The 65269-nt window shown below is 45.2% G+C and overlaps 2 protein-coding genes across 4 annotated transcripts; both read left to right on the top strand.

Annotated features, from left to right (window-relative positions):
• Positions 1-22489: 22489 nt before the first annotated feature.
• Positions 22490-40631, top strand: CHMP7 (charged multivesicular body protein 7). 3 transcript variants are annotated; one of them, XM_053269906.1, is made up of 10 exons: positions 22490-22883; positions 26214-26388; positions 29891-30076; positions 31036-31169; positions 31498-31546; positions 33336-33455; positions 33827-33925; positions 36467-36527; positions 37815-37991; positions 38904-40631. In XM_053269906.1, the coding sequence occupies exons 1-10, from the start codon at positions 22594-22596 to the stop codon at positions 38969-38971; spliced, it is 1359 nt and encodes a 452-aa protein (XP_053125881.1). In that variant the 5' UTR covers positions 22490-22593; the 3' UTR covers positions 38972-40631. The 3 variants fall into 3 exon arrangements, with proteins under 3 accessions (XP_053125881.1, XP_053125880.1, XP_053125882.1); XM_053269905.1 differs by having other exon boundaries at positions 22491-22883; positions 37812-37991; XM_053269907.1 differs by lacking the exon at positions 22490-22883 and adding an exon at positions 24141-24312 and having other exon boundaries at positions 37812-37991.
• A 13014-nt stretch (positions 40632-53645) lies between these two features.
• On the top strand, positions 53646-55837 carry LOC128333870 (D(1) dopamine receptor-like). The gene has a single exon (XM_053269908.1). It carries the CDS (start codon positions 53827-53829, stop codon positions 55198-55200), a length of 1374 nt encoding a protein of 457 aa, XP_053125883.1. The 5' UTR covers positions 53646-53826; the 3' UTR covers positions 55201-55837.
• Positions 55838-65269: the final 9432 nt, after the last annotated feature.

The raw sequence follows: 65269 nt of genomic DNA, 5'->3' as shown, positions 1-65269 counted from the left end.
CCCCCAGCCATGACGGCCTTTGGGAGGGGGTGATGGGGATTGTAGTCCGACAATGTCTGGGGACCGGCGTTGGAGAACCCCTGATCAATGTGAAGCTCTGTTTAACGGAGGTGATCTGTTGATTAACCAACTGAATGGTTAGTATATATTGAGTCACAGCAAAGGTTAAATGTCTGCTTGCTCCATAGTCCTTCTAGGCATTTCTGCTTGAATAATTCCTTCCCGCCCACCACCATCAACGCCCATTCATTGATTCACGCAACTCTGTACTTCCCCAGACCGTTAACTAGTCCTGCTTGCCATGATGCCACAAGCGTTCTTCAGACAGCAGGAACGTTGACAAAAGCATTGAATATTTCTAAGAATTTTGACTGAAGAATTTTCAAACAGTATTGTTAATAGTTTTAACATCTTAAATTTTAATTGATGTAATATTTTAATCCTTTTATCTGTTTTTATTGTTTTAAGAACAGCCCTGCTGGATCAGGCCCAAGGAAGCCCATCCAGCCCTGCACCCTGTTTCACACAGTGGCCCATCAGATACCTCTGGGGAGCCCATAGGCAGGAGTTGAGGGCATGCCCCCTCTCCTGCTGTTACTCTCCCGCAACTGGTACTCAGAGGCATCCTGCCTTTAAGGCTGGAGGTGGCCTTTAGCCCTCCGACTAGTAGCCGATGATAGACCTCTCCTCCATGAAGTTATCCAAACCCTTCTTAAAGCCATCCAGGTGGTCGGCTGTCACCACATCTTGTGGCAGAGAATTCCACAAGTTGATTATGTGTTGTGTGAAAAAGTACCTCCATTTGTTAGTCCTAAATCTCCTGGCAGTCAGTTTCATGGGATGACCCCTGGTTCTAGTGTGATGTGAGAGGGAGAAGAATTTCTCTCTCTCCACTTTCTCCACTCCATGCATGATTTTATAGACCACTATCATGTCTCCCCGCAGTCGTCTTTTTTCTAAACTAAACAGCCCCAGGTGTTGTAGCCTAGCCTCATAAGAAAGGTGCTCTAGGCCCCTGATCACCTTGGTTGCCCTCTTCTGCACCTTTTCCAGTTCTACAATGTCCTTTTTGAGATGTGGTGACCAGAATTGTATGCAGTACTCCAGGTGTGGCCGCACCATAGTTTTGTATAAGGGCATTATAATATTAGCCGTTTTATTTTCCATTATTTAGCCATTTTGTTGTAAACCACCCAGAGACCTGCATTTTGGGCAGTATACAAATGTGATAGATAGATAGATAGATAGATAGATAGATAGATAGATAGATAGATAGATAGATAGATAGATAGAGTTTAAATTCTGGTTTAAAGCATTACAAATGCAGTATTCCTGACAAACGACAGCATCAATAACTCAGGTAATAAATGTTCTATCCAGCTTTTTCAATTAGACAAGATGTCTAATGAGCCATTTTTGGAAGGGCGGTATAGAAAACGAATTATTATTATTATTATTATTATTATTAATGTCCGTGCTGGTGTGATGATGGGGAGGGGGGAAGGGGTGGCTGGTGCACAGTAACACACATGGTCTCAGAGAGGTGGGTGGATTGATCAGTGTGGTGTAGTGGTTAGAGTGCTGGACTAGGACCAGGGAGACCCGAGTTCAAATCCCCATTCAGCCATGATACTAGCTGGGTGACTCTGGGCCAGTCACTTCTCTCTCAGCCTAACCTCCTTCACAGGGTTGTTGTGAAAGAGAAACTTAAGTATATAGTACACCGCTCTGGGCTCCTTGGAGGAAGAGCGGGATATAAATGTAAAAAATAAATAAATAAAATAAAAATAAATTGGAAGAAGATTTATGAGCTCTGCCAGAGTCTTGCATAATTTTCTCCGAAAGCCTGGCGTTTTTGGCTTGTTTAATTGGCTTCTTAGGTTGTTTCCTCCCCATTACTGCCAATCTGCAGTCTGATAGTGCTCCTTCCAAACTCTCCTTGCATCCCTTGCAAAAACCACCAAGTCTGAGAGGGCTTATCTTGAAAGAGTCCTTCAATGATATAAAGGTCCAGAAAAGGGAAGGAGAAGTCTGTTAAAAGACAAAAAAAGAAAAAGAAAAAGAAAAAAACTACAGAATGGAGGAGCTCAGAAAAGCACAACCTGCTACCATCAAAGCTAAGCTCCTCCCCCCCAAATAAATTGGAAGAATGGGTGGGGGTGGGGCGAGGGAGTGCCTTGGTGTCTGCCCCCACCCAGCCCAAGGACATTTGCTCATCCTGCTCCATTTCCCCTACATTTTGTGCTGCGCAAGCCGCACATTACATTGAAGACTGGATTGGAGAATAAACCTTGGCCAAAATGAGCAATGTGGGAAAGTCGCATCCTAGTTCAAACTAAGCCTCTGCCCTGAACTCAAGGCTGGCCTAAAGCAAGTCACTCTCCCAGTCCTCGCTCCAGGACAACCGCCTCTGCTAAAATACAGTGGTAATAATACTGATCTCCCTTAGAGGGCTGTTGAACAACTGAGACTACCTTAGGAACATAGGAAGCTGCCATATGCTGAGTCAGACCCTTGGTCCATCTGGCTCAGGGTTGTCTACCCAGACTGGCAGCAACTTCTCCAAGGTTGCAGGCAGGAGTCTCTCTCAGCCCTCTCTGGGAGATGCTGCCAGGGAGGGGACTCGGAACCTTCTGCACGCAAGCAGGCAGGTGCTCTTCCCAGAGCGGTCCCAGTGCTCACATACAGTCTTCCATTCAAATGCAACCCAGGGTGGACCCTGCTTAGCAAAGGGGACAATTCACGCTTGCTACCACAAGACCAGCTCTCCTCCTACTGAGTCAGACCATTGGTCCATCTTGCTTAGTTCTGTCTACACCAGGAGTTCCCAACCTTGAGTCCTTAGATGTTGTTGGACTACAACTCCCATCATCCCCAGCCTCAATGGCCAAAGACCCACAGATGAGAACCCCTGGAGTATGCTGACTGTCAGCAGCTCTCCAGGGTTTCGGGCAGGGGTCTTTCCCAGCCCTACCTGGAGATGCTCCCAGGGATTGAACCTGGAACCTCCTGCATGCAAGGCAGACACTCTACCACTGAACTATGATCCCTGTTTTAGGGGTTCCACCAAAAGGTACATGAGGTGTTTTGAACACTCTTAACTGCTACAAAGTTTTAATCAGGCCAAGGATGCATCTCAGTGACTGCATGCCTTATTTGTGAAACTAGTGGCACAGATTTCTTGTAACAACATTTATTATTTCTTAAGCATCTTAAAAGGGGAAGGAGGGAGAGAAGAGGCAAAAACGAAAAGGAATCTTCTCTTCCACAAAAGATTCAGGAGATTTGGTCTGTCAATGGCTCTCTGGGGACTTTTTTTTAAATATTTGCACTTCAACTTGGACTTTAGAAATGCTGGTTGCACAATTAAAGTTAGAGCTCCATAGAAATGGTATAAACAAACAGAAGATCAACTTGTCTGTCTCTGCAGAACAGGGGTAGAAGCTGCAACTTCCTTGCTTCTGAAAAAGATTGGACTTAAATTCAATGTGCATTTACAAGGAAAGAAGATCGAGTAATCGCAAGAGAACTCATTTCAGAGTAAATATGCATAGGACTGGATCTCATGACAAGCCCATAGGTATGTTCTGTTTCAGGCAAGTGCACTTTCAGGAAATGCAGTTTTCAAGGCAGTCCTCAGCATGTTGATTCAGAAGAAAGCTAGTCTATGGGAGGAGAGATGGTCTTGTGGTAGCAAGCATGAATTGTCTCCTTTGCTAAGCAGGGTCCACCCTGGGTTGCATTTGAATGGGAGACTAAGGATGAATATCTTGTTAAATTTTTACTTTCAGATGAGGATGCCTCAGTTTCTAACTCTGTAGCTAAGTTTTGTTATATTGCTTCCAGGATGTATGTAGGGGAATTGTTTTTAGGATGTTAATATAGAGGTAATTGTATCCACAGATGGTATATGTTTTCTGTTTTGGTCTAAGGCCGTAAATAAAATTTGAATTGTATTGAATGGGAGACTACATGTGTGAGCACTGGAAGATACTCGCCTTAGGGAATGGGGCCGCTCTGGGAAGAGCACCTGCTGGCTGGCATGCAGAAGGTCCCAAGTTTCTTTCAAAGCGTATTCAGTGTTCATGCCTGGCAGGTGAGTCATCTGACTTCAATTCATCTGACTCTATTCCAGAAACAATATTCAGGTGAGAGTTCATTTTCGATGTCATCGTCTACCTATCACATGCTTCTCAGTTCGTCTCCCAAGTACTTCAGGACTTCCCATTTCATTTCCAAAAGTGTGACGTCGTTGGGTGCAGGAAAAGAAAAAAACTTACTGAAGCATAGGTTTTGAAATTTCTCAGAATTCCTGATGCACTTGGAACATCTTTATTTTGCTGCTGGGGAAACTGTATGCCAATAGTCAATCACAGAAAAAGCATTCCAGCCACAGTGAAGCTTTTTCTGTGACTAGCTGCTTGGTGCAGCCCTGCTTCTGGTTCACTCATTTTACCTCTCAGAATGATTATTTATTTAGTGCTTTGAAGAATATAAAAATATTGGATCCCTGCCTTGAGGAGCATACAATCTAAACTTCTACAGAGGGGAGACAAGAAGATGGGGAGATGGAAGCAAGTTAGGCTGGGGAAAGGGTCTGGAATCTCCCCCTTTAAAAGATATTTACCAGATTAAAAATCTCACATACAACTAAGCAAGAAAAACACAAAAACAAGACGACAATAAAAACAGAGCAGCCATAAGAGAAAATACAGCTAAAACCACCAAACCCCTCATTTTAGAGACGTTTCCTCTTCTTAAAGTCCCAACTTCCGTGGCAATTCTGTACTTGCATACATGCTGAATTTGATCAAACTATAGTCACTGCTAATAGTTCCACAACATTGACATCTCAAACCAGGTCCCGAGCCCCACTCAGGATTAAATCCAAGGTTGCCTTCTCTCTAGTCAGTTCCATGACCAGCTGTTCTAAGGTAGTCATTTAGCCTATCTAGAAATTGGCTTCTTTGTCATTACCTTCTGTGAATTACCCAATCTCTGTGTGTGTCAGTTCTCCAGTGCCAGTTACAAGGTATGGCCCTCCAGCAGTGCATAAGCTTAAAACAAACCAACAAACCACATACTCCTGCCAGAGGTTTATTGTTTAATACTGTCAATTCGGCTCTTTGTTCTGGTATAGGTCCATATATGGTAATGCTATTTTGCAGAGTCATTTCTGGAATTTCCTACTTTGCCCAGTGCTTATATGCTCAAACTTCACAGGGCACCTGTGAAATCAACAATTTCCCACTGTAGGATCTTGGCTGCCAGACAAGCCTTATCTTTTCTGCACAGGCTTGTTGTACTCCTCACACACCACTCCCATCTGAAACTGGCTTTCAATGGGCAAGAGGGAAGGCTATAGAAAAGGGCTTTATAATTTGGAGAAGCTCTGAAGCACTGCTTCTGTGCCCTTGTCAATGGTTCAAATGAGAGAGAAATAATCCAGCCGGTTTCTATTGAGATTTTATCTTCTCTCTCTCTCTCTCTGTGTATTTTTAAAATGCTTTTGTTGCATTCATTTTTATTATCACTGCATTACACTGTTTTTATTTACATTTGGTGGCTAGCTGCTTTGACGGTCCTACTCATGCGACAAAGGTGTCAACAGAAGTTTCATCAGGCATCATTTGACTCTTGCTTACATAGAACTGCATTTGCCACTTTGTCAGCCACTCCCCCAGTTTGGAGAGATCCTTTTGGAGCTCCTCACAATCTGTTGTGGACTTGACTACCCTAAATAGTCTAATGTCATCTGCAAATCTGGCCACTTTGCTGCTTACTGCAACTTCTAGATCATTTATGAACAAGTTAAGAGCATTGGTCCCAGTACCTATCACTGGGGGAGCCCACTTCCTACTTCCCTCAATTGTGAAAACTCTCCATTTATTCCTACCCTCTGTTTCCTGTCCTTCAACCAGTTACCAATCCACACATGAACCTGTCCCCTTATCCCATGACTGCTAAGTTTACTCAAGAGCCTTTGGTGGGGAACTTGTCATAAGCTTTTTGGAAGTCCAAGTATACTATGTCAACCGGATCACCTTTATCCACATGCCTGTTGACACTCTCAAAAAAACTCAAAAAGCTTAGTGAGGGAAGACTTTCGCTTGCAGAAGCCATGCTGGTTCTCCTTCAGCAAGGCCTTTTCTTCTATGTTTAATAATTTTGTCCTTAAGTATGTTTTGCATCAATTTACCCAGCACCAAAGTTAAGCTGACCAGCCTGTAATTTCCTACATCCCCTCTGAATCCCTTTTTGAAAATCGGAGTTACATTGGCTACTTTCTAGTCCTCTGGTACAGAGCCTGACTGTAGGGATGAGTTACATAATTTTGCTAGGAGATTAGCAATTTCACATTTGAGTTCCTTTGGAACTCTTGAGTGGATGCCATCTAGTCCTGGCAATTTGTTTATTTTTAGTTTTTCAAGACCGTTTAGAACATCTTCCCTTTCCACCTCAAATTGGCCCAGTTCCTCAGCCGCTAAACCTGAAAAGCTCAATTCTAGAGAGAGTATATGGTCAGTATCCTCCACCATGAAGACAGATGCAAAGAACTCATTCAGCTTCTCTGCGATCTCCTTATCCTCTTTAATAATCCCTTTTGCACCCTCATCATCTAAGGGTCCAATTGCCTCCCTGGCAGGTTTTCTACTTCTGATATATTTAAAGAAGTTTTTGTTATTCCCATTGATGCTTCTAGCGATATGCTCCTCAAACTCTCTTTTTGCATCCCTTATTTTCTCCTTGCATTTCTTTTGTCAGAGTTTATGTTCTTTTCTGTTCTCTTCATTTGGGCAGGACTTCAATTTTCTGAAGGAAGTCTTCTTCCCTTTCATAGAAAGGTTCCCTTTCATAAAACCCATCTGTTTGGCCTGGCCTTTCAGGGTTTTTAATTAGTTTTAATTGTTTTAATGCTAACCTGGTTTTCAGGGTTTTAATTGTTATGATAGTTTGTTTTTTAAGATGTTTTTAAATTGGAGTTAATATTTATATCTCTGTTTTAATTGTTATTGGTTTTAATGGTTTCTGTTTTTAATTGTAAACCGCCCTGAGCCATTTTGGAAGGGCGGAATAAAAATTGAATAAATAAATAAATAAATAAATAAATAAATAAATAGCTTCCCTGATTCTACTTGTTAGCCCAGCTGGCGTCCTTCTGAACTTGGTGGTACCTTTCCTCCTTCTTGGTATACCTTCCAACTGAGCCTCTAGTATTGTAGTTTTAAATATATTCCATGTTTTCTGGAGTGATTTGACCCTCCTGATTTTCCCTTTCAACTTCAATATAGATAAGGCCTGCATGCCTTGCTGCTAGCTATATACAGGAAAAGGAGAGGGGAGAAGAAGGAAGTCTCTCCAGGTGAGAGAATGAAACCTGAGACTACTACCAGTCTAACAAAAGGGAAAGTAGAGTAGAGAAAGCCTAGTCAGAGGGGGAATGCCCTTACTGGCTGTCTCTACCCCTAATGCCCCTAGCAGTCAATAGGGTTGCTAGTGCTAAGAGTCGATGCCATCAGGAGCTGCATCTCCAACAACAGGAGTACATTCCCCCTGGGAGCCGTTCCGTAACTCCTAGGGGTACGGGTACCCCCAGTTGGAAACCCCTGAAGTAAGGTTTCTAGCTGACGGGGGTGGGGGGGCAGCAGAGACTAGCAGGTGATGCTTTTCACAACATGGTGATAATGCTGATCTCCTTCTAATACAAATCCGACAAAATACAAATCCGAAAAATATTTATATACCGCTTTTCAACAAAAGTTCCCAAAGTGGTTTACATAGATATAAGCTTGCTTGTGGTAGCAAGCATGACTTGTCCCCTTAGCTAAGCAGGGCCTGGCCTGGTTGCATATGAAAGGGAGACTAGAAGTGTGAACACTGGAAGGAAGATATTCCCCTTAGGGGATGGAGCCACTCTGGGAAGAGCATCTAGGTTCCGAGTTCTCTCCCTGGCAGCATCTCCAAGAGAGGGCTGAGAGAGACTCCTGCCTGCAGCCTTGGAGAAGCCGCTGCCAGTCTGTGTAGACAATACTGGGCTAGATGGACCAATGGTCTGACTCAGTACATGGCAACTTCCTATATTCCTAAATAAAATGGCTCCCTGTCCCCAAAGGGCTCACCGTCTAAAAAATAAACATAAGATAGACACCAGCAACAGCCACTGGAGGGATGCTATGCTGGGGATACCTGCAAATTGCTTGCTCTTAAAGGCATATGAACAGGGGCCAGCGAAACTACTGGCAACCGTAAAGTGAAAGTACTGTGGAGGCTAGAGAGAGAGCATATAAATAAATCCCTTTCCAGAAAAATATTCTGTATTGAAAAGGCTGTATTGAGAAATAACAATTCTGACTCCTGAAGAAGCAAAGCACACAAATGTTTGTTTCTAGGAGACAGGACACAGGAAAGAGATAATTTTTGGCGTGATCCAAGAGGAGCACCAGGGGGCTCCTCTTGAGGAAAGGGAGCCCTCTTGATCCCCTGCACCATCTTTTAAGGCGTGCATGGAGGGCTTTGATGGGAAGCCAACACTTCCCCCACAGAGCTCTTAAGAGAGGGCTCCATCTTTCTTAGAGGGCCCTTCCAGCACTGAGAAAAAATGCAGCACACTTCTCAGGGTCAGGAGAGTGAGAAATAGCTCTCACACTGAAGGGTGTGGCCCTCACTTGAAAAGTTATGAAAATCACTGATCTCCTGGCCTTAAGCAGTGAGTCACAGCAAGTGATTCACAGACTGCACAGGTCAGGCACCGGGAGACCCACAGGCCACAGTTGGCACAGCCACACCCAAATCAGGCTACTGCTCACCTCCGGAGGTGACGCAAACAGCATGCTGCACTTGTTCAGGAAGTCTTGTGATGCAGGCAGAAAAGTGCCTTCCGTGTCTATACTTTTCTTTTCACCGCTTTCTCAAAACTGACTCACTGCAGCAGTTTCCACAATTACATTTAAAATTTGCATGTTGCAAAATCTCAAGATTGGTGCGGTTTGAAGTGACAGAAGGACGTGTAGGACAATGCACAGCTTATTAGACAAAAAGAAGATGCCGATTAGGCCATCTTTAACATTTTTTTATTTTTATGTATTTACTATTGCCTACCGAAACCAAACTATAACAGAAACCTAACCACAACAGTTCAGTGAGCCTTGAACTTGCTGCCCCCAGGATTAAAGACTGAAATACACACACACACACAAACACACCACCCATGGGTGACACATCCAAAGCTTGAATTAAAGAGTAAAATTTGCAGCCTCAGTTTTATTCTAGATATGACCTGCAAGATTTTAGTTCATCAATGGGGGAACATACACACCTGCTCTTTTTGTCCAAGATCTTCAGTGCGATTTACATCAGTGATAAAAGCCCCTGGTGGTGCAGTGGTAAAACTGCTGCCCTGTAACCAGAAGGTTACAAGTTCGAACCTGACCAGGAGCTCAAGGTTGACTCAGCCTTCCATCCTTCCGAGGTCGGTAAAATGAGTACCCAGAATGTTCGGGGGCAATATGCTAAGTCATTGTAAACCGCTTAGAGAGCTTCCAGCTATAGAGCGGTATATAAATGTAAGTGCTATTGCTATTGCTATCAAAACAAAGAGCCACAGCCAAAAATACTGAATGCATTAAATAGGGCGGCTTAGCTTTGGCCCTGCAACTGTTTTTGGACTACAACTCCCATCAGTCAGGGATAATGGGAGTTGTAGTCCAACAAACATCAATGGGATGAGAGACAAAAGCCCTCCTCACTAGGGTGTGGCAAGGTTAGTGTTGGGCTTGGGACAGAAGTTGAGGATGGGGCCATGCCCTCCCACTTCTCCGCTGTCATCTTTGGAGAGGCAGGAGCCGGAAAGCAAGGAGCAAGCTGTTGCTCAGCTGAAGGACACCCCACCCGGGGGCCCCAGGGACATTTGCTCCTCAAATGAATGCCTCCACATGTTGGAGGCATGCCCATTGGCCCCACCCCTGACCGCCTCCAAAAAGAAGAAAATGGCGGTTCCAATAACAGCACTAATGTATACATGTTTACAAAGGAGTTAGTCTTACTATGTTCAGGAGGGCTTATTCCCAGGGAAGTGCGCATAGGATTGCAAGCTAGCCAGTAAAGGGGAACAATGGGAAAGGGAAAAAGGTAACAATTGGCTAGATTCTGGGAAGGGATTAAATAATGATCAGCAACAGTGTCCAGAAATCAGAGGCGCACTTACCCCTGGACTTCTGGGCCCAAGTCCAGGGCCTCCACACCCCCTGGGGGTATGACCTCTGCTTTAGAGACAGAGGGGGGAGTGGAGAAAGAAATATGGGAGATGTGAATATGTTAATGTGTGTATTGAAAGGTTTCTGCTAATGCATATTTGCGTACATATACCTGTTTTATATTCATACATTCTTGTGAGTTCAGCTGCTGTTTGTGCCCTCAGGAACCCACTTGTTAAAAATACTGCGTGTGTCATGGTGTGTGTGTGTTTAGGGGGATGATGCATAACTTGCAGTAGCGGTGGCGGGCGGGGGCTCCAAAGGTCTTTAGGTCCAGGCTCCAAAATTACATAGGTGCACCTCTGCCAGAAAACAGAACCAGGAGACACTCAGGAACATAGGAAGCTGCCTTTTCACCGAAATCAGACCATTGGTTCATCTAGCTTAGCATTGTCTACCCTGATCAGCAGCAGCTCTCCAAGGTTTCAGGCAGGAGTCTTTCCCAGCCGGACCTCGACCTTCTGAAGGCAAAGCAAATGCTCTACCACTGAGTTATAGCCCCATGCACTGAAAACTGCATCAAACATTGTTTCTTTTGTGTTTCGCACTCCAAGTTCCACAGGAGTCTCGGCAGAAGGTGGGGTGGAGAAATGCTGCGGACCTTCGATGAATCAGGAGAACAGAATTTAAATATATTTTAAAAGATAGTCTTAGAGAAGTGAGGAGAGTGTGAGGGACAGAGAAGGGGCTAACACTCAAATGACCATGTTGGCAAATGACCATGTTGTACCCCAGATGACCATGCACCCCAAATGACCATGTTGTACCCCCTAATGTGGATGGAAACGAATGCCCTGAGTACAAACAATAAACCCCTGAGAACTGCTCCGTGTGGAAGATCCATTTCTCTTCTCCTCCAATTGCAATTAAATTAGGAAAGCACCGTCAGTGAGCACAAAAGAGGCCTCTCATTGGAAGCACCCTTAAGGGCCAGGGAGCCTCTGAGCATATGTTCAACAGCACAGGAACTTGTTTCCAGTACCAGAAGTAAGCACACAGTCCTTCTGCACAAAAATCCACTCCTGGTTTTCCATTAAACTTTCTTCATTTCAGCAGCATAACAGGAAACGATAAAAAGGTCTTTTTGTGGTTTTTAGACAGTTAGGAGTCTGAAACTCCTCCTGATCTGCTGCAAAGCAGCCAGAAATCTACTGCAGGTCCTGATCTACCTTCCCCTGCAGCACACACTGCCAAAGATAGCTCTATCATGAACTATGATGAAGTGCTTCAGGCAGCAGGATGTGGGCATTATTAAGGGCACTTGGGAGTCAGCCGGATCTGAAGTATCGCAGGCACATTAAGAAGTACTCCAGTGCAAGCCTAGCAACAGGAATGGTAGCTGTCCTTATGCAAATCTCTGCCGCACAGAAGAATTTACAGAAGATTGTGTCCTATATCAGAGGAAGGAAACCATTTGGAACTTCCTCTTGAGACGTACAATAGAGCAGGAGAATAGTGTACCATCTTGTGAATGCCTGCAACCGTAGAAAATCTTAAACGTTTCCCATGTGGACAGGGGAGAGAGAAGCCTCCAAAATTAAACATACAATTAAAAAGGATGTTTGTATGAGTCAGCTATACGCCGATCAACTTTCATAGTCATCGTATAATTATTACTGTTTTAGGAAGTTGCTACTGTGAATCCTGAAAGACAATTTCCTCCAGTACAAAATAAAGGGCTTTCCACAACATATTTCTTAACTAAGAAAATCTGCTGATGATGCTGAAAAGATGATGCTGAAAAGATGATCAGTGAATCAGTGGGATTCACTGAGCTTTTCAGTAAGAAAAATAAGTTATCTAGACATCTTTATTTTCCACATTTATATACTGTACTGCCTCAGTTGGCATGTCTGGGAGGTTTATGACCTAAAACATAAAAATTTTAAACAAAAGATTCTGAGGACAAACTAAAAACAATTTAAGATTAAATAATCCAGTTTATTTACTAACTGGATGGAATTTTTACATCTTAGGCTACATTCTTATGCTCACTTACTAGGAATAAGCTCCACTGAAAACAGTGGATCTTGCTTCCGAGTAAACATGCGCCAGAATGCAATGTTAGTTCCAAAGTATAAGGTAGTAGTCAACTTCAAATCTTTTAAGACAGAATGGGATACTGGAGAGGGGTGTCCTTTTATCTCCTGTACTATCAGATTGCTGACTGAAATCATAGCTTGTGCTGTGCCATGGGGCAATATGAGCACTTTCAAAGAATTAAAGGGCATCCCTGCTGAAAAACCATGGGCTCCCATACTTCTTCTCCTTTGCACACGAGAGGGAAACTTTTACTTTTGTTCTGACATAAACTATAGTTCTATGTTACATCTGAACTTGGGAACTGCATTTTACTTTGGACCACAATTAGGAAATAAACCAGGATCTGAAACCATGGGTTGGCCCTGGTTTGCTTTATCCAGGGCAGCTAACAGATTTAAAAATACTACAACAACATCAACAACAACAGACAAATTAGAGAGCAACAAATAAAACAAGGAAAATAATAAAATAATAGAATGCGGCCTAGAACCAGTTTAACCACCATTTAGAAGGTCTGGGAAAATAAAAATGTTTTTGGACTGGAACTGAAAATATATAACAATGAGCATCACACAAGCCTCCTTGAGAGAAAGCAGCCCAGAGACGGGGTGCAACAACCAGGGAGGTCCTGACTGCAATTGCTACTCATTTCACCTCAGAAGACAGGATGCCCTGGGGAGGGCCTTCAAAGATTAACTATACAGTCAGATGCATATTTATTTATTTAATTAATTTATTAAACTTCTATACCGCCCAAACTTTCATCCCTGGGCGGTTAACATAAAAACAATTAAAACACATATACAAGTTAAAACAATGCAAAAATAATTTAAAAACAGCCATAAAATTAAAAACAGACAATTTTAAACAGCTGGGAAAGCTTGGGTGAAAAGATAGGTTTTCAGGTGTTTTTTAAAAATTGCCAGAGATGGGAAGGATCGTATCTCAGTAGGGAGCGCATTCAACAATCGCGACCGATTGCAGCGACTGAGAAGGCCCATCTCTGTGTAGCCACCAGACGAGCTGGCGGTAACTGGAGATGGACCTCCTCAGATGACCTCAATGGGCTGTGTGGGTCATAGTGAAGAAGACACTCTCTTAAATACCCAGGGCCTAAGCCATTTAGGGCTTTATAAGTTACAACTAGCACTTTGTATTTTGCCCGGAAACCTATTGGCAGTCAGTGAAGCTCCATCAGCATATGGGAGTAGGAGATCCTTTAAACACCTAGGACCCAAGCTGTGTAGTACTTAACAGACAAGTACCACCACTTTGAGGCCACCTTAAGTGGTGCAGCAGGGAAATGCTTGACTAACAAGCAGAAGGTTGCCGGTTCGAATCCCTGCTGGTATGTTTCCCAGATATTGGGCAGCAGCAATACAGGAAGATGCTGAAAGGCATCATCATCTCACACTGTGCGGGAGGAGGCAATGGTCAACCCCTCCTGCATTCTACCAAAGAAAACCACAGGGCTCTGTGGGCGCCAGGAGTTGAAACCAATTCGATGGCACACTTTACCTTACCACCACTTTGAACTGTGCTCAGAAACTGACCAGCAATCAATGCAGTTGGTTAAGAACGGGCGATACAAGTTCCCACCCACTGGTCTCTGTTGCAAGCCTAGTAACTGTGTTTTATTTATTAGATTTCTAAACCACCTAATAAAATCTTTCTAGGCAGTTTACATAAAGTTTTTTTTAAATAAAAAGAAAGAAAGAAAGAAAGAAAGAAAGAAAGAAAGAAAGAAAGAAAGAAAGAAAACTATAGAACAAATTAATGAAAAGCCTGAAGAAACAGGTGTGTCTTGAGAGCTTTCTAAAAGGCAACCAGAGATGGGGAAGTTTTTATTCTGACAGGAAGCACATTCGAAAGCCCCAGAGTGGCAGGCGGCAGAGGTGCTTTCTTAAATACCATCGGCCTGTATAATCTCTTTAAAAATCTCTTTAAAATCTCAATAGGTATTTAACACTCAGTAAACAGATCAGTAATTCAAAAACAACATAATGCCCAAGAGAAGTAGAAGATCTTTCTCAGATTAAAATTTACTATGTATGGTAATCCTGCATCAGGTTCATTGGCTACTGGTCCACTTCCAGGCTAGATTTAAGGTGCTGGTATTGACCTTTAAAGCCCTACATGGCTTGGGGCCGGGGTACCTGTTGGACTGCATTCACCCATATGAACCTGCCAGGGCCCTCCACTCATCATGGCCCCGCCACTACAGAGATCCAGTTGGCGGGGACTAGAGACAGGGCCTTTTTGGTTGTGGCCCCTCGGCTTTGGAACGCCCTCCCTGAAGAGCTTCGCCATGCTCCCTCCCTCAGTGTTTTTTAAAAAAAAATCTTAAAACACACCTTTTTAAGGAGGCTTTTTAATGCTCAATTTTTTTGTTATATCTGGTAGGTTCTTTAGCTTTTTATAATTTTCAGCTTTTAGCTTTTAAAATAACCTTTAATTTGAACCTAATAATGATTGCAGTTTTTAATCTGACAACCTTTTTGTTTAATTTAGTTAATTTTATTACTTACATTGTATCTTGTATCCATCTTATTGTTGTGAGCCGCCCTGAGCAGTAGTGCACTGGAGGGGTGGGGTATAAATATTTCAAATAAATAATAAATACATAATTATTCAATATAAGGAACAACACTTGAAGTTGAAATCCTACAGTTTTCAAATGGTTCTTTTACTTCCCTTTTGCAAGCACATTAACAAATAAATAAATAAATCTTTTACATATATTTACTTTCTTCAAATTCCCTCACAGTGTAATCTACACAGCACGATTTTGCCTGGTCAACGTCAGGTCTCAAGTACTAGTCATAACTATTTAATTTGATTTAAAAAAACAATGGCTGACATCCTGAATAAAGTACTAGAGGAAGTCCTACAAAAATGTAGTCCTTTAGAGTAACTCCTGAGTAATACGGTTGAGAAACAGTCCGGATATCAGCCCCTATTAACTGTTTATATTTGGATTTTTAACACAACAACAACTTTATTTGTTGACTGCTCCCTAACAATTGTTCTCTGGGCAGCTCACAAAGTAGAATAATAAAACAATTGATGATATAGTTAAAAGTAAATTTAAAAAAAAAGAAAGTTACAATAAAATTCAAATACATTTTAAAAATTGTTTTTAAGGGCTGGTGAACTGAAAGGTCTTCACCTGGTGTCTAAATGATGGCTTACTAAATAAGCCTTACAAGGGAAGCTGTTCGATAAATGGGGTGCCACCACTGAAAAGGCCCTCTCCCTATTAGCCACCCATCTTACCTCATGCAACAGTCACCTAATGGCGCAGTGGGGAAATGACTTGACTAGCAAGCCAGAGGTTGCCGGGTCGAATCCCCGCTGGTCTGTTTCCCAGACTATGGGAAACACCTATATCAGGCAGCAGCGATACAGGAAGATGCTGAAAGGCATCATCATCTCACACTGCGCGGGAGGAGGCAATGGTAAACCCCTCCTGTATTCTACCAAAGAAAACCAGAGGACTCTGTGGTTGCCAGGAGTCGAGACTGACTCGATAGCACACTTTACCTTTACCTTACCTCATGCAAAAAGAAATATAACAAACAAGACCTCAAACAAAATATATAACAGGATACAATGCCAGAAAATATCTTTATTGGGGTGAATGGCAGCAAGGAGAAATCGAAGTGTTTGAGGAAATGCAAGAGGCTTCTAGTCTGCATTTTAAAATTATCCACACCGAGGCCTTGTTGTTGAACAGCAGCTGTGGGTAGCCACGTCTTTACCTTAGCACCAAGAGGACTACCAGTCCTACACCTTGCCAACTTATCTCTCCTGCTTCTCTTTCTCCTCCTCTTTCTAGATGGCTCCCTGGAAAACATTGCTTCTCCAAATATAACTGGAGGAGGAGGGATAGCTTTACCACCCTTCAAGAGAATCTCCCAGGTCCTGAGCTGGTTTTGTATCACCACTTTGTGTGTTTCAGGGTTTGGTTCTTGTCCCAGTTCAAAACCACCAAGAGATTTTAGGTTTGGATTCAGTTCTGGTTGGTTCACCAGAACAAAACACCCCAAACTTGTAATGTCTTGCTATATGTATGTATGTATGTATGTATGTATGTATTTATTTATATCATATTTATATACCGCTCAAACCTTCGTCTCTGGGTGGTTAACATAAAACAATTAAAACACATATAAACAATTAAAACACATATAACATGTTAAAACAATTCAACAATTTAAAATCAATTACAAAATTAAAACCAACACATTTTAAAAGGCTGAGAAAGCTTGGTGGAAAAGATGGGTTTTCAGACTTTAAAAAAAAAAATTGCCAGAGATTTTTATCCTATAGCTGTGGGCCTTCTCGGAATGGATGGCTGGGCTTCAGTTCAGTCTGCCTCCCAGTCCCTGATCAGTGGCAGTATTGCCCTGGAGTGGAGATTTTGTTCCAGCCTTCCATAGGGGATAACTTGGTCTGCACAAACAGGGACCCTATGGCGGGTGCAATGTCCATAGCCAGCCAGCCCCTCCCCACAAATCTCTGCTTCCCCATACCATAATGATGGGTGTTTTACCAGTACACTAGTAAGTCACTTCGGAGGAAAGGTAATCAGGAAACTACACAGAACCAGAAAACAGTGCCAAAGCAGATCTGGCTTCCCATCCCCTCTAGGTGCTTTATAGGCTTGGAAGAAGAAGGAGTCAGGCAGTGTGCCATTCACTCACCTGTCAGCAGCCCTGATCCACTGGCCACACCATTCTGGCAAGTGCTTGCCCCACTCTTTGTTGAATGTGACTCCCCAAGAGGGTGATTGGTTGGCCATGCTTCTAATGGCTTCTACTTTCAAACCTAATTTCTACTTTCATTCTAGGACTGCTCAAGGGCATTTCAAAACCTTTTTGGTTTCCATTTTCTGTTTCACTTTGAGACTATGATAGTCTTAAAGGCCAGGTTCTCCCAAATGGCAGATAAGGAAGAAAACCTGTTTCTGGCATGCCTTTCTAATCTGCTGCTAATTTACTGCTGTTTTCTGCCCTGTGCCTTCCACAACAGTTTGATGTGCAGATATTAAGAGGGGATAACTGTTAACTACAATATTCATTTTTCATTATTGAATTGAAAAATAATAATAATGTAAACAATGTATCATATTAAACAAGCATTTACAAACAAAATTCAGCATTATTGATATCAAAAAGGGCACATCAAAGATCAATATAATGTTGAATATACATATTTCACATAATAAATATTTTTAACTGCTATGGCCTGGTATAAGTAGACTTAGACGTGAATCAAATTGAGAAAAAGGAATACTTTTTATAACTTACATTCAATGAGGCTTTAATTTCTAATGTATTCTCCTGTATTAATGTTCTTCTCCAGTATTAAGATCTCTCATATTTTTTGAAACCACTTGTTGATAGAACTGTCTTGAGGGTGATTGGTCAGCACTCCCAAGTTCGGGCGATGTGGGGTATTTAGCTCAAAAGGGAGACAGTTCCAAGCAGTTTTAACTTGTGCAAGCGTTTGAACTCAAGAAAGCGGCTCGAGAGAGAGGTTTTAATGAACAAAAAGGGTTTTATTGGAAGAAAAATAATCAAAGCAGTAAGACTAAGTTACAAGGTGGTCCTAACTTAAAGGCCATATAAATATGCTCAAAAGTAGACTATTGTAAGGCACCTTTAGCTTAAAGTTCCAGATTATGTGTAAATTCCCAGGCAGGCTAGAGAGAGTTACTTTAAGATAGAAGGGCAAGGTTTCAGAAATAAGGGGAAGTGATAGATTTAGCCCTGAAGGAGCCAGGCAAGGGGCTATATCCACTTGTCCTCTCAAAGGTCTGGACTCTGGCAGCTGGAGGCTAGTGGTCCTTCCGGGGAGGCAAAGTGGAGAGTAGGAGAGTTGAAGACGTTAGTGGGATTACTCATGAGGAACGTTCCTGCATGAGGCAAGCTGCCTATGGCAGTTAGGTCAGCTGGATAGATCGGCAGGCGGACTGATCTAAAAACAGGCACAATAAGCTGGGCATCAGCACTGGCCAGGTAGGTAGTGATGATTTCAGCTCTGGTGGTGCAAAACCAAATGTGCCTTGGGGGCACATATTGGCAAGCAGTGATCTCCTATTATTCCCTATTGGCAAGCAGAGATTTCCCATTATTCCCTATTGGCAAGCAGTGATCTCCTATTATTCCCTATAGGCAAGTAGTGATGTTCCTTTTGTTTCCTCTTGGCCTTCCTAAGTTTTCTGTTGTTCCCTATTGGCAAGCATACATCCCTGTTTCACTGCCTGGAAGGCATTGTGTCTGATCCGGAATGCATTGTGTCTGATCCTTCTTCTTCCTGGGTAGGGCAATGTCTCATGGCGGAGAGACTCAAGCCTGCATTGTGAAGGCTCAGAGCAGCCAGGTGCAGGCAGACAGGTTGCTGCTGGTAAGGGCTCCTCCTCAGTTTGTTTTGCAAATTTGTTTAGATACATTTCAACAGCTACAGTTTGAGAGGGGGAGAGCGATAATCACCTCCGCAAATCTGTTTGCTCACTGCTAGGGCGGCCTTGCGGATTAAATGATTTCTGTACTAGTCTACTTCGGAAGGGAAGTCTCTCCCATGGGGGGGGGGGCTTGCATCTGATCCCCATTTCAATTTGCTTGTTGTATGGCCAAATCTAAGGGCAACTGGGCTGCTGACCATGCCACCCAAGTGACTAACATGATGAACAGGCAGCCCACATAGGCAGTGCAGCTCCTAGGCATGTGCAGAGTGCAATATCCAAGCCTGGAGATGCAGTTACAAAACAGTGAGACTAGCGCCAGAATAGAGCTCTCGGGTAACAATATACCAGTGGTTGTTACCAGAGATCTATTTTTCCTAATGCAGGGGAAGAAGCTGGGCTCACACCTGGTAAAAAGTAAAGTTGTGTCATCAAGTTGATTTCGACTCCTGGCGCCACAGAGCCCTGTGGTTTTCTTTGGTAGAATACAGGAGGGGTTTGCCATCGCCTCCTCTCGCACAGTATGAGATAATGGGGCTATTCACACGGTCTGCAAAAATCGGGCTAAGGGAGCCTAGCTCGATTTTAGCAGCCCGTGAGAACCACCGGGCTCAGCTGCCTATGTAACTCCCTCCCACCACCTGCTTGCCTGTGGCAAATTAGACATTCACCCCACTGCTTTGTGGCGGTGACTCAGGTTCACAGGCCAGGGCATGTTGCCAGATGTACAGCCAAATCCTTATCCAAACAAGAAGAATTCTAGCTTGCATGTGCTGAGTTGCATGGTGATTAGATTTGGCAGAGATGTCCTCAGGTTGGCTTATTCCCTGTTCTGGTGTGCACAGCACTGGTTGGGGGTTAGAGTTTCCATTTTCCTTCTGGCCACAGTCAAAACTCAAAAGGCTCTGCTTGGTCCTTCCCACTCAGTACAGTGAAATGTAGGGGTGTGCCCACAATGGCAGTCACTCGCTCCCATCCTTGATTATCCCTACATGTATTGCTTATTTATGTAAGAAATCTGTTACCTGCCTTTGAAGCCACAGACCTCAGGCGGCTGCTGCCAGTGCAAAACAAGAAGCAATCAGGCATGAGACGTTTTTAAAATTACCAAGTTAAAACAACAAAAAACATATCCACAGGTCATAAAACACTCACCGCCGATCCTCAGACAGACCAAACCAGCTAAAACTGACTCTGTTTTTACCACGTAGTTATAATGCTGCCAGAGAAAAGGCTGTGTTTCTGGTCACTCCCAAATGAAGTTGTGACCGTGAGAGCAGGGCCTGTGTGTCTGATCACAAAGTCAGGACAAGTTCATATGGATAAAGGCGGTCCTTAAGGTATCATGATCCTAAACCATGTAGGGCTTTAAATGTTAAAATCAATGCTTTGAACTGGGCGCGCTGAAAATCCATAAAGGTGGTACAAAATATGCATTCTGCATATGCGCATCAGGCTCCAACCGGCATCCTGGTCAAGATTAGCACCAGCCGTAGCTTCAAGATGGTGTTCAAAAAATATATATATATCCCATATATGGTGGATTTCAGAAGTCCAACCTGGATGTAAGCAGTGTGCATCGGTAACTGAGGTGAGATCTACCTTCTTGGCTGACAAACCAATCACAGTTTGTAAAAGATATGATTGCAAGCGATTTTATCTGCAAAGGACACAGTACAGTAGGTCATTAAGGAGTCTGGTTAATCTGCATCTGTCACACCTCTTGGGCTACCTGGAACAGCTTCATATGAACATAGGAAGTTGCCTTACACTCAGTCAAATTGTCCAGGCTGACTAGCAGGGGCTGCAGCTCTCCAAGGTTTCAGGCAGGAGGCTTTCCCAGCCCTTCTGGGAGATGCTGCCAAGGAAGACTGTACCTGCATGCAGATGCTCTGGAATATAGGAACATAGGAAGCTGCCATATACGGAGTCAGACCCTTGGTCCATCTAGCTCAGTATTGTCTTCACAGACTGGCAGCGGCTTCTCCAAGGTTGCAGGCAGGAATCTCTCTCAGCCTTCTCTGGGAGATGCTGCCAGGGAGGGAAATTGGAACCTAGATGCTCTTCCCAGAGCAGCTTCATCCCCTGACGGGAATCTCTTACAGTGCTCACACTTCTAGTCTCCCTTTCGTATGCAACCAGGGTGGACCCTGCTTAACTAAGGGGACAAGTCATGCTTGCTACCACAAGACCAGCTCTCCTCTCTTGTCTACACAGACTGGCAGCAGCTTCTCCAAGGCAGTAGGCAGGAGTTTGCTCTCAGCTCTACCTTGAAGATGCTGCCAGGGAGGGAACTTGGGACCTTCTGGATGCAAACAAGCAGGTGCTCTTTGCAAAGCGGCCCCACCCCCTGAGGGGAATATCTTACAGTGCTCCCACATGTCTCCCATCCAAATGCAAACCAGGGCAGACTCTGCTTAGCAAGGGGGGGCAATTCGTGCTTGTTATCACAAGGACAGCTCCAGCGGTATAGCTATAATTGAGCAGATGGGTTCAAAGACCCTGGGGCTCCCAGTTCCACCCCTCTCTGTTTTCCTCATGATCTCCCTCATTCTGAGGGGTCACTGGGCAAACACGGGCTCCTTCTCCCCTAACTACACCCCTGCTCTCCTGGTGCCTCTATGCACCACTGCATAGATGCAATGGAAGTGAAGAAATACGCCTTCCTCCCTAGCATTACTGCCACAGAAGAGGCGTTAACATGGGCTCTACCCTGTTTTTGATTGGTTCTTTGATAAAGAGACGGCCGCTTTAACCTTTTCAATTTGTATTCATTATCCCACCGTTCCTTCAGGGGAGCTCAGTACACAGTGTTCCCTATAACACGGATTCCCAGAGGTTGTTGACTACAACTCCCAGTATCCACAGCTGCAAAGGCCTTTGGCTGAGGATTATGGGAATTGTAGTCAACATCTGGGAATCCCTGTGAGAGGGAACACTGCTCAGTGGTATACATACAAGGTTCTCCATCAGTGTTCCCAGACCTTGTTGACTACAATTCCCAGAATCCCCAGCTTCAATTCATTCATTCATTCAATTTCTATACCGCCCTTCCAAAAATGGCTCAGGGCGGTTTACAGAGAGAAATAACAAATAAATAAGATGGCTCCCTGTCCCCAAAGGGCTCACATTCTAAAACGAAACATAAGATAGACACCAGCAACAGTCACTGGAAGTACTGTGCAAGGGGTGGCAAGGGGTGGATAGGGCCAGTTACTCTCCCCCTGCTAAATAAAGAGGGTCCACCAGTGTTCTCCACCAGTGTTCTCAGATGTTGACTACAACTCCCAGAATCCCCAGGTTCAATGGCTTTTGCTTGAGGATTATGGAATCCCTGTTAGAGGGAGCCCTGTTCTTTTCCACTCCCCCCTCCTTTTAACCTCACAACCATCCTGTGAGGTAGACCCTTTGGATAGGGCGGTCTAGAAATGCAATCAATCAGTCAATCAGCAAACAAATAAATTAAACTAACAGGCTCAAAGTCACTCAGCGAGCTTCATGGCTTAGAAGGCACTTGAGTGTGGGTCTCTAAAAACCAAGACAAAGCATTGTTCTTGCTACCACAGACACGGCTACTCTCCGACTCAAGAGTGTCCCAAGGCAGGGAGGAGTCCTAAAGACATCCAGAACCAGAAGCCGCGTCCGGGAGTCTGCAGCCGGTAGTCTACCCTTCCTATCTCTATGCTGGGATGCCTGCCCGCCGCTTGCGCTCTGGGCGCATGCTCAATGGAAGCGCATGCGCTTTGGGGCTCCCCGTCACTGAGGAAACGCCTGAGGAGGGAGAGGCGAGGGGAGCTAGGCCGCGGTCGGAGCCGGGGGCTCGCGTAGATGTCTTCTCCGGAGGAGGCGCGCGTGGCGCCGGCCCCCGAGGGGGACCTGCCCCCGGAATGGGAATCGGACGAAGAGCGCATGGCCTTCCTGTTCTCGGCCTTCAAGCAGAGCCGGGAGGTCAACGCCACCGAATGGGACAGCAAGATGGGCTTCTGGAGCGAGCTGGTGCTGAAGCGCGGGCGCCGCCGGAAAGGGGTCCGCACTTGCCTGCGCGAGCTGCAGCAGGCCTTCGAGCGGCGGGGGAGCGTCCCCCTGGGGCTGGGCACCGTGCTCCGGGAGCTGCTCAGGTATTGCGGCGGCGGGCAAGGCCCTCGGGCGGGTTTCCGGGATGCGGGTCCGCACCCCCCCTCCCCCTCCGCCGGCCCTGCGGTCTCTCTGCCGTGCCGGCGTGTTCCTGAGCGCGTGCAGAGTGCTCCTTCCCACGCATTGCGTCCGGCGGTTCGGAGGGGAGCGGTTCTCCTGGAAGCGAGCAGGAATGGCCCCCTTTGCTATGCAGGGCCCACCCTGGTTTGCGTTTGGATGGGAGAAGACGTGTGTGAGCTTTGCAAGATAGGAACGTAGGGAGCTGCCACATACTGAGTCAGACCACGGGTCTATCTAGCTCAGTATTGTCTGCACAGACTGGCAGCCACTTCTCCAAGGTTGCAGGCAGGAATCTTTCGGATGCAGCCGGGGAAGGAACTTGGGACCTATATGCTCATACCAGAGCGGCTCCATCCCCTAAGGGGAAAATCTTCCAGTGCTCACACTTCTAGTCTCCCATTCATATCCAACCAGGGTGGGCCCTGCTTAGCTAAGGGACCAAGTCATTCTTGTTACCACTAGACCAGCTCTAAGATTTTCACCTTAGGGTAGGGCTGCTCAACTTCAGCCCTCCTGCAGATGTTGGCCTACAACTCCCATAATCCATGGCTATGGGCCATTGTGGCTGGGGATGATGCAAGTTGTAGTCCAAAACCAGTTGGGAGGCCGGAGTTGAGCAGGCCTGCCCTTAGGGGATGGAGCTGCTCTGGGAAGATCAGAAGGTCCCAAGTTCCCTCTCTGGCAACATCTCCAAGGTAGGGTGGAGAGAGACTCCTGACTGCCACCTTGGAGAAGCCGCTGCCAGTCTGGGTAGACAGTACTGAGCTAGATGGACCATAAACTCAGTATATGGCAGCTTCCTATGTTCCCTATGAAGGGAGGCAATGTGACAGTTTCTAGCGATATAGATAGGCTCCCTTTAGGTATGTACCTTCATTTTAATATTTCATTTTGGATGTCATTACACTTCAGCTCTTGCCTTCCTTATAGCATGATTAACTATTTTTTACCCCCTAGTACTTTAAAATGTGCACAGTCATTAATTCTACTTGATTCATTTGCATCTTAGTAAAAACAATGTTTCCAGTGACTGGTGTTGCTAGTGGTCAGTTGGGCTTCTTGTATATGCTTTTGAGCTCTTCACATCAATGTTTACAGGCTGGGCACCTTGCATTTCATGGCCTAGCTCCACTGTTTACTTTTTGTTTTAATGCTCATGGGTGTATGTATTTGAATATACAGAACCTGTCAATGGAGGATGATTCCTGTATCAGAGGAAGTGGATCCTGCCTACAGAAGCATATGTGCCTTAAAGATGGTTTAGTCTTTAAGGCCAGGGGCTCTCAAAGTTGGGTCCTCTGATAATGATGGACTACACTTCCCATCATCCCCAGCCATAATGGCTGTTTTAAGGTGCTACAAGTCTCTCTTCCTGTATGTGTTTACATCTTGCCACCAGATAGCGTGTGTGTGTGTGTGTGTGTGAGAGAGAGAGAGAGAGAGAGAGAGATCTGGTAGGAAAATTTGAAAGGGGATACTTAACTCTTGCAATCCTGTATCAGCTCCACCACCCCACAGATGTTCGTGTTGTTGTTGTTGTTTTACAAAAGAGAGACTTCACTCCACTGCCTAATTTTAGCCCATCTCTTAATGACATAACGTGCAGTTTAATGAATCGGTATAAACTACAGAAAATACTACATTTCTCCAAAATACAGATTTCTTCTGTTCCATATGTTAATATAGCCATAGGCACATTCTGATCACAACACTTGTTCCAATAGGACACAACGTGAGTCCATTTTTGTAAAGAATCTTAATATTCCCCCCCTCTAACTTAATAGATGTGCAAGCTTACACAAATACAGGGTGTTCCAAACATCTTTAAAAGCATATCTTTTAAATGAGGATTTTCACAATCTACTTTTAGCTAACTCACTGTTGCTTTTATTAAATTGGTGGAAAGAACTTTATTATGTGATGTTACTCCTTTATTACTCCCAAGGAGTGCACACTTGAATGGAGCTGTAGTTCAGTGGTAAAGCATTTGCTTTGAATGCAGAAGGTCCTATGTTCAATCTGGTATCTCCAGGTAGGGCTGGGAAAGACTCCTGCCTGAAACATTGGAGAAGCTGTGTAGACTGAGCTAGATGGACCAGTGGTCTGACTCTGTATAAGGCAGCTTTCTGTGTTCTTGTGCATTCCGTCCCTTTTATCCTCACCCATTGTGAGGTAAGTTAAGTTGAGACTGATTCAAGGTCATCTAGCAAGTCAGTCCTTGTAGCTAAGGGGAGATCTGAATCTAGGTCTGTGCCATCTGAGTGTGGCCCTCTTAACTATGGCACCACACTGGTTTTCCTCTGTATGGGGAGTTGCGTTTTTTGTTTTGCTCATTGAGACATAAGCTTGAAAATACTTGTGTAAATCAGTTATCTATCTATCTATATAATACACTAAGGTCCTAAGTGGCAAGCCCCGCCCACACAGTGCTTTACCAGTCAGAGGTAACAGAACAGAAGCACCATGGTGATTGGGTAGTGGGGATTCCATATGCAGATAGGGAAGAGGAGGGCGCAAGTGAACTGAGTGAGTGAGTGGTGGGGAGGGGGTGAGTGAAAATGGGGGGCTGACACTGAGCAATAAAACGGGCTGTGGTGGGGAGCAACAAAGTCCTATTGCACAGATGATCTGTGTGGGTTCAGCTAGTTTTTATTATTTAGTTATACCCATTGACCAGGGTGGATTTGATTTAAATCAAACCGATTTAAATCACGATTTAAATCACTAGCAGGGTGGATAAAAATCAATGATTTTTTTTTTAAATAAAAAAAATCAGATTTAAATAAAAAAATCCAATTTTTTTGATTAAAAAAAATAAATCATTGATTTTTATCCACCCTGCTAGTGATTTAAATCAGTTTGATTTAAATCAAATCCACCCTGCCATTGACTGTTCAATACTAACAGGATTGTCTATTGTTAAAGAATGGTAAATGTGAGGATTTCACTCTTTCAGGGAGTGTCAGAATTTGTTGAGGAGGAAAAATGACTTGATCCTGAGTACACATTGCAAGGTTAATCGGTGAGCCAGACTATACAGTTATGCAGAAGTTATACAGAATCATGTACATGTGTACAGACACCTGTGCACATGTACAATGTAATGTCTGAATAGGGCTATAGTTCTACTTGATTCTGCACTGATCAGACCTCACTTGGAATACAGTGTTCAGTATTAGTGTTTTTATATATTTGGATAAATATTCCCCTTGGCTTTGCTGAATTCTATAAGTTGTATCTGTCTTTTCCATTAGACGTGGCAAGTTGCAGAGGGAATCTGACTTCATGACCAGTGTAGACAGCAGCTGGATCTCCTGGGGCGTAGGAGTCTTCATTCTGAAGCCGCTGAAGTGGACCCTCTCCAGCGTATTGGGTGACAGTAAAGTGCCGGAGGAGGAGGAAGTTCTGATTTATGTGGAGCTCCTTCAGGTAGGCTTTCTGATGCTTGAGGCTCTCATACTATGAGGAAACCTGTGAGAGTTAATGGGGGTTTCCCCATGAATGCTGTGGTGAAAATTATTTCCCATTGAGGGTGCAGGAGATGTTTCAAGAGACATGTGGCTGTAGTTTATGTTGAGCGGATCAGAGTGTTAAAAGGGGAGTTAATACCAAAATCTTCCAGATTTCCAGTAACATAGTTATTTATATCTGTCATATAAGCAGTTGATGATTCATCTAATTTCTAGTTGGCAGGGCCAGCTGTGAGTGTGGTGTATTGTAAATCCTCATGCTCTCAAAGGGCTTCTTTGAAATCGTTGTCTTGTGAGTCTGAGGTTTGTTGTCAGACTACTTTGTTTTCTCCAAAAGTGTCAAACACTTCTGAAACAAAAACATTAAGTAGCTAGAACTAGCTGCAGTAATTACACTTGTACATAGCCATGTGCAGCAGTCTTAACAATTTTGTCATCTGTCATAACAGTGCATGCTGCATGAGTTCTTAAAGGTAGATCAGCTGCTTATTCCACAGTAATGGAAGACTGTGGTATGCCTGTGCAGCCCAGCACAGCATCCTTCCAGTGATTGTAGCTGGTGTCTACCACATTGCTTCTCTTTAGGCAGTGAGTCATTTAGGGACAGGGAGTCTTATTCATTTATTTATTTTCTGTGTAAATTGCTTTGTGAGCTTTTGCTGTAAAGCAGTATATAAATGTTTGTCATCGTAGTAGCAATGCCATTGATTCATTGAGACTGTTCAGGAAGTAACTGCTTGACTGCTTTTTAAACCATATAGTCCTATTAAAGATCCTTTTTCTTTGAATGTTTAAATAAAAGCTTTAAATAAATTTGGTATTTTGCAACATAAGCTTTGTGTGCTTCATCCCATACCAGTAATAGAACACTGTGAGTTTCATGTTCATAAGCAGCTCTTGTAACTACAGTCCCTATAATGCAACATTGGCTTTTGTTCATTTGCCTATAAATAGCAATCAGTAGGAAAAGAACATGTTTTCAGGAAATATGGGCCTGCTTGTACTCTATCTTATTGCAGTTTAAACTTTTGTGTGTGGGGTGTGTGTGTGTGTGTGTCTGATCATCTCTTCTAATTGCTGCTAAACTTGAAGCTTGTATTTACATAACAATTGCATCATGCCAAAAAAGAAAATGCTGTTTCCAGGCTGTCATCAAAGTCTCCAGGCTTTGTTGATGCTGTAGTGCTATCAAATGAACAGAATAAGCAGTGTAATCTATTCTCGTATTCCTTTCTTTTTCTTTTAAATCATTTTAAAAATGCAATAATTATGAATGACTTCCATACCAAAACAACACAACTACACAAAGTAAGTTGCAGATCTATACAGCATACATTTCCAAAATATTTACCTGGATCCAGAAATAATATGCTAGGATTTTTTTCCAGGTTAAGTTCCATCTGTGTAAAAAGGGTGCTATTGGGGAACCCTGTATCCAGCATCAGGACTGCATGCACAGTGCTTCTTGTTGGCTCATGGTGTAATCTGCTTGCGGCATGTGGGGCTGATTCAAGTTCACCCTGCCACCCAAGAGTGCGCTTAGGATGTCAGAGCTGACGGTGCCAGACATCTCTTTGATGGGGATTAATGTCCAAACAGGGGAAAAGAAAAATATTTTACTATGTTATGCTGCTGTGTCAGGAAACATAGGAAAAAGCTGCAGTGAAAATAAACTAGATCATGATGGCTGGTTATGAGGCTAGCTGGAGGTTTCCTTCTCTACACTTAGTTGCATCTCCTGTAAATGACCCCTGCAACTTCAACCATGCAAATGCAGCTTCAAGTGATACTGCCGCTAGATGCTTTCAGTGCAGAATCACAAGCCAGCTAATCCATGCTATTTTAACTCCAGCACTAATCCGCAATAAAATATTAGTATAGATAAGTTCTTTTATTATTTATTTATTTATTTATTTATTTATTTATTTTTGCAGATAGGTTTTTGGCTAAATCTCCACTTTACTTTATACATTCAAGTGACTAAACTTTGAAAGCTCCTGCTTTTCCTACCCAGGTAGAATACAGTGGTCCATGGTATGCTGAGGTTGTCATTTCAGTTTTAGATTGTTTTTACTGGGACTTTGCTCATCAGGGCTTTTGTTTAGAAAGTGGAGGAAGAGCTGTAGGACAGCTGACTTCCCTAAATAAATATGTGGAGAAATCTGCAAAGGAGCTCCTTAGGATTCTAACTCCAATCTCACCTAAGGAGTTCCTTAGGTGAGATTGTCTCAAATACCACTTTTAAACTAACAAAACCCTTTAGGACCAGAAATATTTTTCATGTTTCAAACACTGATGAGCAATTTATTTGTTTCCGAAATACCTAGATAATCTTGTATTCCTCAAACATTATTGGAGAAGTGGCTTAAATGCTGGAAAAGGAGAGAAGGGGAAAAAGTTGTATTTTTGTTTTCAATATATATTAAGTTGTTCCAGGATCCTTAAAGATTAATAACTTGGAGAAACCCTTACTCAGAACTAGAATGAAGCTGTAATTAATGGTAAAATTGAAAAGGAGACAGTGCTCTTAGTAAACCAAAGAAAACCACCCACATTTCAGACACATGGTTGACACATGCAGTAAATGTTGCTTACAAACTTTATGATGGATTTTGAATTGGGGTGAATACTATTTATCAGTGTACATGGCTATGTTTATCCTCATATCAGCCCTGCGAAGTAGGTTAGGCTGAGAGAGAAGTGGCTGGCCCAAAGTCACCCAGTGAATTTCATAGCTGATTGGGAATTTGAACTCAGGACATAAGAACAGCCCTGCTGGATCAGGCCCAAGGCCTTTCTAGTCCAGCATCCTCTTTCATACAGTGGTCCACCAGATGTCTCTGGGGAGCCCACAGGCAAGAGGTCAGGGCATGCCCTCTCTCCTGCTGTTGCTCCCCTGCAACTGGTATTGAGAGACTTGGCACTACACCACACTGACTCTCATTTGTAACAGTGTCTTGCCCTGCCTGAGCCATGTCAGGATTTTAATGTAATGTACAGGTGAAACTCGAAAAATTAGAATATTGTGCAAAAGTTCATTAATTTCAGTAATGCAAATTAAAAGGTGAAACTGATATATGAGATAGACGCATTACATGCAAAGCGAGATAAGTCAAGCCTTAATTTGTTATAATTGTGATGATATGGTATTGTATTGTGCCACCTTAAGTGGAGCAGCAGGGAAATGCTTGACTAACAAGCAGAAGGTTGCCAGTTCAAATCCCTGCTGGTACTATATCAGGCAGCAGCGATATAGGAAGATGCTGAAAGGTATCATCTCATACTGTGTGGGAGGAGGCAATGGCAAACCCCTCTGTATTCTACCAATGAAGAACACAGGGCTTTGTGGGTGCCAGGGTGCCTTTGATGGCACACTTTACCTTAGTATTGTATTGGCTTGTGCTTTGTGTCAACTGTTGAGGCAGAAAATGGATTTCAGAACAGGTATTTCTTTTCTTTAGGAGAAGGCCGAAGAAGTGTATCACCTGTACCAGAATTCCACCCTTTCCTCACACCCTGTTGTTGGCCTCTCTGAGCTGCGCGCCCTGTGCAGCAGCATCTGTCCCGATGAAAGGACGTTTTGTCTGGTGCTGCTCCAGTTGCAGAAGGAAAAGAGGATCACAGTCCTAGAGCAGAATGGAGATAAGGTACAGAGAAAAGAGAAAAGATGCTTGCTTCTGGGAGTAGTAGGCTTGAGTCTGACCAAATAAAGCTGGCCTTCCATTATTGAAGTACCCCTTCAATAAATGGCTCTTCCTTCTAACATAAACATTCCAGTGGTAGTGAAGATCTAGAGCAGGGCTGTGCAATTCTGGCCCTCCAGATGTTGGTGAATTAGGGCTCTCATCATCCCCAGCCACAGTGGCAAATAGTCAGGGATGATGAGAGTTGCAGTCCATCCACTGCTGGAGGGCCGAAGTTGTGCAGCCCTGATATAGGACATTTAAGTGAAAATCTCAAACAATGAATGAAATCTCAAATGAGATCAGATGAAATGAATGAATGAAATCTCAAACAATGCATCTCAGACATTGACTGAAACAATGAAGTCAAAGTGAAAATAAGGACACTTCAGCAATGTTGCTGAATGGCACTTCAGTTTATCACCCACCCTTCATGTGGGAATGTGAATGGATTTGGCTATGGTGTGAATACTGTAGTTCTTGAAAAAGTCCAGCATGCCAGTCTGGAATGAACAAATGCAGTAAAGATCTTGCCTTTGCTTTTAGTCTGAAATGTGTGCCTCAGGCAGTGCACTTCTTCTTTCGGAGATAAGGCATTGTTCTGAAATTGTGTGTTCCCTCTGTGCTGTGCAAACAAGATAACTGGGTAGGGGTGGGGAAGAGAAAGAGAAGCACCACTATGCTGTTGAAAACAAACTCTCCAAATGGAATCATATTGTGATCTTTCAGTGAACGATAAGAGTAAACGGGTATTTATCTTTTGTGACATCCTGTTGTATTTAGGTTTTTGTCACTTGAATCCGGACATGTTGTCTGGGATAGCAAAGAGATAAAGGTTTTATCAACAGTAAGTTGTACAAGAAATTGTAATATTACTCATGAGTCTTGTGGTTTTCCATCAGGTAACAAACCTTCTCTTTCAGATAATGAAATTTGCCCGCGGTCTTCATGCCAAAGTATCCCCCATGAACGATGTGGACATTGGGGTGTATCAGTTGATGCAGAGTGAACAGCTGCTGTCACAGAAGGTGGAATCCCTTGCCCAAGAAGCAGAGAGGTAATATGGGGTGTGTGTCATTCATCTTTGTGGCTATTCTGTCACTTGTAAAGCACTGCTGAGCTGCACTGTGTATCGGAGGTAAGGAACCATTCTGCTTTGCTGGAATTCAGGAACAAAATCTGGTAAAGCATGTTCTCCTTGTAACTTGCAGTGCATCTTCAGAGAATGTTTCTCTTGATCACTGTGTACAAATGACATCAGAGAAGTAGATAGGTTACTATCTCAGTGGTGGTAGTGAGATAGTTTAAAGGTATGAAGAAACTGACTGGGAGTCTAACACACTTTCAATCTAAGACACTGAGCTGCTCACATCTTGTTTTTATAGGTGTAAAGAGGAGGCCCGGAGTGCATGCAAAGCTGGGAAGAAGCAGCTGGTAGGTCCTGTCCTTCCTTGGTTAGGAAGCTGCCTTATACTGAGTCAGACCATTGGTTCATCTTAGCTCAGTGTCCTGCCTGACAGCAGCTCTCCAAGGTTACAGGCACGAGTCTCTCTCAGCCCTACCTGGAGATGCCAGGGCATGCACCTGGAACCTTCTGCATGCAGATGCATCTCACTGAGCTATGGACAAGGGTCATTTTCCCTAAGGAGAATATGTTACAGCACTCATATGTCATCTGTCATCCAAATGCAAACCATGGTAGACCCGGCTTAGCAAATTCATGCTTGCTACCATAGGATCAGCTTTCCTCCTATGATGATTTTGAAAGCTTGCAAGTCTGTTGTTGAGACAGAGAGACATGGCACAATTGTGGCACACTTGTGCAAAGAGCTCTCCGAATGGCTTTTCACACACAGGTTGTTACACCACATGTAGCAGGGTATTGCTTCTGTTGTAAGAATGTTACATTAATTGATTAAGTTCTATACCGCTTTTCACAAGACTCATCCCAAGACAGTTTACAGAAGTTAAAATACAATAAAATCCCATAAAAATCACATTAAAATATTAAAATCAACTAAAACAAATGGTGTTTTAAAGTGGTGCCCACTAAAATATCTATTTTAGGGATTGAAAGGAACCCGCAAAGAAGGAAAATTGTGGAAGCATTATTTATAGAGAAATTGAGACCTGACATTAATGCTTGGGAGATGCTGGCTGATGCCATGAAGTTTATTAGCCTCTGAGAAGGATCAGGTGTTCCCCCCTTCTCTCTCTCTCTCTCCACCCTTGCTCATTATCTCTCGGCCAATCAGGGAGTTATCACATCTAAGGAATTTAACAGCTGGGGAACTGAAGTTTTCATCTGTGCTCATTTGTTTTACTTAAACCGAGGATGGTGTGTCACACCAAAATCTCTTATGTTTTTATGCTTACCAATTTTAGTTTTTCTTTGTGTGCACAATAAAAAACGGTATTTTTGTTGAGAGTTTCAACTAAAACAATAAAATTGATAAAAACACCTCTCAGCACAACATCCTCTTCCCCCAGTAATACAACTATAACTTTTTGTGGTTATGCACTAATGGCATCTTTCTTGTGATGTGAAATGGTGGTCATCGCTATTTCAAGCGTGCCCACTCCAGAGTTGTGGTGTGTTTTTGGAGGCTGAATGCTTCCCTACCACTCCTGTGTCAGGAAGCATTAAAAATAAACGTGAAACACAGCAAGGCAGATCAGATGATATACCTGTACTGTACTTGTGTGTCTCCACTGACTCCCTTATCCTAAAGCTTTCTTGTCCTCTGCAGCAATGCCTGGCCATTTTAGAAACTCTCTTCTTTAACTTCTTAAAGGTTGTGCACTCCTAGGAACGTGGGAAGCTGCCTAATACCAAATCAGACTATTGGTTCATCTAGCTCAGTCTTGTCTACTCTGGCAGTGTTTCTCCAAGGTTTCAGGCAGGGGTCTTTCCCAGCCCTACCTGGAGATGCCCAGGATTGAACCTGGGACTTTCTACATGCAAAGCAGATGCTCTTCCACTGAGCTATATCCCCATCTGCATGCACATCTACCTTGCAGAGTTAAAAATAGCGATTTCTCCCTCTCCAGCAGCTATCATACAAGGCAGCCCTACTGTTGGATCTGAGGCATGCATTCACTGATGCTCTGAGACTAGTTATCTTGGGTGAAATGCTCTCCTATGCTGAGGTTATTGTTAGTCATTTCTGGCTCTTCTTAGGGTGTTTTTTTAAAATAAAAAACTGTGTGTTTATGTTTTTAGGCACTGAGGTGTTTGAAATCCAAGCAAAGAACAGAAAGACGCATTACAGAACTTCACTCCAAGCTGGATGTGGTGCAAGGCATTCTAGATCGGATATACGCCTCTCAGACAGATCAGATGGTATTCCTGTACTTCTGTGTCCACTGTCCCCTTCTCCTAAAGCTTTTTTCTGTGTTTAATCCAGCTCTCCAGGCTTTCTGCTTGAAGATCTGGCTTGCATTGGAAATAGCGCTTCCTTTTCATTGCAGGGTTGCACGACTTGTGAGGAGTTCACATTCCTCTTGGCCCTAGCAGCTAAAATATCTCTTCCTTTCTACTCTAACCCTGACACAGAACATGTTTTGGCCTTAGGACTTCCACCTAGTGTGTCTGTATGCTGTGCCTGGACAAGGAATTGCTGGGCCAGGGACAAGAGAAGAAGTGCTAAAACTGCAAGAGTCCAGTAGATAGGTTTTTAAACAAAACACCCCACTCTCTTGTTTTCCAATAAGGTATTTAATGCCTACCAGGCTGGAGTGGGAGCTCTGAAGCTATCCATGAAAGATGTCACTGTGGAGAAGGCAGAGAACCTGGTGGATCAAATTCAAGAGGTAATTTATGGGGAGCAAAAGAAAAGTCCGTGTATGAGGCACGTGTGCCAGATGTTTAGGTCTAAAACCATCTGGATCTGGGTAGGCAACGTTTGGCATTCCAGCTGTTGAATTACAACTTCCATTACCCCCAATCACAATTTATTTTGCCTGGGGATGTTGGGAGTTGTAGTCCAACAACTGCTAGAGTGCCAAGGTTGCCTACTCCTGATCTGGAATTAAATATGGGTTAGTCTGCAGTTGATCTGATGATGGTGCATGTTGTCCATAGCTTTCTGTGCCGTGGCTTCCATATTGTCTGACTCTGCTTGTGCTCTTAGCAGGTCCTGAAAGGAGGCTGGTGTGGGAGAGCCAGAGTGGTTGTGTTGCTGCTAGAGTGCGGGGCTAGGGTTGGCGCGATGCAGTTTCAAATCTGCTCAGCCACAAAGCTCACTGAATGAGATGAGGCCAGGCTGAGAAATAGTGACTAACCTAACCCTCAGCCTTGTTCTGAGGATAAAATGTGGGGTACCTATTCCCACACCTGCTTACCTTGAAGCTAGGGAGAATTACTCACTTTTATTCACTAGATAGATAGATATCTTTATTTCGGTCATTGACCGGCGTTAATAAACAGACAGCAACTGCAAACAATAGTCAGATGGTGAGTTCTTTGAGAATTTTACAAACTACTTAACAGAACTTGGCCAATTCCAAGAAACTGAGTCTTTAAATTTTAACAACAAATATTCTTAATAAAACTCATCGGTGTGGCCAAGAAATTCCATTTAAAAGAAGAAATAGAATTGATTCAGATATCCTTGTAAAGTGTACAATAGAGTGATGCAGTTGTTTCTATATCTCCTGAACCACAAGGACATGAGTGGGCTGAGTATGGTAATTTCTTAAACTTCCCCTCTCAAACTGCAGTGGGAAGTGCATTTAGCCAAGCAAGAGTCATGGCTCTTCTAAATTTAGCTGTTGAGAGAATTATTCAGCATACTAGGAGAATCCCTTCCCCTCTCGTGGCCAACTCTGCTAGTCGGGGAAGCAGACCACTATTTGCCCCGTAGAGTGAAACCAGAATTATTAGCACCTAGTCTGCAATAATTACAGCTTGGGTTCAGACAGCGCAGTATCTTCTTAGGGTACCCCCAGAGGGGCAAACAAAATTGGGAACAAGGATTATTTGAAAAGAGAGAAACAGTTAATTTGGTACAGGCACAATGCAAAGACTGGGTATTTGGCAATAATAAGAGTGAAAGGCAGCCCAGGCGGGGAAGAGAGACAGGGAGGGAAGAGGCTTGAAGACCCTCACGGCTCACTTCAAGAGTCAAAAGTGGAACATTGAAGAGGAAGATGATAGCAAGTGAATGCCTTGCCTACTGTCTGGTGTCTTGAGTGCAATGCTGAGAGGGTAGCTCTCGTCAGGAAGTCTATATCCTCCGCTGTTGGAGAAGAAGGGGGTCTCCACCATGGTTTCGCGGCAGGGGGTAGTGAGGAAGCTGTAAGGCTGAGCAAGGAAGGCACTATTCTCTGCAGGTCTCAGCACCACTTCACTGTGTGGGGGTCAGGGGGCTTGGAACGCTGCACGCCAGTGGCCAATCAAAGGGAGTCCTTGGGGAACCAGGGCAGTTGGTTGCAAGGCATTGCCCACAAGCAGTCAGGCCTAGAGTGGCCCTCTCTGAGGCTCCACTCAGCATTACAGTTTTCTCCGCAAAGGGATGTCCAAGTGTTAGGTGTCCCACAAGCAAACCTCCACATGAGGAGGCACGCAGGGGTAGTGAGGGTTCAGGAGGCTTGTGGGAGCAGGGTGTGGGGAGGACACATCCTCTGTCCTCTAGTGAGCCTTGGAGCAGGGCAGCGGGTTGAGTGCAAGCATGAGCACTTGGCTGGGCAGAGCTTCAGTGCAGTCTAAGGCAGATCTTGCCACCCCCATCCCATGTCAGGAATATATTGTGCTGACCAGCAGAGATTATTTTACAGTTTTCCTTTGGAGGTTTCTTAGTGGGGGTTGCAAAGGTGGTGGAGGGAGGGACACTGTTTGAAGTTGATGTTTGATTGAATGAGGCTTTTGTTGGAGTTATAATGAGGGGAAATGCATGGGTGAGGTTGCTATTCAGATGGAGATCCATATTCAGAGGGATCTGCTATTCAGATGGAGATGCTCTATTCAGATGGAGCACCTGATTTGTGCTCAGATGGAGCACAAAAAGGATCTAGTTTGCGGAAAACTAGTTCGCCTGAGTTGTTTTGATAGAATTTGTGGATGTGGTTAGGAAGTCAGCTGGGTTATTCCTTTGTCCAGGACTCTGTTGTTTCAAAATGGAAATGTAGCTTTGTTGAGGACTTCCAAAGTTCTTTGCACAAAGAACTGCTTGCAAGACTTCTGCTTTTCCTAAAATGGAGGTTTTCCTTCAGGCTTGTGTTTTGGCAAGTTTGGTTTTTGGTTAATGCTCACATTCCAAATTGGAGTGAAGGCTGTCTGGTCACACACCTTGAACTCCTTGCAGGAAGGTCAAGATAAAAATTAACAAATGTCTACTTCTGCTTCTTCTCCAGCTTTGTGACACCCAAGATGAAGTCACCCAAACATTGGCAGGAGTGGGAATCAATGGCTCAGGTAAGTCCAAACACGTTGCACCCCAAAGCTTTCTCGGCTGGCTTTATTTCTTACAGCTCCATATCCCGGCACTAGAAACCACTCTCCTTAGATTGCAACACTTTTTGTTTGGCTACTGGAATGCATCTCTTCTCTTCATTCCTTCAAGGGCGGAGTAGTTGCCTGAAAAAGACATGCATGAGTCCCATTCCCAATTGTGGTATGGTTGTCATAGGCCACTGATATAATGGCTGCATTCTGTATTTATAGATCTCTGTAAATCACACAAATGAGGGCTGCCAGGATTGTATTGCCTAAAGAGTTAAAACACTTGCTCTATATGTTGACCATCTATATTCCACTTAGATATTTTTACATCTTCCAGAAAACACTAGCAACTTGGTCTTCTCATAATTTCTCACCAGGTTTTCACATACACAGTACTTTGAAAATGGCACCATCCGTCTGCACAAACCAATCGCAACAATACTGTAATATACAAATTAAACAACTGGGCTGCTCACATGTACTCCTGCTATACGCCTCTTGTCACGGGTCCTGAATTAGATAGATCCCCTCAGTGATGTTTTGGTATAGAGGCATTTTGTCAGAAAATCAGTCTTATCCATTGGATGCTCCCAATTTTCCCATAGACTCCCTTGATACAGAATCAAGTGTTGACAAGGTCCACAAAGTAGTTTCCCTTTTAAGTGCTTTGAGTACTTTTTTGCCAGGTGTTACAAAATGATCCCATGATCTAAAGTTGAGCATCCTTAAAAACTCACTTGCTCAGCACTTACATTTCTTTCCTCAATCCAACCCATTAATTTAATTTTCAGATGCATAGCATACCTCTTTCCTATGATGGATTAAGGGAGAGATTTCGCTGGTTCTGTCTTAAGGCCCTTCTTATAGATGAGTACAGATGTCTGTGTCCAACGTCTTGGACACAGAATCTGCCTTTGAAGACACAGAAGCATCCAAGCTTCTGAATGGAAGAATAAAGTTGCCAGTGGTGTTGCTTTGCTGTTCGTTTTTCAACAACTTGGGTGGCATACAATCGGAACCTAAGACCTTTTTGTTTTCAGTTCCTTACATCAGGCTAACTGCTTCTAATTCAATTACTAGTTCCCAAAATGGCAAGTTCTCCGTTTCCTGCTCTAGTGTTGCCCAGATTTATTCTTGGTTATAACATTAAAAATAAACTTGGAAGTTAGCGCCATTGAACTTGGTGGGACTTTTGAGAAAACATGCATAGGATTGAGTCACCTGCCTGACAGAAACTTGCTTGTTCTTTAATCTCAGAAGCAGACACTGAAGAATTGGAAAAGGAACTAGACAATCTTCTTCTAGATTCCTCGAAAGATCTTCCCGACCTGCCTTCCGTTCCGCAGAAACCATTGTTTCCTACATCTCTTGTGCTTCCTAGCATTTCTGATGCAGAGCTTGAAGCGGAGTTGGAGAAGCTCACCCTTTCAGATGGAGGTATGCTTCTCTTATCGTGCATAACAGGTCTAATGTTGCTTCTCTTGTGTCCAAAGGGCTCTCATCAGTGGGGCTGCTTAAGGTCATCTCCTTTGATACTCTTCCTTCCCTCCCAGATGTATCCTGTGTTTTTCTCATGGGTTGGTAGTATCATTACCTGGGCCTCTTAATTGGGTGGTTCTGATGCTGGTTCAGGATAAACTTTCTAAAGGGAGCTGTCTTGCTCCTGATGATTGAAAGCAGCGTATTCAGCTCCACATCCTCTCCATCCAACTGCCTTACAATGTCACTCCAGCTCCTCCAGCCTCTGGTAATGTGAGGATTGTTCCACTGTCTTTCTCCCTGATTATACTTTTTACGATTTCAAACTGTGCTTGGATGTAGAAATGTTTAATGAGCTTGTCTCTTCAGCAGTAGGAGTGGTTGTGGTGGAAAGAATTGGAGCAAGCTTTGACTGAGCATGTTGGTCCCAGAGTGTACAGTCGCTCCCCCAATTAATACACAACTGCTGTAGTGCAAATGTGATCCACTCTTAACATGTTCTCATATATGTTGATCAGGTCTTTGAAAATGACTCTGAGCGTGACTATTGGTATCCCTTGAATGCTGGGAGAAGTTTCAGTCATTAAGAATCCACTGCAAACCTATTAAGCAACAGTTATGCATATTATTTCTTCATCTAAATCCCAAACCACCAGTGTATGAAGTGACATAATAATAGAAGTACAGAAGCAGAACGGGGGTCCTTGCCCCCTGGAGATTACAATCTGTTTTTAACTGTTCATGTTATTTTTTTATAGTTTATAACCCATTGTAAACCGCCCCGAGATGCTGGTATAAACATATTTAAGCTTGCTCCTGGTATGATCACAAGTCTGCTAACTTCTCTTTGTGCTTTTGCTTCACTTGCAGGATTGGCACAAAAGACTGACTCAAACGCCTCTGAACCTAAAAGAGCTCGTATGGAATTGCATCTCTAGTGGCTCAATGCTGCCCTCCTGCTGTGAAGATGTCTTAACTTTGGTGATCATAACTCCAAGAGTAACTTGTGGAATGTGGGCTGATGCCCCCTCCTTGCTAGACAGCACTTTTGTAAGAGACAGGATGTACCGCCACGACAATCCATCCTCTTTCAAGCAGACCCCAGCTGCTGTTGCCATTGTCTTTTTCAGTGCCAAACTCCAGTGTCTATGGTTGACGTGTCCACCTGTGTTGCCAGCCATGGTTGCCCTTCTCTGGCAAGTTCACGCTCCTGATGGATTTTTAACTTGCCACCCTGCACCCCGAGGGCCCTCCTGCCACTTAAGAAAACACAAGCTAGTTGTGACAGCCATTGGTGAGAACTAGAAAGGCAGCCAGATTGATAGTCCCTGGCTGTTTTGTGTGGTTGTGCGAAATATTTGGTGCAACTAACACCAGACACTGACTCTTGACAGCCAGCTATTGGCAACAAGCTTACACACGTGTTGATGGTCTTTCTGTTCTTCCTTCTCTGTGTTTGCACGGTTGTGGACAACTTAGATGTACGATGGTTTTATTGTAGGAGACGTTTTGTTGCTGTTCCCACGGGGTTGGAGTGGGTGGCATCTGTCAACACAAAATACGATTTATCCCCTTTTCTCCAAAACTAGTATAGCCTTAAGGGAACCCGCAAAGGTTCTCAAAATGAAGGTGTTTAGGTTTTGTTGCTGCTAGAACATGATAAAGTTTTTGATTAAAAAGTGCTTGTTGGCTTACCTGCAGGCTGAGCAAGTAATATATTCTGCTTTGGTGCACACCTTTCTTTAGTAGTCCCCGGGGATTCAGGGGAGCTTTTGAATCAGAAGCTTGTAGACTGTGGATGTGTATCCTCTGAGAGGTTCTTGAGTCACATACGTTGGAAGGCCTTTAAAAATGGTTTGGACTGAAATCTCTGTGCCTGTGGCAACTTCCTTGGAGTATCGCTGTTTCCTATCACCACAGGAGGCAAATTCATTTAGATAGTAGAAAAGCAAGTGGATAACATGTAGGCTAATGCATTGGAGGGGTAAAAGTACAATTATTCCTCCCCTTTGCAAGCCCCCTTTTCACAAAATTGTGTGTGTACAGCAAAGAATGCAGGCTTGCCCTGTTATGGTTGCTTTCTGTGTAGTAAGAGTGGTTGCTTGAGGCGTAGTGCGTACTAGTGCATACTCTGTATACTTCATGGAGAGCTGTGCAGTGCACCTAGATTGGGAACATGATATAGTGAGGTGGTGTGGTAAGTAGTTAACTTTTCAGTCAATTCTGAGGCACATACTATTTCCATAAGGCCGTTATGCCTATCAATTAGTCTACTGAACTTTGATTCAAGCAAACTTAGGAGGGGAGCTTGAACTGTTTTACAAAGGAAGATCTGAGTCTAAATTTGGGAGAGGGAAACCACCTAACTTTGTACTGAATTTTGATTTTGCTGCTTCCCCACAATACTTCTAGTGTTCTCTCACTTTCTGGAAGACAGACACATCACACAGCCTTGTGTTTAACACAGACAACAAACAGAATTGTGTTACATTAATTTAAAGGCATTGTACTTTTTTCATTTAGTAAGCAGATGGGAGAGGAAAAATAATTACTGTTTTTTTTAAAAAAAACCAATGATGTAATAAAGGGGAAAAATGACTTTGGGCTACTAGTTCATTCTTTCATTGGTAGAGACAATGTTCTAGAGTAAAACTCTCCTAGAGAGTTTTACTTCTCTGAAATAAAGTCTTCCTGTTGGACAGTCCTGGACAAAGCAGACTGCTGAATAATCAGTAAACTACATCCAAAGTCTGCCTTATACTTGTAAGAATACCCTTTCCTCTGCCATCTCTAACTTGCCTTGCTGCTTCTGTTTTTCTGGGTCAGGCACACAGCATTGCCAAATGCTCCATTTAATTCCTCATTTTGGCAGCAGAGGGCCTTGTTTCATGATATTTTCCAAGTTAATTTGTAGAAAGAGCCTAACATTTCTTTTGGCTTTCCCTCTTGTATCCAGCCACTATATTTTTCATAGGGCATGTTTTTACTTTCCCCCAGTAGTTAGGTACAAATACTAACTTCGCATATTTTTGTTTTCTCCTTAGGAGTCATTTAACAGTATCTCCATATGGATGTAGCTAAAAGGAATAATTAATTCACTTTGCTGATTCAGCAAATCATGTTGCTGAACTACAGTTCCCAGCAGGGATGTAGCTAGGGGACAGGGGGCCCATGTTCGCCCCTCTCCCTGGCGGCCCCACGGAGTGAGGGGGATAATGGAGAAATAGGGAGAGGTGGAGCTGGGGGCCCGGGTTCTCTGAACTTATCCGCTCAATTATAGTGACATCCCTGGCTCCCATCACCCCCAGCGGTAATACGAATATGACTAATTATATACCACTTTTCAACAAGAGTTCCCAAAGCGGTTTACATAGATATAAATAAATAAAATGGCTCCCTGTCCCCAAAGGGCTCAGCCTCGGAATTTAAAAAAAGAAGCATAAGATAGATGCCAGCAATAGCCCCTGGAGAGATGCTGTGCTGGGGATGGATAGGGCCAGTTGCTCTCCCCTTGCTAAATAAAGAGCATCTTTTGCCATTTTAAAAAGGTGCCTCTTTGCTCAGTTAGCAGGGGACTAACTGAGCAAATAAATGGTGGCTGGGAGTGATGGGGGTTGTAGTTCAGCAACCACAATTGGCAAACTAGCCAGTACTATTGTGGGGAAGTGCCATCAGTTTTGAACTGTGATGCTGACTCCTAAAAGGAAGTCTGACTATCCCACATTAGGAATATTCTGTGTCCAGGCAATCCAAATTATGTACTAAAAAAAATAAAAACCTGACCTGATAAAACAAATGTGCATAATTCTTGCTTTGCTAGTGATGGGAGGGACAAGGACGTTGAAGCCTCAGCCACTGGAAAACGTATTCAACCAGCACTCTGGCTTCTAATACTGCTGCAGAGATTGCCCATATGTTAAAACATACAATAACAACCTTAAGGGCTAGAAACTTGCTTCCCTCACTTTTAAAAAAACAAACCAACCCAAATGCTGAAATCCAAAGGAAGCGGACTTCTGTGCCTAATACTGCATTCGTGGTATATACACAGCCCTGCTGTATTGCTAGTTTTAGGGGATTTACTTGTGCTCCGAGGCCTGTGTGCATTGTAAACAGCCCTGTTCTGTGCTTCTCATGGCTGTGATTAGTAAAGTTAATGCAGGATTAACTATTGTCTCTGCCTAGTCACAAATCCTAGATGCTTGAGGCAGAATTACAAACACATTCTGCTACTTTTTAGAACAAACAGAATTGTACCCCCCAACCCCTGCAATCATCAGTGTAAGAGAGAAGATGCAGAGGCCTCACAATCTCTCTCCCTGCTGTGTTTGCATCTAAAATATTTGCTGCTATGGAGGGCTGGAAGAGCTATTCAGCAGTTAATGCTGAACAGCCTGTGCCTTGGACTGGCCTGTAATAGCAATAGCACTTACATTTATATACCACTCTATATGAGCCCCTGGTGGCGCAGTGGTAAAACTGCCGCCTTGTAACCAGAAGGTTACAAGTTCGATCCTGACTAGGGGCTCAAGGTTGACTCAGCCTTCCATCCTTCCGAGGTCGGTAAAATGAGTACCCACAATGTTGGGGGCAATATGCTAAAATCATTGTAAACCGCTTAGAGAGCTCTGGCTATAGAGCGGTATATAAATGTAAGTGCTATTGCTATTGCTATAGCTGGAAGCTCTCTAAGCGGTTTACAATGATTTAGCATATTGCCCCCAACATTCTGGGTACTCATTTTACCGACCTCGGAAGGATGGAAGGCTGAGTCAACCTTGAGCCCCTTGGTCAGGATTGAACTTGCAACCTTCTGGTTACAGGGTGGCAGTTTTACCACTGCACCACCAGGGGCTCTCTAATTGCCACACTCTGGCACCAAGTGGGAATGTATGCAAGACAAATGAAGAAAAAGGAAATAGAAAGTCACCGTGGCTGAAAGAGGGCAATTTGTGTCGATAATACAGTTGTGTGGTGGTGGTGTTTTGTGAATGTGAGATTAAAGAATAACTGCATATTTAATAGCATACTGGTGGTGCATGGATGAAACAAGGTTTGGTGACTCCCAAGTACTGTCCATATTGCACTGTGTAGATATGCCAGCACACGTCGAATGGAACTGTGTGAAGGAGTATCTCACCCTGTGGTCTCCTCCATCCAAGATTATCTACCAAAATAACTCCAGCTTGATACTCCAAATGTGTTCGAACAAGGACCCACAAATTTAGGCTTAGCTCACTAGTCAGCCCTTATTTGTGGTCGCCACCAATCCCCTCTCCTCCCTCAGGTCCTCTTCTGGCACATAAGCAGAGGATTTAGGAGAGAAGTGGGTCTTCTGTCACTTGCACTGGGCTATGGAGACCTCTCCTACTGCTCAGAAAGGGATTCCTGCTGTTTCAGAAATGGCACTGGGAATGCTCCTCTCTGGGGAGGAGATCTGTGTCGTGTTGGGTGTCCTGATCCCTTAAAGAGCTGGGGGCATTTCCCACTGCAGAGCTAGCAAGTATACACATAGAAGCCTGTGTGCAAAAATGCATACTTTCCCTCTATCTATACGACAACCCTGAGAGGGAGGTGTGGGCTGAAAGATGGTGGCTGGTCTAGGGTCTCCCAGTGGGCTCTTACGTATGAGTAAGGCTTTGAACGCAGGTTTCCCTCATCCAGTACTCCTACCCACTACATGTATCAGAGTTATTTTGGTAGACCATTTGGGTTGGAGGAGACCACAGGGCATGATACTCCTTCACACAAGTCCAATCCAGGGATAGACCAGTGTTTCTCAATGTTTTTGGAGTCCTGGACCGGTACTTTATTCATGCACAATTTCCTGGACCAGCAGTTAGTAAGGGGGTTGCCCCCCAACCCCCCGGCACCCCCCGAAAAACAATTTTGGGCAGCTCATTTCCAGGCAGCCCACACTGCTGGATAATGTTCATTTCAACTCTCAAACTATCTGCCCTAGTCTATCGCGTATCTACTTAAGAGGACTTGGCATGTTCAAGTTTAATGGTTTAAAAACAAAAGCACACTTTCTAACTCAGGGCTTGATAAATCCCATGTGCCAGGGAGCCATGGTGGTGAGAAATTTCACCACGTTATTTAATAAAAATCTTCTTTATTTGTGTTAGGCAGCTCTGTTTCTGTTCTAAAGTATATGATTTGTAAAGGGGAGAAAGAGAAGCCCGTTTATCCTCCGTTTCTACAGTATCAGTCACCAAGACTGATAATTTTGTCCAGTGTGCATTGTCTGGCTCCTAGATCTAAAGAAATGGCCTATTTTTTAAAATTTAGTGCTTCTTGCTTTTACAGGCCTTGGCATGAGATGCTCAAGCCACAAAAGCAAAAGTGCCAGCAGCTGTGCTCTATGACTCAAAATTCTCTCTTTGAGTGCAAAGTTACTTGCATTGCCAAACCTATTTCACCTCACTGTAAGGTATTTAGTCACTCTGCTGGATCGATTGGAAAGAAGATGTACCGTGCAGCTTTTTCAGTCGAAAAGGAGGTCTGGCTGCGAGGCTGTTCTCTTTTCATGTGGGAAGAATGCTGAGAGGAGGTGGGGTGGGGTTGGGGGAGACCATTGTTCAATTAAGGCGCGTTGGGGGGTTGTGTGGGTTGTCAATAGAGGGACTGCTGTTTCCTTTGGAAGAGGGCACATTTTACAAGCACAGAGTAAGGTCACAGTGAAGTGTTGCAGCAAAGGGCAGGGTAATTAAGCAAAGACAGTGCTGACATATTTCACTTAGGGCTGGCTTCTAGGGGAAGAGTTTTCATTTCCAGGGGAAGAGCATGGGGGAAGAGCTGGTCTTGTGGTAAAGAGAAAGTGTGCTGTCGAGTCGGTGTCGAACCCTGTGGTCGTCTTTGGCGGAATACAGGAGGGGTTTACCATTGCCACCTCTCGCGCAGTATGAGATGATGCCTTTCAACATCTTCCTATATCGCTGCTGCTGCCCGATTGATATAGGTGTTACAGGCACTTACGACAGTGACTCATGCCCTTGTCATCTCCCACGTAGATTACTGTAACGCACTCTACCTAGGGTTGCCTTTGAAGATGATCTGGAAGCTTCAGCAGGTCCAGAATGCAGCGACTCGCCTACTTGTGGGTGCCAAAAGATATGACAGGGTAACACCTCTCCTGCAGTTGCTGCACTGGTTACCCATTCGCTTCCGAATTCAATTCAAAATCCTGGTTCTTACCTTCAAAGCCTTGTGGGGCTTGGCGCCTGTTTACCTACAGAATCACCTCTTCCATCCAGTTACATCCCGTCCTGTTGGATCATTTCAGATGGCCCTTTTGTCGGTCCCTGATTTTCGAGAGGTTTGGAGTTGTAGGACCCGCAAAATGACTCTTTCGGTTGCTGCCCCACTTCTTTGAAATTCTCTTCCCCTTCAGATTCGTCTAGCCCCCTCTTTTCTGGTCTTTAAATAATTACTGAAGACCTTTCTTTTCTGCTGGGCATTTGCCCTGTAGTTTACTTTATTTCCTTTCTATTATCTATTTTTGTTTGCGGTTTTTAATGTAATGTTTGATCGTAATTTTTAATGTTGCCTTAATTACATGTCATTGTACACCACCCGGAGTCTTTGGAGTGGGCAGTATATTAAATGCTTCAAACAAACAAACAGGTGTTTCCCATGGGAAACATACCAGCGGGGATTCAAACCAGCAACCTCTGGCTTGCTAATCAAGTCATTTCCCTGCTGCACCATTAGGTAGCTAGCATGAATTGTCCCCTTTGCTAAACAAGGTCTGTCCTGGTTTGCATTTGAGTGGGCGACTACATGTGAGCACTGTGAGCTATTCCCTTTAGGGGATGGGGCTGCTCTGGGAAGAGCACCGGCCTGCTTGCATGCAGAAGGTTCCAAGCTCCCTCCCTGGCATCTCCAAGATGAGAGACTCCTGCCTACAACCTTGGAGAAGCTGCTGCTAGTCTGGGCAGACAATAGTGAACGATATGGACCAATGGTCTGACTCCGTAGAAGGCAGCTTCTGTGTTTTTGTAGGGCTTTGCTGCTTTCTTCTCACGGAACCTGCCAAAGGAAGGATCTTGCTTCGTGTTGCACTTGGGAGGAAATAGTTACTCTGAAATTTTGGCAAGTTGTTTCCTACGGGGGTTGGCAGCTTAGGGCCTAGCTGCTACATCGTAGCATGTTAACGCGGCCTTATTTACATAGTCCTTTAAATAAAAGATAGATAGATTAGATAGACACTTATATTGAGAGCTTGTTTTCAGCAGAAAGGCAACTTGTTTCCGGGAGGCACGAAAGCAAGTACTTCACAGGATGCGGACTTGACTTCTAGAGTGAAGGGCCACCCAATGTGATGGGCACTAGCTGCTCTGGCATTTTCAGAAGGAATGAGAAAAGCAGAAGGTTCCAAGTTCTCGCCCTGGCAGCATCTCCAAGATAGGGCTGAGAGAGATTCCTGCCTGCAACATCACACACTTGCAACACTCACACCATCACACTGTGCAGGCCTGAGTGGTCCAGTGGTCCTAAGCCTGCTCAGGTAGCTTTCCCACCACGCAGAACAGGGGAGATTGGCAAAAAAAGTAACATCTTCCAGGGTCAGGGGGAGACGCTCCGTAGCCCTCTAGGTCTGGGCTACAAAATTGATTAGGTGTGCCATGGGAACATTTAAAAAAAAAAGAATAGGAGCATAGGCAGCTGCCATTAACTGAGTCAGACCCTTGGTCCATCTAGTTCAGTATTGTCTACACAGACTGGCAGCAGCTTCTCCGAGGTTGCAAGCAAGACTCTCTCTCAGCCCTGTCTTGGAGATGCTGCCAGGGAGAGAACTTGGAACTTCTGCTTTCCCCAGAGCAGCTCCATCCCCTGAGGGCAATATCTCACAGTGCTCACATGTGTAGTCTCCCATTCAAATGCAACCAGGGTGGACCCTGCTTAGCAAAGGGGACAAGTCATGCTTGCTACCACACAACCAGATCTCCCACCAGCAGTCTGAAATGGTACACTTGACTCACTCACCCCATTTCCACTTCATTATGCTGCATCGAGGCTTTGGATCCTGACCACAGATTAATTGTAATGTGAGAAGTGGCTATCTGTAAGCAAAGTTTACAGATGGTGTTACATGCAGTGTAGCTTGGACTGCACTGTTTTAGACTGCAGATGCAAGGAAATGCATGATTGAATGCTCCCCTGAATAACTCCCTGTACAGAGAAAACCAGTCACCTGATGGTGCAGCGGGGAAATGGCTTGACTAGCAAGCCAGAGGTTGCTGGTTTGAATCCCCGCTGGTATGTTTCCCAGGCAATGGAAAACACCTCTATCGGGCAGCAGCGATATAGGAAGATGCTGAAATGCATCATCTCAGACTGCGCGGGAGGAGGCAATGGCAAACCCCTCCTGTATTCTACCAAAGACAACCACAGGGCTCTGTGGTCGCCAGGAGTCAACACTTTACCTTTACATAGAAAACCAGTACTGTGGACAAAGAGCTGGGCTCACACCTTTCTCCCTGATTTCAAGCTTTCTGTTTGCAGTTTTTTATTTATTTAAGGGAGAGCCTCTTGGCTGGCAGGAGGCTGCCACTTTTAAAGGGATCACCTCCTCAGTTGCCTGATTAGATTACTATCTCCTTCTATTGTGTATGTGAACCCAGCCAGATAGTTAGCAATTGTGAAAGCTTCCCCCGGTCCCTCAAGCTGGAGGGAGGGCTAGAACACTTTTCTCTGCCCTTGTTTATGGAGGCTTCCCTTATCTCTCCTTTTAGCGGCTAATTGTCCATAGGAGAGTGGGAGAGGGAGGAGGAGGTCAATTAGCTGCTTTGGAGAGAGGAGAGAAGCAGAGTTGAAGACGGGGTGGGAAGTTCTACAGCCCTCCAACTTTCTCTTCACCTCACCAATGGGACTCTCTCATCTTGGAGATGCCAGGGAGGGAACTGCAAGCCGGCAGATGCTCTTCCCAGTGTGTGTGTATGGGCGTGGGTAGCCTCCCCGGAGGGGAATCTCTTATAATGCACACACATGAAGTCTCCCATTCAAATGCAAACCTACTTAGCAAAGGGGACAGTTCATGCTTACTACCCCAAGACCAGCCACCTAATGGCGCAGGGGAGAAGTAACTTGCCTAGGGAGCAAGAGGTTGCCGGTTCGAATCCCCGCTGGTATGTTTCCCAGACTAAGGGAAACACCTCTATTGGGCAGCAGCGATATAGGAAGATGCTGAAAGGCATCATCTCAGACTGCACGGGAGGAGGCCATGGTCAACCCCTCACCACAGGGCACTGTGGTCGCCAGGAGTTGACACCAACTCGATGGCACACTTTACCTTTACCACAAGAACAGCTCTCCTCTTGTAAAATCCAAAATGCTGCTCGCATGAGAATATTAAAAAGAGAAAAATAACCATCCCCTCCACCAAACGCCTGCCCCATTGCTAAATTCCCAGCTACCAACCAGACATCTCTTAAAATGTAAGCAGAAGCCCCTTTCTCTCTCTCTTTTTAAAGTATGGAATATGGTCTGTATAACAGAGAGGAAATATGTCCGCCTAAATTGCTTTCAAATGTTTCTCCTCATAAGTCTCCTTACAACTTTAAATGGGCTAGCCCATTGACCTGGTTTATTTAAGGTAACTGATCTTATTTTGTATATTGCCTTTCTGAAAAAGGCGATATGCAACAAAACAATACAGAAGACAATAAAACAAGACCAGTGTCAAACTCCAGAACCTAAAAAGCAAAATGTTCGATTAAATTAAGATGCTTGGGGAAATGTGTTTTGACACCACACCTCAAACCTGAGCAGCTTGGCTGGCCTCCGGAAGGGCACGATTCCACAGCATCAGTGTCGCCACCACACAGGCCCTACTCCGAGGTCTCACTTCTGGAAAGAAAGGAGCAGCCCAGAACCTTGGGAAGTGCCTCGGAAGACCTCCGAAAGGAGGTTCCTATGAAGGAAGCGTCCACAGGTGTGTTTGTCTGGTCCCAGGTGATGTAGGACTTGAGCGGTCACAAGGATCCCCCTAAACTGGTAACATTTTGTATAGCTTTTGCTACTCTGCGCTAATTAGAGAAGCAAACAGGGCAGAAGCGCCATGAGGGGGATGTGTGGGGCAGGGGCGCAGCTAGAGGAGAGGAGGCCCGTGTTCACCCCTCTTTCCGGCGGCCCCTCGGGGTGAGGGAGATAATGAAGAAACAATAGGGAGGGGTGGAGCTGGGGGGCCCTCAGGCGCTCGGGGGCCCAAGTTCTTTGATCCCCTTCTATTATAGCTATAATTATAATTGTAATTATATTATAACTCATAGGAACCTATTCCTAGGCAGAGGCGTAACTAGGGAAAATGGCGCCCGGGGCAAGCACTGAAATGGCGCCCCCCACTGTGCCCCCATCACCCCCCCCCCAACATACTACATTATACTTAGGTTTTTCCTCACAAGCGCCCACCGCCGCCGCCAAGCCAGGCCACTGACTGGCCACCAGGTGCCAGCAAAGCAATGGGGGGGGGGGCGCAGGTGGCACGGAAGGGACCGCTCGTGGGGAAGGGGGCACTGACGCGCTCCCTTGACTGCTGCAGCGCTGCTGCACTGAGCAGGAAACATTTGTATTAACAAAAAAATTTAAAAATTTTTTAAAGAAATTTGGTCATGGCGGCGCCCCCCCATGTGACCAGAAAAGATGGCGCCCGGGGCACGTGCCCCCCCCTGCCCCCCTATAGTTACGCCTCTGTTCCTAGGTGCCTACGAACCCCTCAATTATAGCTACACCCGAATGTGTGTAAAAGGAGCACATGTTCCTTAGGAAGCCGGCTGTGTTTCATGTAATAAAACCTCAGCCTTGAGCCATTCTCTACACTGACTGGCAGCAGCTCTCCAAGGTTTCAGGCAGGAGTCTCTCCCAGCCCTACCTGGAGATGCTGCCAGAGCGTGAACCCAGGACCTTCTGCATGCAAAGCAGATGCTCTTCCACTGAGTACAGTCCCAGCCCCTAAGGGGAAAGGTTTACTGCAGACAGTGCTCACCAGTATTCCCTGTGACATGCAGTCACCCGTCCAAATGCAAACCAAGGCAAACCCTGCTTAACAAAGGGGGCAATTGATGCTCACGACCACAAGTCCAGCTCCCCTTCATAACAACAGGATTGTTAGGTAAGGTTTGACCAATAGTGCTGTCTGAAATACGTGCTTATTAAAGACCACTAGGTAAGGGCCAGGTAAGAAAGCCCTATCTATACAGCATCCTTTCACTCACTATGCAAACAGGGCATCCAATAATCCTTACACCCCTCCCTGCTTTTGATCAGATAAGCCTGTGGTAGGATATTTTTTCATAACTGAAAGATCTGAGAGACCGTTCTGTTTCTCTCGTATCCCCCCCCCCATTAGTATTGCACACATAAGCTCGTTACCTCCCTTGTTATAGACAGTTTATATATTCGCACCTGCTTATTTAGATTATTATACTGGCTTATGGTTTTCTTATTACTGATTCACAGTTGGTCATTACAAGAGCAGGAAATACATTCGTATGCCTTTTAGCTCTGTATAAGAAAATCAATAAGAATTGTTTTTTTTTTTTTTAAGAAAAGTGGCTTTGGAGGCTTCATCTGAGAGGGGTCTGCTTAACCCTTTCCCTCCCTTCCTCAAAAATGCATCTTGCAGCTTTACTCCCATGGGGGTGATTTTGAGTGGATAAACAGTAGGAAGGAAAACGGGTTGTCACTCACACCACCAGACTGCAGTTTCTAAGGCTGCTTTTCAGTATCAGAAACAGATAGCTGTTTGATGTAGTGTGTGGTTTGGCCCTTATCGGATGGGTTTACAAAAGCTGCTAGGTTTGTTTGTTATTTGTTTGTTTGTTTGTTTGTTTGATTTCTATACCACCTTTCCAAATTATGGCTCAGGGCAGTTTACACAGAGAAATAATAAATAAGATGGATCCCTGTCCCCAAAGGGCTCACAATCTAAAAAGAAACATAAGACAGACGCCAGCAACAGTTACTGGAGGGATGCTGTGCTGGGGGTGGAGAGGGCCAGTTACTCTCCCCCTGCTAAATAAAAAGAATCACCACATTAAAAAACTTTGCCAAGTTAGCAGGATTAAGAATTGACATTTTTCAACTCTGAAATGGGCATGGAGTTGATTATGAGGCTACAGGGTTGCTTTCACACATACTGGTGCATCATTTGATTCCTAATAGTCATGTATGAATGGACTCCAAAAAGTGTTTTAATTTATGGGAGGTGATATTAGAGTCCTATCTATCTTGTAAATGTGGATTGGCCCACTCACACAGAGGATGTCATGCGGTGGGGGTGGGATAATTATCCACCCACTCACCATTATTTGCAAGAAGCACTCACACCTCCAGTGACTACAGGATATAAAATGCAGCCACATCAAATGCTCTGAAAATATATTATGCTTTCAGAATTTATTCCTGAATGTTGCTGTGTATTTTGCCTCCTCTACCCAAATGGCTGTTCACACATGCAGTGGATGTTGCAGTCCATCAGGCAATAAGCATGTACATTTATATTTATGTATTTATTTTAATCGTTGAATTTCCATACTGCCTTTCATGAAAACAATCTCAAGGCGGTTCACACAAAAGTTAAAACATGTGAAATGGACCATAAGCTTTCAGGGACGAAAGATCAGAAAAATGCAAGAGCAGTAATTAACAACAAGGCTATAGTGTAAATGGCAGGACTCTCTCTGTAAAAGGTATTTAGAAGGACTCTCCACATTGCCACCTTAAAGGGCGCAGCAGGGAAATGCTAGTCAAACAAGCAGAAGGTTGCCAGTTCAAATCTCTGCTGGTATGTTTCCCAGACTAAGGGAAACACCTATATTGGGCCACAGCAATATAGGAAGATGCTGAAAGGCATAATCTCATACTGTGTGGGAGGTGGCAATGGTCAACCCCTCCTGTATTCTACCAAAGACAACCACAGGGCTCTGTGGGCGCCAGGCACTGAAATCGACTTGACTGCACACTTCACTTTACCACTCTCTACAGACTTTCTGGTGTACTGTGGAAGCTCTTCCTGTGGGAATGCACTGAAATCTTTCCCCCCGCCCCAATTTTTATAATATAGACAAAGTGCTGTGGTGGCAGTTTAAGAGCCTTGCACCACAATCTTTGTGTTGGGTAGGTTTTATTTCTCCTGGAAGGAATGGTCCACAGAAAGGGGCAGCAGGATTTCTTGCATCCGCTCTTGGCTGCTTGCTTAGTGCATGTGCCTGACAACACAGTCCTACACTTATCGGCCTGGAAGTAAGTCAGTGGGTCTTACTTTTTAATAAGTGTGCACAGGATTACAGCCTGAAAGACACAGAGATTCACAAAAAGAGAGCTACCAGTGGAAAGATCGGGGCTCTTTATATAAGTATCTTCATTTTTATTTTATTTTTGGCAAATAGGATAGGAATATAGGTTTTATGCATCTATTTCCAACAACAACAACAACAAATATTTATATACCGCTTTTCAACAAAAGTTCCCAAAGCGGTTTACTTAGAGAAATAAAAATAAATTAATAAATAAAGATGGCTCCTTGTCCCCAAGGGGCTCACAATCTAAAAAAGAAACCAGCAACGGCCTCTGTCTGGAAGGATGTTGCATTGGGGATGGATAGGGCCAGTTGCTCTCCCCCCTGCTACAGAGAGAGAATCACCCCTTTTAAAAGGTGCCTCTTTGCTCGGTTAGCAGGGAACATATTACTACTTATATACACATGAGGAATAAATGGTTTCATACAAAAGGGTATTCCAAATGGAAGCAATTCAGTGGAGCCAGCCAGGGACAAATGCTGGAAATCTGCAACCCAGTTCTGACTCCTGTGCTCCTTGCTCTCTAGGCTGCCTCAAAGAGACTAGGTAAAGGGAAAGTGTACCATCTAGTCGCTTTCCGACTCCTGGTGCCCACAGAGCCCTGTGGTTTTCTTTTGGTAGAATACAGGAGGAGTTTCCCATTGCCTCCTCCCACACAGTATGAGACGATGCCTTTCAACACCTTCCTGTATTGCTGCTGTAGGGATTCAAAGCGGCAGTTTTAAACCAGCAACCTTCTGCTTGTCAGTCAAGCATTTCCCCACGGCACCACTTTAGGTGACCTCCAAAGAGAATAGCCTGTTGCAAATTTTACATCTCAAATGAAAGACTTTGCATCCTCTTCACCCCTCGGACTGCTCCTTCTCTTGCTTCCCTGTCCTACTTTTGCCCTCTCCATCTCTGCTCCGTGCACCTGGTCTCAAGACAGTCCCTAATCCTTCTGAGCAGAGAGACTCCCAGAGACCAGGAAAGCTTCTTTCTCACCGGAGTGCAGTTCTCAGCAACCTGGCGCCAGCTGGAAGCGCAGCGGCAGCACCAGCGGCAGCACCACCACAGCAGAGAGAGCAATCTAGTAGCCAGAGCAGAAGAAATCCCGGGTCTCCTCCAACAGCAAGTCCCTGTCCAGCCAGTAGAAAGGGGACCAAGATTTTCCAGCATGCGGTAGACAAGCTCCCGGAGAAGATGCAAAGGGAGGGAGGCTGGCAGCCAGCACAAAAGTGCACTAGGTGAGAACAGGCTGGCTGTGAGTGGCAGTCTGGAGAGCAAGAGGGTGGGAGGGGATGTTGGGCTGCTTGCAGGAATCCTGGAAAGGCACAAAAGGTTGAGAACTGCTCGCTTTAGCTGGAGATCTGGCTGGGGTCCCCCAGGGAGTGAAGGTGGTTGCTTCTGAGGTGTGAGTGAAGGCTCCGAGAGGCTGGGATGTGGTGGCTTGTGAGCGGAGGGGAATGTAGCAGGAGGTGAGCATCGTGGGACCTTCAGGACCACAGAGCAGCATGGACGAGCTCTCCCTGCAAGGAAGAGGAGGAGGTGGTGCATCCACCCTGGCGAATGATTCCCTCGTTAAGGAAGGCCAGGCGGAGAGTGACAATCCCGAGCTGTCCTTCCGAGTGGTGATGGCCGCTTTGCTGCTGCTCCTCATCCTCTCTACCCTGCTGGGCAACACCCTGGTGTGCATGGCTGTCGTCAAATTTAGGCACTTGCGCTCCAAGGTGACCAACTTCTTTGTCATCTCCTTGGCCGTCTCGGACCTCTTTGTGGCGGTGCTGGTGATGCCCTGGAAGGCGGTCACGGAAGTGGCCGGCTTCTGGCCTTTTGGCGGCTTCTGCAGCGTCTGGGTGGCCTTTGACATCATGTGTTCCACGGCTTCGATCCTCAACCTGTGCATCATCAGCGTGGACCGCTACTGGGCGATCTCCAGCCCCTTTCGCTATGAGCGGAAGATGACCCAGCGGGTTGCTTTTGTCATGATCGGGGTAGCTTGGCTGCTCTCGGTCTTGATCTCATTCATACCTGTCCAGCTGAGGTGGCACAAAGCCGCCAGCGAGCTGCTTCTTGCCCAGGAGACTGACTCCAACGTCACTTGGAGCCCAGAGGAGAACTGTGACTCCAGCCTCAACAGGACCTATGCCATCTCCTCCTCCCTCATCAGCTTCTATATTCCTGTTGCTATCATGATAGTGACATACACCAGGATCTTCCGCATCGCTCAGCGGCAGATACGGAGGATCTCTTCTCTGGAGAGGGCGGTGGAGCATGCCCAGAGCTGCCAGAGCGACGACTACCCCCAAGAGGTCTCCTTGAAGAACTCTTTCAAGAAAGAAACCAAAGTCCTCAAGACCCTCTCCATCATCATGGGTGTCTTTGTCTTCTGCTGGCTTCCCTTCTTTGTGCTCAACTGCATCGTCCCCTTCTGCGACCACAACCTGCACGTGCTGGGAGACCTGCCCTGCGTCAGCGACACAGTCTTTGACATCTTTGTCTGGTTTGGCTGGGCAAACTCCTCCCTCAACCCCATCATCTATGCATTCAACGCTGACTTCCGGAAGGCGTTTGCCACCATCCTGGGCTGCGGCCGTTTCTGCCCGAGCAACGCTGTGGAGACGGTGAACTTCAGCAATGACCTGGTTTCGTACCATCACGATACCACCTGCCAGAAAGACATGGTGACCCTGAGTTACCCCCACCTCCTTCCCCATGCTGCTGCCCTCCAAGGGGAGGACCATGAGCTCCCTTTCGACGTCGCCTCCAACGCCACTCAAGAAAACGTGGCTGTCTTGTCCGCCATAGTGCATGTGGAGTGTGAGACGGAGGTATCGCTGGAGAAGATCATGACCTTTACCTCTAGAGTGCTGGACCGAAAAGACTAAGGGTGGTTCTGGTGAAAGCCATTACTTCCACCTGTGGTCAAAATGCGGTGGAATGCATGTACATAGAAAATTTGGAAGCTGCCTTATACCGAGTCAGACCATTGGTCCATCTAGCTCAGCATTGTCTATACTTCAGCCCTCCTGCAGCTGTTGGCCTACAACTCCCATAATCCCTGGCTATTGGCCATTGTGGCTGGGGATTGTGGGAGCTGTAGTCCAAAAACAGCTGGGGGGCCTAGGTTGAGCAGGCCTGGCCTATACTGATGGGCAGCAGCTTCTCCAGGGTTTCAGGAAGGAGTCTTTCCCAGTCCTATCTAGAGACGCTGTTGGGGATTGAACCTAGGACCTTCTGCATGCGAAGCAGATGCTTTTCCACTGAGTTACAGCCTGGAGGGAGGGTATGGTTTTAATGATGGACCCTTGGACTGCAAAAGGTTTGTACCTATCTTCTTAGTAAGTGTGTGCCGCTGAAGTGTCTCTTGATATACCTAAGGAGGAGAATAGGATACTGAGTTCTCCCCCCACCCCCTTTTTCTGGTGCCTTCCAGCACCAGCTGTTAGTGAGCGAGTGCCTATGTCATTTGCATGACTTGTGTGAAACTCAATTCATATCAAATAAAGTCTTTCCTGGTGGCAAGGTCAACCTATCAAGCTGCCTTACGACGAGTTGGACTAGCTTGCTGGTGTCTACTGTGAGTGGCAGCAAGAGGTTTTCCCGAGGGGTCAGAGAGGGATCTTTCTTACCAGGTATTACACCTGGGACCGCCTGTGCAGAACAGGCGCTCGACCTCTGAGCTGAGGAGCCCCGGCAGAGTGAGGTGGGGCGAGATGCAGACGCCTGGCCTCCACGGGAGCATCTTCAATCCCCTTCTCTGAACGGTCAGCTTAATTTATTCTTAAAAAATGAAGTCTCTTGTCTGGCAAGACAGTGGTGGTGAGTGGCCGGGGAATCCAGGAATGACCGTGTGCATTTCAAGGGGCTGGTGATCTAAGTAGGATATTACTACCTGCTCCTTTCTGCAGAGAGAAATGCTACGCTAAAGGGAAGCAGTCGTGTGGCTTTTGTGTTTTTCCTGAGCTGTGCTTTTTCTTGATCTGGTGTGAGTCTGAGGCCATGGGTCAGTTAGAATTTGCATATCTATATTTAAATTGGAATTGCCAGACAGGTAATCCTGGTTGAAACTTGGGGAAAGGGGCAATCTTATGAATTGGCCACTTCCTAAATTACAGTTTCCTATGCCAGAGGTTGCTGGTCTGAATCCCCACTGGTTTGTTTCCCAGACTATGGGAACAGAGCTGCACCTAGGTAATTTCGGAGCCTGAACCTAAAGGCCAGTGGAGGCCCCCCCACCCACAATGCATCATTTTTTAACAACTAGGTTCTTGAGGGCACAAACCACACCACCCAGGACAGACGAAAAAGGATTTGGGGGCCCCCAGGGGGTGGCTCTGTTGCCAGATTTGGCTTTTTAAAAGCCAAATTTTGGGTTACGGCCCATTTGACTCATGAGTATACCCCTGAGGTTCTGGCCACCCGGCGGGAGACCCTGGACTTTGACCCCGAAGTCCAGGGGTAAGAGCTCCTCCGTATGGGAAACATCTACATCAGGCAGCAGCGATATAGGAAGATGCTGAAAGGCATCATCTCATAATGTGTGGGAGGAGGTAATGGTAAACCCCTCCTGAATTCTACCAAAGACAATCACAGGGCTCTGTGGGTGCCAGGAGTTGACACCAACTCGATGGCACACTTTACCTTTATATGTAAATATTGCCTCTGAGTAGGAAAAAAAATGGTATACATGGTGCTTTCCAGAGAATGGTTCCCTGCCCCAAAGGATCTACAATCTAGACACAGAAACAGGAGAGAAAACAGATGACAGGGTGGGAGGAGTTCTCACATGTTTGTTTTTCCATGTCTTGGTAGCTTTTCATACATGGAAATGAGATTTGTGCCAGAAAATCTTCCATGTGGGATGCAGCCCACGCTCTTAACCTTTCTTCTATCTCTGCTCAATGCCATGTGCTTCTGGAGGAATTTAAACTAGTGTTTCCCCCTTTCCCCTAGTTCTATGGTTATCTTAGAGTTCAAGGCTACATGTTTGGGCCTCTTGGTCCCATCTCTCTACCTTAAAGCAGGATACCTCTGCTAACAGCAGCCAAATGCTTAATAAAAGTAACCCATAATAATAATAATAATAATAAAATTTTTCTCGATCTCAGGCTATTGCCAGCTGCTGTACTATTCTGCATCCCGCAATAAGCCTCAGGGGAGATATGATACGAGTACAGAAATGAGCAAACAGATGAAAAGGCAAGCTTAACAATGTTTACTGAAAAGAACAGAATAAACAAGATGCAGCAATGACGTACAAGGAAAATACGAGATTTGAGTAACTCCCTAATGAGGTATAACTCCTCCAAAATCCTGTATAAGTGGAATGATTCTGGGAATTCAAGTCCTTGTGAATAAACCTAACACACATTAATTATTTGAAGAGAGGAAGGGGCGTTTGTACCCACCTGTGTAGGGGAACAAAGGACCAGATTCATAGGAGTCTGTGCTGAATCCAGACCTTAAGAACGTGTACATGCATATGGTGCCTATGCATTCCCTGTTGAGAGTTTAGGTTTTTAGGATTTTAATAAGTAATACACCTCTGCGTACGTGCATGTGTGCGCGCATGCACACACATCATGCCTCTCATTCTACTTATCCACGAGTCTCTGCTAACTGGAGTGAGAGGCTCAAGTGCATGCTGGATAGGTGGATGTTCTAGGGTTTGTGGTACACTAGCATGTCACACTGATCCACTCTGAGTCAACTCCAAAACCAGGGAACTTAAACTCCGGGCTTTGGGAGCTGACTTGCCCCACAATGCACTGGGAAAGACCCATCCCTGCTGGTGGGTAACGGAGCAAGTCAGATCCGAAAATGAGTAAGCTCACTTGCTCCCTTCTGCCCCAGGAGGGATCAGGGCTGGATTGTGATATGCTGAGGCCCTCTCAGGCTTAAACTGCTACCCCCATAGAATGACAAAATGGGTTGGACGTCCCGCCCCAGCATGTCACTCACCTTCCCCTCACTCCTCATGGTCCCATCATGTAACTGTGATGGTGGGCACTGGTCCAAACTGGGCCCTGGTAGAATAAAATGTTGATTAAACTTAATTATTTCTGCACAAATTATAAACTCACTCTGATAAATAATTGTGTAGCCATACAAGTATATTTGTGTCTTATGAGAATGTCTGTTTTAGGGACTCCCCCCCCCCCTCACCTGTTTGCCTTTATTTTGCAACCAGTTGTATAGAAATTCAAATTTAGTCCTGTTTTGGTATTCAGAGGCCTCTCATAACATGAGGCCCTACAATGCAGTTTACTCATCTTGTGCCAAAATCTGGCACTAGGAGGGGTGCATCCTTCCTGGTGCATTTTGGGGCACGTCAGCTTCTTCAGGAGGGATCTGAGGGGTGGCAGTGAATAAGAAGAAAGATTATATAAGCATAAAGGAGGAAGGAACCAAAACCAAATAAAAACCTATATTGGTATTGGGGTGAGACAGTGTGCCTCAATTTTTAAAAATGTGTGCTTCAGGATGAAAAAGGTTAAGAACATAAGAACAGCTCTGCTGGATCAGGCCCAAGGAAGCCCAGCCAGTCCAGCATCCTGTTCCACACAGTGGCCCACCAGATGCCGCTGGAAGCCTACAGGCAGGAGTGGAGGGCATGCCCTCTTGGTTGGGGAATGGGAAGCACTGATGCAGAGACCCAGGGGTGCTGCAGCCCTCAGATCGCCCTGTGGTGAAAAGGGAGTGAAGGCAGCCAGATCTGATGAATGAGGCTGTGGTGAGGATTTAAGGAATTGGAGGGGGAGGCCAGGGTGGAGTTGGAGGAGGAGAGGCTGGTTTTTGAGCAGGAGAAGGCTCACCACACAGGCTCATAGGAAGCTGCCATATAACCTTTATCTATCTAACATAAGAACAGCCCTGCTGGATCAGGCCCAAGGCCTCTCTAGACCAGCACCCTGTTTCACACTACAGTGGCCCACCAGATGCCTCTGGGGAGACCACAGGCAAGAGGTATGTGCATGCCCTCTCTCTTGATGTTGCTCCACTGCAACTGGGATTGAGAGGCATCCTGTTTCTGAGGCTGGAGGTGGCCCACAGGCACCAGACTAGTAGCCATTAGGAACATAGGAAGTTGCCATATACTGAGTCAGACCATTGGTCTATCTAGCTCAGTATTGTCTTCACAGACTGGCAGCAGCTTCTCCAAGGTTGCAGGCAGGAATCTCTCTCAGCCCTATCTTGGAGATGCTGCCAGGGAGGGAACTTGGAACCTTCTGCTCTTCCCAGAGCGGCTTCATCCCCTGAGGGGAAGATCTTGCAGTGCTCACATATCAAGTCTCCCATTCAAATGCAACCAGGGTGGACCCTGCTTAGCTAAGGGGAGAAGTCCTGCTTGCTGCCACCATGAATCTGTCTAAGCCCCCTTTAAAGCCATCCAAGCTGGTAGCAAACACCACATCCCATGGCCAAGAATTCCATAGATTAATAGATTAATCTAGCTGAGTATTGTCCACACAGACTGGCAGCAGCCATGGGCGGCATGAGCATCTGTGCATCTGGGATGCAGGGCAATCTGGTGCAACGTGGGAAGATAAAGGGGGACGAGGGACTGTGGGGTTCTCATCCCCACTCCTGCTGGGACAGGCTCAGCATAAAGAAAGGGACTCTGAAGATCTAGCAGGTGCACTGCTGTGTAGCAGCCCCAAGAGCCAAGGCCTCCAGGTCAGATCTCCTGACTTTCAAGCAGGTTTTGACACAACCTCTTTGGAATTAGCAAATGAGAATGTTCTTGTCTCTTTAAAATGTCACCCGAAACCTCTCCATGCTCAGCCCCCCACCTCCTTGTTCTAAAAATTGTCCAGACCTTTCCAGGTGGTTGCACACACGCCCGCTGTCCCACTTAACCAGACACCCTCCCAGTTTTTTATGCCTGTGCTTCCCTTTTGCCATTTGGGAGATGGCCAGAATGCTGGTTAGAAAGCGTGTTAGGGGGAAGGCCAGAATGCTCTGTGGGCTGCAAGAAACATCTCTGTGGTTCTGGCTTCTTCTTCTCTAAAACCAACCACAGGAAGGGGTGTGATCTAGAATGACTTTGGTGGTGTATGTGAGAAAATCCATTCCTAAAACTGAGTTCTTTGGGGTTCAATGAAACTGCAGTTGGTTTCAGGAGAAAAGCTGTCCCCATAAGAACAGCCCTGCTGGATCAGGCCCAAGGTCCATCTAGTCCAGCAATCTGCTTCACACAGTGGCCCACCAGATGCTTCTGGGAAGCCCACAGGCAAGAGGTATGTGCATGCTCTCTCTCCTACTGCTACTCCTCTGCAACGGATATTTAGAGGCATCCAGTGGCGCTCTTTCCCCTGGACTTTGGGGCCGAAGTCCAGGGCCTCCATGCCAGTGGTCCCTCTAATATTTTTCCATCTCTGTGCGGAATGAGTTTTGTCCTGGGCAGCAGTATCAAGGCAGTGCGTGCAGACCTGCATTCAGAATGGGGCCTTCCTGATTCAATCTGAGCAGGATCTAACTTGAACTGCGTGGACATCCAAAAACTTGTGAGTGTGCGCACTCCTTAGAGAGATCAGTGCTCCACACCCCTTCGCCCCCCCCAATCCTCTTTAGTCTATCATGGGTGGTGTGGTTGCCATTGGCCCGCACTGCACCAGGTGAACAAATGTGGTCATGACCTGTGCCGGGTGCTTTAGAGACAGAAGGGGAGGGAGGATGCATGTGTGTGTCACGGTGTATGTGTGTGTGTAGGGATGATGCTTAACTTGCAGCGGTGGAGGGCGGACTCCAAAGGCGTTTAGGTCCAGGCTCCAAAATTATCTAGGTGCTCTGCTGGAGGCATCTTGGCTCTGAGGCCGGAGGCGGCCTATAGCCCTCCATGGAGCATGTGTCTGTGTGAGAAAGAAAAAACAACACCTCACCACTCCACAACACTGCTTTTGAGACATGTGGCTCTAATGTAGGGTAATGCCTAGCTGTGAGGAACCCCAGTCGTTGGCTGGTAGTGATAAAGAGGGGACGATAACACATAGGAAGCTGTAAACACAACAGTGCTCTCACGTGTATTCCATCTCCGGGGGAGTAGACGTTGTCAGCAATCATACTTGGGAGTATGCGACTCCCAAGATGGCACCGATGGCCCAAATTAGTGGTCCTGGCTCCTGGACTTATTTAACCTGCAAGAAGGTATCCCGCATTGGCTCTTGACATGGTAGGTAAAGGGACCACAGCTGTTTCTTAAAATGTTTCTTTATCCCACCTGGGATCTGGGTGGCCTTAGAGTACAGCTGCATTTCAAACACATTCTGCAACATCTGGCTAGGTGGTCATCATGGGAGAGTGGAAGGAAAACCGTGCACTGGGATTGTGCTTGCATTTACACGATAGGTTTGTTCAAACAGCATGGTAGGAGAAGCAACCAGCCTGGGTAGCATTGCTGCACTTACAGCTTTCTCTGTATCATCACCTCTTCTTTGTCTCTACCCCCAAACAATTGGGCTAAAAGGGCAGTCATTTTTGCAGAGAGGAAAGGGTTGGGGGTAAGGGTTAGGGATGTGCAGAACCGGTTCGATTGTGAAGCAGAACACCATGAACTGGGCCGGTTCGAGGGGTTTGACCGTGAACCGCTTTGAACTGGTTCTACCCAACCAGTTTGCAAACCTGTGGTTTGGTCTGAATCTGGACTGAACTGTGCCAAAACGGTCCATGCACACCCTTAATTAGGGTCAGGATTAGGGTAACGATTAACACATTGTACTTTCTCCACAGAACAATCTTTGGAGGACATTCCTGCCAGTCTTCATTTCCATTCCTCTGACACATACTGATACAATTCTATTGTTTTTGTGTTTTTCAAATTCCTAAAAGCTTCTTAAAAGCACCACTGCAGATTTGGACACGGCAGGCCTGATGGTCAGGACCAAAATTTTTATTTATTTATTTATATATATATGTGAAAACTGAAAGTCTGGCAATGCTATAACCTATTTTCCATCTCTGGGGGTGCAGACCTTGTCAAAAATCAAAATGAACATTCATCCCTCATAGATTGGTTCCGACCACTCCAGCTGGCTCCTGTCCTAATCCAGCATACTGTAGATGGAGAAGACAATATGAAATGTGAGGAGGGGCTTAGGAAAATAGGAAGCTGCCATAGACTGAGTCAGACCATCGGTCCATCTAGCTCAGCTCAGCTCTATGGTCTACCCAGGCTGGCAGCGGCTTCTCCAAGGTTGCAGGCAGGAATCTCTCTCAGCCCTATCTTGGAGATGCTGCCAGGGAGGGAACTCGTAACCTAGACGCTCTTCCCAGAGCGGCTCCATCCCCTGAGGGGAATATCTTACAGTGCTGCCCACACATCTAGTCTCCCATTCATACGCAATCAGGGCTAACCTTGCTTAGCTAAGGGGACAAGTCATGCTTGCTACCACAAAACCAGCTCTCCTCTAGAGAGTGTTGATGCTCCAATACTGAACTTTGGTGGGAGTGTAACCAGTGTTACCAATACACTCCTGTCCTTATTCTCCCCTGTCAAATGATGCGGGTTATGTGGCAATCTTAAAATCTGAGTTTACCAGATTGAGCCTTCTAAGGCCCCTCTGTCTTTCTCATTCCATTTCCTTAGGGCTGCCTTGATGATCCCTTCTGTGCAGGGGCTGCCTTATTTTAATAACAATAGCTTTTGAAAGTTGCTTTCCTTACCTGTACCTTCTAATTAGCATTTTCTTTGCATATTCTCAGCCTGTCTGATTGCTTCAGAGTGGCAGGAGGAGGGAGTGAAGGCCATAGCCGACATTTCATTATCAAATGTGACATGGGTGATGGCTTGAAGTGTGTGTGTGTAAGATATATATAATTGCGCACACATTTTACTGTAAAAGCAGAAAACGGCAGAGGCTTTTATCTGTCTCTTATGTTCTGCCACGTGGGGCACCTCTAGTTCCTTTCCCAAAGTCCCTTCCCTCCCCCCCACTTCCAGCAAACTTTGACAAAGAGAAAAACCAGAAGGTGCTAATTACTGAGTAACGGTAATGACTAAATACACCCCAATTACAGTCATGGCTGCTCAGTTGGTGTGGGTGGGGGAGACACTTCATTGGCACTCTGTGGGGCCGTCCTGACGTCTCACTGATGTGGTGCTGACAGATCTGATCAATTTAATCACCCCTTAAGAAAGTGAGGCGGGTGTTTTGGTTCCTCGCCCTAATTTCTGGAACTCTCTGTCCACAATCCTGGCTTTAGCTGAGGTCGGACTCGGCTACATTCTGAATAGTGGAAATCAGGGGTGTAGCAAGGTTGGAGAGGGCCCTGGGAGAAGAAGGGAAGATAGGCCTCTGGTACCTTTGCTGTGTCACCTTAAGTGGCGCAGCAGGGAAATACTTGACTAACAAGCAGAAGGTTGCCGGTTCGAATCTCCACTGGTATGTTTCCCAGATCATGGAAAACACCTATATCAGGCAGCAGCAGTATAGGAAGATGCTGAAAGGCATCATCTCATATTGCATGGGAGATGGCAATGGGAAACCCCTCCTATCAAAAGAAAACCACCGGGCTCTGTGGGCACCAGGAGTCAAAATTGACTTGACGGTAAAGCAAGGACATAGCGAGGGGTGGGGAGACCCTCTCTAGGCACATCCTTTGTCTTGCTCCTATGCAAATAATGCCGCACACTCCCCATGCAGCCAGACACTTTCACACACAGCGGGAACATCAGAAGCTGCCATATACTGAGTCAGACCATTGGTCTATCTATCTCAGTATTGTCTTCACAGACTGGCAGCGGCTTCTCCAAGGTAGCAGGCAGGAATCCCTCTCAGCCCTATCTTGGAGTAGCTAGCGAGGGAACTTGGAACCTTCTGCTCTTCCCAGAGCGGCTCCATCCCCTGAGGGGAATATCTTACAGTGTTTACATTTCTAGTCTCCCATTCATATGCAACCAGGGCAGACCCTGCTTAGCTAAGGGGACAAGCCATGCTTGCTACCACAAGACCAGTTCCCCTCTGCACGGGCATGTGCATTCCCCTGGCTCAGAAACATTTTTAACATATATACCTGCTACAGTCATATACAACATGAATGTATTTCTTACTCACCTATACATGCTCTCACATGTGTGCTCATGCTCATCTCTCTCTCTCTCTCTTTTTCCTGCGACCTCTTTCTCTTTCACACACAGACACACTTTTCCATAGGAAGTTTTGATTACCAAATGAGTCCCAGATTTTGAGTTGTCAGGTGGGAGGGGACACCAAGAGAAGGCGGTTGCCTTACCAGTGTGGGCCCAAGGTCATTCGTCCCCCTCCCCTTGTTCAATAATCGCTATGCCCCTGGTAGAAATGCAAGCTTGTATATTTGCATCAAACTATGTTCATGTCCTATTTATAATAATTTTTAAGAAAATTAAGGGAGGTCTTGGGTGAAGACAGACATAACATTTGTAAAGCAGCAAAGTTGCCTACCCCGCCTCTAAGTGCAATATCTAATACTCACATGTAGTCAGCTGTCTAAATGCAAACCAAGGTGGGCCCTGCTTAGCAAAGGGGACAATTCACGCTTGCTACCACGAGACCAAATGGCACACTGGTGAAGAGCTTAATAAAGGAGGGCCAAGCTGACATTTTCAATGACCTCCCCAGTCACTAGGAGACCTGGAGGAGTGCCCAAGACTGCTGCAACTCAAGAAGCTGAACCAGATCCTATTAAAGATGCAAAGGTCAGTCTGTGATTCATCCAGGTTGAACAGGTGAATGGTAGGGGTGGGTCCAGAGGTACCCTGCTCATTACTACAAAGATGGAAATTAGCGCCCACAGGGCTGGGAAAGAGGGACCTCAGTGTTTTGGCATGGGATAAAATACAGAAATTAATACAGTGTAAATAATCTAAAGACTCTCAGAAGTGAGAGGAAATGCTCGCTTTTTTTGGAGTGAAGCTGTTATTTCAGATTACATCATTAAGTAGCACTATGACTGTCTCACTTCCTCTTCCCTAGTTAC

Source organism: Hemicordylus capensis, chromosome 8 (genome assembly GCF_027244095.1).
Source record: "Hemicordylus capensis ecotype Gifberg chromosome 8, rHemCap1.1.pri, whole genome shotgun sequence".
In the NCBI taxonomy this organism is placed as follows: domain Eukaryota; kingdom Metazoa; phylum Chordata; class Lepidosauria; order Squamata; family Cordylidae; genus Hemicordylus; species Hemicordylus capensis.
This window is presented reverse-complemented; position numbering and strand designations above follow the sequence as displayed.

Excerpts from the sequence above, each read along its gene's own strand:
- CHMP7 (XM_053269905.1), top strand. The coding sequence starts at position 22,594 with ATGTCTTCTCCGGAGGAGGCGCGCGTGGCGCCGGCCCCCGAGGGGGAC. Across the intron at positions 31,170-31,497 it reads CTTGCCCAAGAAGCAGAGAG|GTGTAAAGAGGAGGCCCGGA; the intron begins GTAATATGGGGT and ends TTGTTTTTATAG. Across the intron at positions 37,992-38,903 it reads GCTCACCCTTTCAGATGGAG|GATTGGCACAAAAGACTGAC; the intron begins GTATGCTTCTCT and ends CTTCACTTGCAG.
- LOC128333870 (XM_053269908.1), top strand. The coding sequence starts at position 53,827 with ATGGACGAGCTCTCCCTGCAAGGAAGAGGAGGAGGTGGTGCATCCACC.